Genomic DNA, 72,089 nt, shown 5'->3' with positions numbered 1-72,089 from the left:
TTTTGGATGGCAAGTAATGGAATTCAGTAATGGAACCTATGAGGACTAGACCTATCACATTCTGTAAATACATTTCTGAGTATTTGTGCTTTGTTACTTACTAATTATCTTAGATTGTAAGTTTTAGGTTGGCTTGGATTATCCTGAGCAGGAAGAAGGACGCCTTAATGAGACACTGCCCATCATCCCCCAATAGGCAGTTATTCATTTGACAGAGGATTAATATCCAGAATATATAAATAACTCATTAAACTTAACAGCAACAACAACAATAATTCGATCAACAAATGGACAAGTTATCTGAATAGGTAGACACTGAAAAATGTGGAAAAATTAGAGATAATTTGATGGATGTTTGACATAATAATAACCACTTAAACCTTGTGGGGATGCATGTTTATTGTGGCACTACTCATAATAAGCAAGATATGGAATCAGTGTAGGTGAATTTAGTGTAGGTGGATAAAGAAAATATCACATGTTTACACAATGGCTTATTATTCATAAAGAAGAATAAAATTCTGCCATTTGCAGGAAAATGAATGGAACTAGAAGGTACTACGTTCAGTGAAATAAGCAAAACACTAAAAGACAAATATCACATTTTTTTTTATTTTTTAGTAATAGTTGGACACAATACCTTCATTTATTTATTTTTTGTGGTGCTGAGGATTGAACCCAGGGCCCTGTGAGCGCTCTACTGCTGAGCCACAACTCCAGCTTATTATTATTTTTTTTAATATGTGGAAACTAAAACAAAACAAGACAAAAAATGACCTGAAAGTAGAAGAGGGACTATTCGGTTCTGGAAAGGGGTCCTTGCCTTCAGGGAAAAATATCTTTTTCCCTTTTAGACTCCATTACTGAATTCCATTACTTGTCATCCAAAAGACATCTCTGTTCCCTTCACCTGGGAGATTATTTTCCCAGCTTTCTGTACTGGTAGGTAATTTATCATTCACCTTTAAAAATTTCTCTCTGACTAATGGTTTATATGACGTTCTTGTCACAATGTAAGTTTCCCTATCTTTCTTCTTCTATTTCATCATTTTAGTATAAATTATTAACTAGTACAGGAAAGTAGCATGAGTAAGAAGACATGATAGAGTTCCTTGATAATTTGTGTTATTTAGAATGCTTTCTTTCTGTGCTTGAAGCAAGTTCTGGTCTGAGTGGAAAATGACATCTTGTAACACACCTACTTTGTACTTTCTTTGTGTCTTGCTGAGGATCCATCAGAATTCTGGGATCATGGGTTTGTGCATATCATATGCAAATAGAGCAGCAATGAGAGACACATGGATTGTGCGTATATTCTTCACCCATGCACATGTGCCTTTTTCCTACTGGACTTCACTTACAAAAGTTCAAAAATAAATTTATTAAGAATTTGAAGACAGTGACAGCAGACAGTTAAACCAAATGTGGGGCCCATCTAAGTGCAGGGACACTGCACAGGTCACATACCCATCAAGCTAGCTCTGAGACTAGCTAAACATTTTTAAAGGAAGAAAGATGATGGAGAGGGTTTGCTATACAGATTTTTAAATAATCCCGTGTAATAAAGTTTTGACCTTGTCCACTATTGGTTTGACCTTCGCCCTTGGTTCTGGGAGCTTCTGTTATATCTGATAGGAATGTCTTTACTTAGGGTGAGAATTGACCACTCTTGTCTTGGGGGCAGGATGGCCAGTGCCAGAAAGACCAACCATGTGATGTAGGGTGGTTTTTTGTAGTATCAGTCCATCTAGAGACTGAGTTCAATCCCATAGGGAATCAGTCAGTCATGCCTACGAAATGCCCAAGAAAAACTCTGGATACTGATCTTTTCTGTTCGGCAATATCCCATGCATAGTATCACATATTGATCCCAGGAGTCAGTGGCCTGACTCCATGGAGAGGACAATGAAAGTTTTACTTTTTTTTGGTGTAGGGGGAGGAGGAGCATCACTGGGGGTTGAATCCAGGGGCACTTAACCACTGAGCTACATCCCTATCCTTTTTTATTTTTTTATTTATTTAAATTTTGAGACAGGTTCTTGTTAAGTTGCTTAGGGCCTAAGTTGTGAGGCTGGCTTTGAACTTGCACTCCTCCTGCCTCAGCCTCCCAAGCCACTGGGATTACAGGCATGAGCCACTGTGCCTGGGTTTGAAAGTTTGACATTTGGGACACTTTGAGACATTGCCCTTTTGTGTTTCTTCTTTAGGTAAATTTAGTCTGTATCCTTTCTGTTTAATGGACTGTAACTATTAACGCATATATTTGAGTGAACTTTTTAAATTACTTTATGAATTACTGAGGGTAATTTTGGGGACCCCTCAGATTAATAGCCAACATCAGAACTGAGAGGAGTCTTGAGTACTGTGCTCTCAAATTTTGCAGTTTGACTTCATCCAGTTCAATTTGTAGAACAATAATGAAAATGGTACCGTGCTGGTACTAGTATAAATACTAGATGCTATGCATCAGTAAGTATCATAATATAGAAAGTGTAGAAATGAATTCAGTTCTATATGAAAATTTAGTCTATGACAAAATGGCACTTTAAACCAATGAAGATGGAAAGGGTCTTCTGACAAATGATGCCATGACAATTGGCTTTCCCTTTAGGAATGTTTTACTGTTTATACACACAATTAATCCCATGTGGATTAAGAATATAAATGTGCACAATGAAAAATATAGAGAAATATATAATTTGGTGATAAAGGTATTTCTAAGAGTAATTGAAAAAATTTTTGAAAAATATTGAGATGTTTGATGGTTTATAAATAATTTCTGAGTACCAGAAAACATCCACAAACAGAAACAAAAGACAATGAAAAACTGAGAAAAGGTATAATTAGAATATAGTTAAAAAGTTACAGTGCTCCAAAATCAGCACAAAATCAATTCCACTGTACTGAAATGGTAAGAAGCTAAATTTCACTTTGTCTTTGTTAGCTCTTTGCCCAGACAAGCACAGCTCAGTGACTCTAACGTTATAGGTAGTGGAGGGAGAGTGGGGAGAATGCCCAATGTTCTTGGCCTGTCAGTGGGTTCCCTATGGGACTTGCTTACCCCAAAGAAAATGCTGAAAGAATTGTCTTATCCCAGATACCTGGTGAAGCCCAGGGAAAGAGGCACCTTACTGTGAAAGGAATAGCTCTATGAGCTTCTGAAAAGGCGACTCCAACATTCTTGACATTTCAGTGTGCTTCCCAAGGGACTGGTTTTTGTTCTCACACAGAGTTCCAGAGAAACTGGAATAGTCCAGATGCACAAGGAAGCTGCAGCTGGCATGGCTATCTATACAAGACTGGAATAATGCAGGTAACTGAGGCTTCCCTCTCAGGAGAGAGGCAACGGAGTGGAGCATGGCTCCAACTTGAGTTGGTGGAGGATCTAGTTTCTGTCTTCCCCAGAGTGTGTTGGTAGAATGAACATCATTAAATACCTGAGAGAACAAGAGATTATGGGTTTCTGCAGGGAAAAGACTGAATTCCTAGAGCAGCCAGGGAGAAACACCCCAGAATCTCTAGCTGAGTTGACTGGGTGAAGATATTTCCCAGTGAAATCCATTCTGTAAAGGCTGGAAGACAGGGCTGTTTCTTCAGATGTGTAGATATCAGTGCAAAACTCCAAGAAACATAAAGAATCAGGAGAACACGACACAATCAAAAGAACATAAAAATCTTCAATTACCAATCCTAGGGAGAAAGGAAATCTATGAACTACATGGCAAAGATCACAACGGTTTTAAAGAAATTCAGTAAGTTGCAAAACAACAAAGTCAAGAATATGATAGGTGAAAAAAATGAAAATATGACTAAAGAGAAATGATAAATAAAAATCAAAAAGAAATTCTGAAACTGAAGAATACAATAACTGAACTAAAAAATAACTGGAGGGGTTCAACAGCAGACTTAATCAAGCAGAAGAAAGAATATGAATCAAATTGTCAAAAGTCAAGGACAAAGAGAATTTTAACAGCAGCAAGAGAATGGTGATATATTATAAACAAAGTACCCTCCATAAGATCATCAGTAGATTTCCCAGAAGAAACCTTGCAATAAAGAGAGATGGATCTATTCAAAGTAAGAGAGAGAAAAACCTGCCAGGCACAGATACTTTACCCAGCAAATTTACTGTCCTTCAGAAAGGAAGGAGAAATGAAAATCTTCCCAAACAGACAATTGCTGAAGTTTACTACCACTAGACCTGCCATATAAGAAATGCTAAAGGTAATTATTCAAGTTGAAATGAAAAGACAGTAAAGATAAAACTCATTGATAAAGGTACATATGTAGACAAATACTGAAAACTATAATAATGTAATTATATTATTTAAATCACTTTAGCTTTAGTATAAAAGTAAAAAAGACAAATACTTTAAAATAACTATAAATACATAAGTTTATTAATAAATTCACAAACTAAGGATGTAAAGTGTGATATATAAAGTGTGTGAGAAAGGAGAGGTAAAAATGTAGTTTCTTTTTTATTAGTTGCTCAAGACTGTATGCAATGAAAGGATATAAGCTTCCAATAGACTGTTATAATTGTAAGATGCTTTATCTAGGCGTGGTGATCACAAACTATTATCTATGATAGATGTACACATTACACACACATACACACACACACACATAAGAATCAAAGCATTTTATTATAAAAATCAGCAAATCACAGGAAGATAAAAGAGGGGGGGAAACAGACAAAAGAATTGTAAGACAGAAAACAACAAAAAAGCAATATTAAATTCTCACCTATCAATAATTAAATGGATTGAAATCTACAATGAAAAATGTATGGATGAACAACACAGAAATCAACAAAAAATGAGATCCAATTATATGCCGAGTATAAGAGACTCATTTTAGAATAAGAGACATATTTAGGCTAAAAGTGAAGGGATGAAAAAAGATATTCCTTTTGAATGGTAACCAGAAGACAGCAGGGATAGCTATCCTTATATCAGACAAAGTAGACTAAGTAAAATACTGTCACAAGAGATAAAGTCATTATATAATGATAAAAGGAACCGTTTATCAGTAAGCTATAACAATTATAAATATATATGCATCCAACATCAGAGTTCCTAAATATAAAAAGCAAATGTTGATATATCTGAAAGGAGAAATAGACTACAATTCAATAATAGTATGTGACTTTGATACTTCACTTTCAATAATATCTAGAATATACAGACAGAGAATATATATATCACTATATATGTATATATACACAAATGTCTCTTTGAGATTCTGTTTTGAATTCTTTTGGGGAAAATGTTTTTTAAGAACCTTCTGCAAGCCAAATGTGTATCTATACTTATATATATGTCTATATATATAATTATACATATGTGTATATATATAGACCTAAATATATATACACATATACATATATATGTGTATATATATATATAAAACATTCCACCCAGCAATGGCAGAATACACATTCTTCTCAAGTGCACATGAATCATTTTCTAGAATAGATAAATATAAGGTCACAAAACAAGTATTAACAAATTTAAGAAGACTGAAATTAAACCAAGTATCTTTCCTAATCACAGTGGAAATAATTAACAAAAGGAAAACTGAAAATTCTCAAATATATGAATTTCCTTTGATAGCTCCTATTCATCCTCATCCCACAAGATTAAATTTAGGAGATTGCTTCTATGGGTTATCTCTCTTCATCCTCCATGCCTATACTGCATGTTTCCTTCCCTTTTTGAAGAGGTTCTGGGTATGCTGCACATCCCCTGAATACATTTTTAGAATGTAAAATATTTGAAGGCAGGAACTGAGATTATCAGTTTTGTATTCACTGTGTGTCACAAGTGCCAGATGAATATTTGCTGAAGAAAAGAATCATTCTTATTGTTAAAGACCACATTCCTATGTAAGAACTCTTTAAGTTAATCTTATCTCCATTTTAAAATCCTACCGTTATTCCAAACTCAAAATTAATGCCTAAGGAGGCCTGGCAGTTCATTTAAACACATCAATCAGGCTATAGTAAAGAATGTAGGTCTTTCAGTGAGCTGGCAAGTCCCTCTGAAGGCAAATTTTAAAATTAAAAAAAGATTTTTTCAAGTGTGTTAGAAAAGAGGGGTGTGTGTGGGCACTGTAGTGCATGCTTGTAATTCCAATGACTCAGGAGGCTGAGGTGGGAGGATTGCAAGCTCAATGCAAGCCTCAGAAATCTAGTGAGGCCCTAAGCAAGTTAGTGAGACCTCATTTCAAAATAAAAAAAATAAAAAGGGCTGTGGTGTGGCTCAGTGATTCAGCAACCCTGGATTTAATCTCTGATACCAAAAAAGGGAGGAGGACCCCACATGATATAAAATTTACCATCTTAACCACTTTGAAGTATTAAATTTAGTATAATTGAGTGTATTCACATTCTTTTTTCTTCTCTGTCTTCATTTTCTTTTTTTAATTTTATTTTTTTTATTAGCTACACATGATATTGCAATGATCTTGGCAATTCATACATTTGAATCATTGGGGTATAATTTCTCATTTTTCTAATTGTACAGATTGCAGAATCACAGTGGTCATAGAGTCACCTATATACATACAGCAATCATAATGTCTATTCTGCTGCCCTTCCTATCCCCATTAGTCCTCCCCTCCCCTCCCATCATTTCTCTCTATCTAATCTAATGTGACACACTTTTTTTCTTTTTCTCATCACAACATCATACATGTATTCTGTATAATGATGAGGTTCTCCTTCCATCTTCTGTGCAACTCCCCTTCTCCCTCTTTTTCCCTCCCACCTCTCTTCCCTATTTAGTGGTAGTCTTCTTCTCATGCTCTTCCTCCCTATCCCATTTTGAGTCACCCCCCTTATATCAGAGAAGACATTCAGCATTTATTTTTTAGGGATTGGCTAACTTCACTTAGCATAATCTGCTCTAATGCCATCCATTTCCCTGCAAATGCCATGATCTTTTTATTTTTTAGTGCTGAGTAATATTCCATTGTGTATAAATGCCACATTTTTAAATCCATTCATCTATTGAAGGGCATCTAGGTTGGTTCCACATTCTAGCTATTGTGAATTGTGCTGCTATAAGCATTGATGTGGCTGTGTCCCTATAGTATGCTCTTTTTAGGTCTTTTGGGTATAGTCCAAGAAGGGGAATAGCTGGGTCAAGTGGTGGTTCCATTCCCAGCTTTCCAAGGAATCTCCATACTGCTTTCCAAATTGGCTGCACCAATTTGCAGTCCCACCTGCAGTGTATGAGTGTACCTTTTTCCCCAAATCCTTTTCAGCGCTTATTGTTGTTTGACTTTATAATGGCTGCCATTCTTATTGGAGTGAGATGGTATCTTAGAGTAGTTTTAATTTACATTTCTCTGATTGCTAGAGATGGTGAGCATTTTTTCATGTATTTGTTGGTCGATTGTATATCCTCTTCTGAGAAGTGTCTGTTCAAGTCCTTGGCCCATTTGTTGATTGGGTTATTTGTTTTTTTGTTGTTTAACTTTTTGAGTTCTTTGTATACTCTAGAGATTAGAGCTCTATCTGATGTTTGATGGGTAAAAATTTGTTCCCAGGATGTAGGCTCCCTATTCACCTCACATATTATTTCTCTTGCTGAGAAAAATATTTTTAGTTTGAATTCGTCCCATTTGTTGATTCTCGGTATTAACTCTTGTGCTATAGGTGTCTTATTAAGGAATTTGAGGCCTGCCCCCACGTGATGAAGATTAGGGCCAACTTTATCTTCTATTAGATGCAGAGTCTGTTTTCTGATTCCTAGCTCCTTGATCCATTTTGAGCTGACTTTTGTGCATGGTGAGAGAAAGGGATTCAATTTCATTTTGTTGCATATGGATTTCCAGTTCTCCCAGCACCATTTATTGAAGATGCTATCCTTCCTCCATTGCATGCTTTTAGCACCTTTGTGCTAAAAGGTAGTTGTAATTTTGTGGATTTGTCTCTGTGTCCTCTATTCTGTACCATTGGTCCACCAGCCTGTTTTGGTGCCAGTACCATGCTGTTTTCGTTACTATTGCTCTATAGCATAGTTTAAAATCTGGAATCTTGATACCACCAGTTTCATTCTTCCTGCTTAGAATTACTTAAGCTATTCTGGGTCTCTTATTTTTCCAGGTGAATTTCATGATTGCTTTTTCTATTTCTGCAAGGAATGTCATTGGGATTTTGATGGTAATTACATTGAGTCTGTAAAGTGCTTTTGGTAATATGGCCATCTTAATAATATTAATTCTACCAATCCATGAGCAAGGTAAATCTTCCAAACTTCTAAGGTCTTCTTCTATTTCTTTCTTCAGGGTTCTGTAGTTTTCATTGTATAGATCTTTTACCTCTTTTGTTAGGTTGATTCCCAGCTATTTTATTTTATTTTATTGAGGAAATTGTGAATGGAGTAGTTGTCCTCATTTCCATTTCAGAGAATTTGTCACTGATATACAGGTATGCCTTTGATTTATTGGTATTGATTTTATATCCTGCCACTTTTCTGAATTCATTTACTAGTTCTAGAAGTTTCTTGGTTGAACTTTTTGGGTCTGCTAGGTATAGGATCATGTCATCAGCAAATAGTGCTAATTTAAGTTCTTTTCCTATATTTATGCCTTTAATTTCTTTCATCTGTCTAATTGCTCTGGCTAGTGTTTCTAGAACTATGTTGAATAGAAGTGGTGAGAGAGGGCATCCCTGTCTTATTCCAGATTTTAAAGGGAATGCCTTCAATTTTTCTCCATTTAGAATGATGCTGGCTTGAGGCTTAGAGTATATAGCTTTTACCATGTTGAGGTAATTTCCTGTTATCCCTAATTTTTCTATTGTTTTGAACAAAAGGGATGCTGTATTTTGTCGAATGCTTTTTCGGTTCTTTAAGATGTGGTGAATTAATTTATTGTTTTCTGTATATTGAACCAGCCTTGCATCCCAGGGATGAATCCCACTTGGTCATGGTGCACTACCTTTTTGATATGTTTTTTTTATCCAATTTGCCAGAATTTTATTGAGGATTTTTGCATCTATATTCATTAGGGGTATTGGTCTGAAGTTTTCTTTCTTTGAAGTGTCTTTATCTGGTTTTGGAATCAGGGTGATGTTGGCCTCATAGAATGAATTTGGAAGTACTCCCTCTTTTTCTATCTCCTGAAATAGATTGAAGAGTATTGGTATTAGTTCTTCTTTAAAGTTCTTGTAAAACTTTGCTGTATATCTATCTGGTCCTGGGCTTTTCTTGGTTGGTAGTCTTTTTATGGTTTCTTCTATTTCCTTACTTGATATTGGTCTGTTTAGGTTGTTTATATCATCCTGACTCAATCTGGGTAGGTATTCACATTCTTATACAACAGATATTCAGAGACTTTTAATTTTTCAAAATCTGAAACTATATGGTTAAACAATTCTGTATTTCTCCTCTCCCATCAGCCCATGACAATTAGTATTTTACTTCTATTTCCTATAAGACTATTTTAAATACCTCATATGAGTAGAATTAGACAGTGTTTATTTATTATGACTGGTTCAGTGCACTCATTATAGTGTTCTCAAGCTTCATTCATGGTGTAGCCTTCTTTTTAAAGGCTGAATTATACATATATAATGTTGTGGTTATTCATTGATCTGAGTATGAACATTTGGGTTGCTTCCACCTCTTGCCTGTTATAAGTGCTGTTGCAATGAACACAGTGCATGCAGATGTCTCTTTGAGTTTCGTTTTGAATTCTTTGGGGGCAAAAGTGGTTTTTAAAACCTTCTGTAAGCCAAATAAAATATAGCTTCTAGCCAGAGTCCAACTGTAAGCTCCCAACTTGCAATCCTTGTTATTATTTACTTATTTTTATAATGGGGGACAATGGAAAGCCAATGATTTATCTGACAAAGAAGACAAGGCTCTGAGCTGAGGTGAGTAAGATGGGAAGGAGATGAGAAGAAGTTTTCAAATGAAGATGTCTAAGGGCAGTTTATTCTGGGCAAAATGAGAAGAAACTGTGGAAGAAGACTGGTGCCTAGAGATGCCAAAATTTGGGCTGACGGTGATAACCGTGATGAGAGGCAGGATGGTTGGTGCTGTCAGTAGTCTTGCAAGGTAATCGTCATCAATGTTCCATATCTTTGAAATTTGAGGGTATCATCACTCAGATTCCTAGGCTAAAGGACTTGGGGTAAGGTGAAGGTGTTAGAGCCAGGCCTCAAAACTCCCAAAGAGAATAGCAGAGGGAGCAGTAGGCACAAATTACAGTAGCAAGTGACTTGTGGATAAAATGATCAGATGGCGTTTCACGCAGATACAAGGCAATAATCTGCATTTGGAGGTGGGAGAAGGGTTAGTGTGGTCTCCAGGGGAAAGTACTCTTAGAGAAACATCCCTGTGCCAGGCAGAGTTCTGGTGAATGGTGACCTGATCTTGTCCTGCAGAGATGCCCACTCTCCACATAGAACAAAGAGACGCCATTCTGCATTCATGGTATCTGCAGGTAGGGAAGAGGGCCCACCAGAAAGAGAGAATGGGGTCATCAACGTCTCAAGTGTGAGTGTTGAGATGGCAGGTGTTGGTGTGGAGTTACCTGTGGACATCCCTCCCAAAGAAAATTTAGTTCAGATGTCAAGACTCATGATGCCACACATTCACAAGAAGGTATATAAGAGGCTACTCACATTATGAAACTTTATGGGAGAGCAGGGAAGGCTCCCAGAAAGGTCTAGAAATGCCCTGAGAATGCAGGGAGGGGCAGCTGGCCTGGGGTTTTGTAATGGTTAGGGAGTAGGGCTTGGGTGAGGGCTGCCTCATCCTGACCAAGGCTTGCCTGGGCTGAATTTCACATCAGTGCCAAAGGAGGGAGCACCCAGGCTTTCTTGTTAGCATGTTCAGATGTGGGACACAAAGTGAAGGGGGAAGCACAGGACTTGAATACTCTCAGCCGTCATGCAGCAAATGTGGACCCGACTTTATTACAGAATACCAGAGTGTATTAGCCTAGAATTAAAAGCCCAAGGCTGCCTAGTGGACATGCACTTCATTCCTTAGGGGAAGCCAGTAACCAGGGGCTTTGGAGGCCAAGACTGTACAGCCCCTGTGAAATTTTGGAGTGTTGGTAATTTTCTGTGTTTCTCATTTATATTATTTCTGGTCTGTTTCCTGTTTGGGTTATCAAAAACATTTTATATAACAAAAAGGACCAGTAATATTGTCAGCTGGGATGGCATATGTGTCCGTGTGTGTGTGTGTGTGTGTGTGTGTGTGTGTGTGTGTGTGTTTGGGTTTTAGGTGTAGCTGAGTGGTACCCAGTAGCTATTCTAGCCCCCCTCTCATTTTTTTTGGTGTCATCCTGTACTGCAGGGGCTGGCAGGCTGGTGACCACATTTCCCCAACTCTCCTGGAGGGGTTTATTATGCACAGTCTGATTTTAACCTTGAAAGTAGAAGTGAAACAGCAGCCACCTCTGTTCCAATTTTTTACTTTTTCTGTTGGTGATCAAGATCTTGGACTATTTCCAAAATCTTGGGGTTTTTCTGAAGTGGTCTAGTACCCAGTCACTGGCTTTATGGGTGTTGAGAGGCAGTTGTGATGTGGCAGTGGTAGCTTCCTGGTCCTGACTTTGTGATTCCAGGATCACAGCTATGCCTGTAGGGTCATGAACTCAACAGTTCCAGAGTTAGCTGACTGACTCTGTATCCTGCCGAGAACTCTTAGTGTGTGTCATAGTAGAGGGGAGTGATTTGCGGACTATGAAACTAGAGACATTATACTCAACTCCAAACCATAACTGGAGACTGGGATTTGCAGAGACTGCACAGGAGAGAGCGAATGGTGGCTTCTCAAAGTAGATCAGTTGGGACCCGAAAAAATCCTCTGGGCAGAGATGGTGAGGGGGAAAAGGCTGTAGGGTTACCAGAAACCTTCCCTCTGTCTCTACTAATCTTGGGGCTGCAAAGGAAGAAGGTCTTAGGTGAGTTCCTTGAATCAGTTGGTAAAGGTGCTCAGTATTTTATTCATTGTCTTGTATATTCATTGTTTTGCTTCTAAATTTCTGGAAGCTTATTCTTTTAAAAAAATTTTTTAACATTCTTAGTGTAATTATAGAGTACCTGGGAAAATCTGATTTTCTTTTTCTTCCACAGATAAGAAGTAACTTGAGTATGGTCTCCTTTCAAATTCATACACCTATCCCTGAATTTAGTAGATAAAAATAAAATTTGCCTAGGGAAAATATAGTGATAATTTTTAAGACTTTAAAAGTTCCACTGATGCTTTAGCACTGCCTGATACAGTGAGAGTGAGGGAAACACAGTTTAGCAGATATTTCTTGTTGCATTGAGTTGTATTGAGCTCCCTGACTTCCCTTGGCCCATGACGACTCTTCCTCCACTCCACCTTAGCCACCCACTCTCAAGACACACCTTGGAGCCCGTCCGTCATTACCTGGAATTATACGACCTCTGTGGTATGTGTGTCTGACACATCATTTTCTGATTACAAAGTCCTTCTAGCATAGGGTTGTGCTAGGAAGGCTATTTCAGTGAGAACGTAGACATTTTCAGTTGGGAGTTTCCTCAACTATAGTAGTTCAGCGAGTGGCCTTGTTTTTACTCTCAACCTCTTCCACTTCTTTTACTCAGTTTTAGAAGTTCATCATTTAAAAAAACAATCTATTTTGGGATATAATTTACATACCACACAGTTCACCTTTTTAAAAAGAACATGATTCTGTGGTTTTTATTGTGTTCAGAGTTGTGCAGCCATCACCACAGTGAATTTTAGAACCATGAAGAGAACCTGCTTAGCCATCACTGTGCAGCCCTGCATGGCCCCTCCCCAGGACAACACAAGTCTCTGTCTCTGCAGACCTGCCTGTTCTGAGCATTTCATGCGATGGAATCAGACGTGTAGCCTTTTGTGACTGGTGTCTCTTACATGGCGTAACTTTTTGTTGGTGCATAATAATCATACAGAGTAGGGAGTTTCCTTGTGGCATATTTGTACATGCACATGACCTACTTGCTTAGTTTCATTCCTCATCCCCTAACCTGCCCTTCCCTCATCCTCCCTCCACCCCCTGTCTCTACTCTTGGGTCTTCCTTTCCATTTTCATGACATTCCTTTTTTGTCTCTCACTTCTACATATCAGAGAAAGCAAATAAACCTTTACTTTCTTAGTCTGGTTTATTTCACTGAAGGTGATATAAATTACATAATATCATTCTTCTTTATGACTGAGTGAGACTCCATTGTATAAAGATCCCACATTTTCTTTATCCATTCATCTGTTGATGGACATTGAGGCTATTTCCATAGCTTGGATATTATGAATTGTAGCATGTTTTTAAGGTTCATACACATTGAAACATGTATTAGTTACTCAATTCCTTTTTATGGTTAAATAATATTCCAATGTATGAATATGCCACATTTTATTGATCTGTTCATCGGTCAATGGATTCTTTATTTGTATCTACCTTTTGGCTATTATGAATATGCTACTATAAATATTCACACACAAAGATTTATGGGTGGGCATATGTTTCATTCCCCTTGGTTGTATACCTAAGAGTAGAATGGCTGGGTCATATGGTAACTTTTTTCAAATCATTTGAGGAACTGCCAGACTCTTTTTCCAAAAGAGTCATACCATTTTATATTTCTGCTACTAAGGTTTAAGGGTTCCAATTTCCTTATGTTCTTGCCAATACTGGTTTATATGTGACTTTAAATTATTGCCCTCACGATGGATGTGAAATTGCATCTCATTATGATTTTGATTTGCGTTTCTCTGGTGGATAATGATGTTGAGCATTTTTCATGCACATATCAGCCACTTGTATATCTTCTAAATAAAAATTCTTTTCAGATCCTTTGCTCATTTGAAAATTTGTTGCCTTTTTATTGCTGAGTTGTAAGAGTTCCTTACATATTCTAGATACAACTCATTTGCCAGATAAATGATTTGCAAAAATTTCCTCCCATTCCGTGAGTTGCCTTTTTACTTTCTTCTCTTCTTGAAGCACAACAGTTTTTTTTCTTTCAGTTCTATAGTATCTACTTATCTATTTTTTTATTTGTTGATCATATTGAAAAAAATCATTGCCTAATCCAAAGCCCATGTATTTGTATTTGTATTTTCTTCTAAGAAGGAAGTTATAGTTTTAGACTTAGGTCTTTGATCCTATTTGAGTTAATTTTATTTATTTATTTTTGCAGGTTTCATCAGTACAACTTACTGAGAAGACTTTCCTTTTTCCATTGAATTGCGTTAATTCCCTTGTTGAAAATCAGCTGCTCTAAATGTGATGGTTTATTTCTTCATTCTCAATTCTATTCCATTGATCTATAGGTCTAACCTCATACCAGTACCACAGTGGTTTTGATTGATTGTTTGTTTTATTCTTTTTAGTCATCCATGACAGTAGAATGCATTTTGACATATCACACATAGGTGGAGTATAACTTCCCATTTTTTGTGTTTGTATATGATGGAGTTACACTGGTATTCATATAAGAAAATAGGAAATTTATGTCTGATTCATTCTGTCTTTTCTAGTTCCATCCCCCTAACTTTCCCTTCATTCCCTTTTGTCTAATCCACTGAAATTCTAGTTTTCCTTCCCTGCTGTTTATTATGAGTTAGTATCCACATATCAGAGAGAATATTTGGTCTTTGGTTTTTTTGAGATTGTCTTAATTCACTTAACATGATAGTCTTCAGTTCCATCCATTTATCAGCAAATCTGATCATTTAATTTTTCTTTATGGCTGAGTAGTATTCCATTGTGTATATATACCATATTCATCTATGAAGGTCACCTAGCCTGGTTCCATAGTTTAGCTATTGTGAATTGAGCTGCTATACACTTTTATGTGGCCGCATCACTAAGTATGCTGATATTAAGTCCCTTGGGTATATGCTGAGGTGTGGGATAAATGGGTCAAATTTATTTGATGGTGGTTCCATTCCAAGTTTTCTTAGGAATCTCCATACTGCTTTCCAGAGTGGTTGCACCAATTTGCAGTCCTACCAGCAAAATATGAGTGAATCTTTTCCCCCACATCCTTGCCAATATTTATTGTTACTTGTATTCTTGATAATTGCCATTCTGAGTTAGAGATGTTGAACATTTTTTCATCTACTTGTTGACCATGCATATTTCTTCTTCTATGAAGTGCCTGTACAGTTCCTTTGCCTATTTATGATTAGGCTATTTATTTTTTTGTGTGTATGTTAATTTTTTTTTTAATTCTTTATATATTCTGGAGTTTGATGCTCTGAGGTGCAGGTGGCAAAGATTTTCTCCTATTCTGTAGGCTCTTTCTTCATGTTCTTGATTTGATTTTAGTCAGCTTTTTTTTTCCTGTTGTGACTAAAAGACATGACCAAAACAATTTTAGGGGAGGAAAATTTTATTTTGGGACTCACAGTTTCAGATGTCTCAGTCCATTCCTCGGAGTTTGAGGTGAGGCAGGAACAACCTAGTGAAAGAGAGTGGCAGAGGGAAGCAGCTGACATGGTGATCAGAAAGCAGAGAGAGAGATTTCCACTTTTCAGATATGACTATGTACTCCAAAGCCACGCTCCCCAATTCCCATGTCTTTTAGCCACATCCAGCCACTTCAGTTACCACTACATTAATACCATCAGAGGATTAATTCACTGATTGGGTTCAGATTCTCACAATCCAAACATTTTTTCTCTGAACCTTTTTGCATTGTCTCACACATGAGCTTTTGGGGGAACCTCACATTGAAACCCTAACATTCTGTTCCTGACCCCCAAAAGCTAATAGCCATCTCACAATGCAAAATACATTTTGTCCATTTCCAAGAGTCTCCATAGTCTTAAGAGTTCTGAGATTGCTCAAAGTTCAAGTCCAAAGTCTTCTCTAAGGCTCAAGGTAATCTTTCATTGTGAGTGCCTATAAAATTAAAAGTGATTTTCAAGTATCCAATATAAAATGGTACAGAGTAAACATTTCCATTAAGAAAAATTAGGGGCATAGAAAGAAGGGATGGGACCAAAGTGAGACTGAAGTCCAGTTGGGCAAACAAGTCCTGTAGCTCCATGTCTGGCATCACGGGGCACTTGGCATTAGGATGTTCTCTCCAAAGGGCTTGTGTAGCTCTGCCCCTGTGGCCATGTTGGTTGTAGCCCAAGTAGCCTTTCTGTTGGCTTGTTTCTGTTCAATTCCTGAAGCTTTCCTAGAACAATGTCCCATGTTACTGTCATTTCTTAATCTTGGGGGTCTCTATTACAGCTTCCGCTTCCTCCTCAGATCTCCATACCTTGTGTTCTCAGGGAGTGCCCACAGGGACTCTGATCCTGCTGCACTTTTCCTGGCTTCCAAGGCCTTCCTTTGAGATCTTGGTAGAAGCCTCCATGACCTCCTAACTCCAGCTTCCTGCATTCCTGCAGAACCAGCACCATGTGGTTGATCCCAAGGTCTGTGGCCATCTTGAGTAGCAGCCAAGCCTCCAGGGATCTGGCTGCCTTAGCCCTCTGAGGATCTGGGTGGCTGAGCACGTTGAAAAAATATTTTAGGCTCCCTGTACAAGAAGGATTCCTCGATGGTCTCTTCTCAAGATAATTTTTGTTTTTGTTTCCTTGAGCCTGAGATGGGTGTGGTCATGCCAGCTCCTGAGATGCCCTCAAGCCATCTTTCTCGTTGTCTCTGGGCAGTCTTTAGCAACTTCCTTAGCCCCAGTTTTATCCTGCCTTTCAAGTTTAAGTTTTTCAAATATTTCTGCTCTGTTTTCTGCTCCTGAGTATCATAATAAATATGGCTAAAAGCCTCCAGCAATATCCTTGCCACCACCTGAATGCTATGCTGCCTAGACATTTCTTATGCCAGATTAAAGAGACTATCACTTTTAAAAGCAGCTTCACAGAAAGTCTCAGCACAGGTGCAAAGTGCATACAACGTCTCAGCCCTAACATAACATGAATGGACTCTATTCCAAATTCAATAGAGTCCTTTTCTGAACCCTCTTAAGCCCTGTCTTCACTGTTCATAGTTCTGTTGGCATTCTGGTCTTCTGAGCTCCCAAAATAATTGGCCATTAAGCTCCACTTACAAGAACCCAAAGTATTTCCAGCTTGCCCTGCTAAGAATCTCAAAATTCCTCCCACCAATTCCATAAAGCTCAAAAACCTTCTGAACAATATGGTCAGGTTAGTCACAGCAATGACCCCACTTCTTGGTTCCAATTTCTGTTTTAGTCTCCTTTTTTGCTGCTGTGACTAAAAGACCCGACTAAAACAATTTTAGGGGAGGAAAAGTTTAAGGGCTCATGGTTTCAGAGGTCTCAATCCATATACAGCCAGCTGCATTCCTCTGGGGCTCTAGGTGAGGCAGGAACAACATGGAGGAAGAGTGTGGCAGAGGGAAGTGTGGTGATCAGAGAGCAGAAAGGGGAGGGGGTCTCCACTTGCTAGATACAAATACATACCCCAAAGCCACGTCCCCAATTCCAGCCTCCTTCAGCTATACCCTACCACTTGTTATCATTCAGTTAATTCCATCAGGGGATTAATTCACTGACTGGGTTAAGACTCTCACAACCCAGTCATTTCTCCTCTAACCTTCTTGCATCGTCTCACATGTGAGCTCTTGGGGGGACACCTCACATCCAAACCATAACATGATTATTTCTTTTGCTATGAAGAAGCTTTTTAGTTTGATGCCCTCCCATTTATTGATTCTTGATTTTACTTCTTGTCTTTCTGAAGAATGGTTTGTTTTTGTGGTACTGGGGATTTGAATCCAGAGACACTTTTCCACTGACCTACATTCCTAACCCTTTTTATTTTTTAATTTTAGGACAGGGTCTTGCTAAAATGCCAAGGTTGGCCTCAAACTTGTGATCTTCCTGCCGGGTTCCTGAGTAGCTGGAATTACAGGTATGTGCCACAACACCCCATACATTGTCTTAATTACTGTAGTTTTTGTAGTAAGTTTTTAAATTGAAAAGTGTGAGTATTCCAACTTTTTTCTTTGAATTCCCATATGAGTTTTAGGATCAGATACCAATTTCTTCAAAGAGACTAGCTTGAATTTTGATGGGGATTATATTGAATCTGTGGGCCAGTTTGGGGAATATTGCTTTCTTAATAATATTAAGTCTTCCAATCCATAAACATAAGATATCTTTCCATTTATTTAGGTCTTCTTTAATTTTTGTCAATAGGTTTGTATTTTTCAGAGTGTAAATTGTGTATTGTTTCTCAAAATTTATTCCTATGTATTTTATTGTTTTAATGTTATTGTAAATGGAATTGATTTCTTAATTTTATTTTCTGTGTATTCATTGCAAATGAATAGCAATACAACTGATTTTTGTAAATTGATCTTATATTCTGCAACTTTGCTGAACTCATTTATTAGTTTAAATAGCATTTTAGTGTATTCCTTAAATTTTATCTATGGATGAGACCATATGATTTGCAAATGGAGATAATTTGATCTAGTCACATACACACAGAAAAACAAAAACAAAAAAGAATTAAAATTCAGTTATTATGGCTCAGGAAATCAGAATGGCAAAGAGATCAGTTATTGAAAACTGAATCATTTCTTTTGTGTACTTTGGCTCCAATTGGCCAAGAAATGTGGTCTTTTGTTTCAGAAATACGAGCAATACCACACTGATGGGAGAAGTATTGTTTATCAATATTTGATTAGATAGAATTTGGCTCATCTTAGTAAGGAGGGTTTCTGTCTTAGGCAATGGTTAAGGTCAAAGGACAAGTCACAGTTCTCCCTGGTAGAAACTGACATGGGTTCAAAGTTCTCATGTTTATAGTTCGAACCCAAGATTTTCTGTTCAGCTCTTTCCCATTTTAGTGGTTACCAACAGAGGAGAGCCTTAATAAGCATCTAACTGGAATCTTTGCATGTGATAGCAATGAGAAATGGATCTAGGGATGATACAGCCTTCTTTATTTGTTTCTTTTTATGTGGCACTAAGGATCAAACTCAGAGCTTCACACATGCTAGGCAAGTGCTCTGCCAACGGAGCTACAGCCCCAGCCCCAGTGTGATACAGCCTTCTATGGAATGGAAGGGATTTTTTTTTTTCTGAAGGAGATGAGTCACCAAATTGATGGTCTTAAAACTGAGTAATGGGATATACAAGGTCAAATTGAGATAGAGAAGTAGGGGTGCAGGTTAACTGGCAGAATGGAAGGAGCCTCCTTGTGACAGCTGGTGTAGAAGAATTCTTCTCTGGGAAGGGAAAAGGCAATGGCTATGATTTCCATAAATTTAATCTGTATCTGCCCTACACTGTTGTTGGAGGTGGGGTTGTTTGGAACCTGGTGAAGGGATGGAGTTTGGAATGCAAAAAAAATCTTTAGAGACCAACATCTATATAAAATGAAGAGAGGGAAAGCAAGAGATAGGAAAGGTGAGCTGCAACAAGAGCCCAGGAAAGCCTTAGGAAACCTACAACTGAACTGACTGACAATTGACCAAAATGGCCAAGGTTGTATATCCCCCCTTCACATAGTCACTGTATAGTGGTTTCTTGGGGATGGTCTGAAATCAGATGGGGAAATGCTGAAATTTAGGCAGACTATAAAATATGTCAGTTGGAAATGATGTGTTGTCAGCACTTGTGCCTGTTGGGTGACAAGTCCTTCCTTAAAGTAGAATTTGGGTACTTCTGTATCTCTGTATCTACCATACTGTATCCTGCTTGAAGTCTGAATCTATTGAGTTACTAGTCTAGAGTGATTGGTATGGCAAAGGCTGTTGGCTCAGGCTGCTTTCCCATTCCTCTTCTTGTAAGCTTTGGTAGCAAATGAAGAATGTGCTAGAGGGAAGCCATTCACCAGCATGTGGCCCTTCTAATGAACCTGGGTTATAATGTAAAAGCCATCTTGTTTGTGGGCAGTGAGAGATGCCTTTGACCTTCAGGCAGGAAGAACCACTCTCTTCTTTTATATGGTTTCTGAAAGTACTTTCACAATCTGGAGGAATTGTCTTGGAGGAAACACATCTATTGTTGTCTCCATTTCTTTCTTGGTTCCTCCTGTTTTCCTCCTAACCAGGGTGTTATGCCTCATTTCTCAGCTCTGCTCCCTGGGTACCAGCCCAAGAAATGGGTAAGAACTGGGCCCCTTTTCATATCTTTTATCCCATCTACCAAGTAGACTGGGCAGGATGTCCCCTTCTAGCTCTTCTGTCAAATCCAAGTTCTGGTCAGGGAAAAAACAATTTGGCCTCAGCCCACACTGTTTTCTTCATTCCTGCTTTACCACTAATAAAGCTAATAGTTTTATATCCATCATTCTCATGAAGGTGTTTTCAATTTGGAATAAGTGGAAATGGTGAGGAGTTCAATAACTGCCCCCTCCAATCCAGTACACAGGAGGTGAGTAGAGAGACCCTGGGTGCAAAAGTGTGGTTAATTCTTTTGATTTCTGCTGTGGTGGTGAAGGTTAGGTATACTTATAGCAAACCTACAAGGTATGTATAAAAATCTGTTGTACCAAATGAGAACATTCAGGGGTTTAGCGATAATTTCACATTAAAGATGAGTATAGTTCTGTATATATCCTGGAGATTAGTGCTTGTTGAGAGCCACAGTTTAGTTGGAATGACGTCTGGCATTTTGCCAGAGGGAATGGTTGAAAGGTGACCCTGCTGGGGGGGGGGCAAAGGGCATTAGGGGCGGATCCTGCTGGGAATAGGGTGGCTTCGAGATTAGGGTGGATCCTGCAGCTTCCGGAGCCCATTACTTTGGAGTTCCCATTGAGTTCTCACGGGAGTTCTGGGAGAATTGTCGCAGGGAGCCCGGTGGAGCGAGTGTGTTTCTGGGAAGTGTGTGTAGAGTGCCAGTGAGAATTGGGGAGTAAAGAGTTGCTGTTTGAACCTACAAGGCTTTGTGGCGGCCCGGTTATTTCGTGCCCAGCCAGACTGCGGCAAGTGCTCTATCTGATGAGCATGTGGTAAAGATTTTCTCTCATTATATTGGCTCTGTCTTCATGTTATTGATTCTTTCCTTTGCTGCAAAGAAGCTTTTTAGTTTGAATCTATCCCATTTGATTCTTGATTTTATTCTTGTGCTTTAGGAGTTTTGTCAAGGAAGTCAGGTCCTAAGCTGACATGATGAAGATTTGAACCTGCTTTTTCTTTTATTAGGCACAGTCTCTGGTCTAATTCCTAGGTCCTTCATCCACTTTGAATTGAGTTTTATTCATGGTGAGAGATAGGGGCTTAATTTCATTTTGCTGCATATGTATTTCCAGTTTTCCCAGTACCATTTGTTGAAGAGGCTATCTTTTCTCCATTGTATATTTTTGGTGCCTTTGTTGAGTATGAGATAACTGTATTTATGTGAGTTTGTCTTTGTGTTCTCTATTCTGTACCATTGGTCTACATGTCTATTTTGGTGCCAATACCATGCTGTTTTTCTTATTATAGCTCTGTAGTATAGTTTAAAGTCTGGTATTGTGATGCCTCCTGCTTCACTGTTTTTGCTAAGGAGTACTTTGGCTAATCTGCATCTCTTATTTTTCCAAATGAATTTCAGGATTGCCTTTTATATTTCTATGAGGAATTTCACTGGGATTTTGATTGGATATACAGAATTAAATCTGTATAACACTTTTGGTATTAGGGTCATTTTGACTATATTAATTCTGCCTATCTAAGAACAAGGGGTATCTTTCCATCTTCTAAGGTCTTCTTTAATTTCTTTCTTTAGTGTTCTGTTATTTTCATTGTAGAGGTCTTTCACCTCTTCTGTTAGGTTGATTCCCAAGTTTTTTTTTTTTTGAGGCTACTGTAAATGGGGTAGTTCTCCTAAATTTATCTTTCAGAGGATTCATCACTGATGTACTGAAATGCAAGAACTCAAAAAACTTAACACTAAAAAAAAGAAATAACCCAATCAATAAATGATCTAAGAAAAGGAACAGAAACATCACAGAAGAAGATTTACAAATATATGAAAAGATAAAGAAACATACGAAAAACTCTTCAACATCTCCATGTATTAGAGAAATGCAAATCAAAATTACTCTAAGATTTCATCTCACACCAATCAGGATGGCAGTTATTAAGAATTCAAGCAACAATAAGTGCTGGCGAAGCTGTGGGGGAAAAGGTACTCTAATTCATTGCTGGTAGGATTGCAAAATAGTGCAACAACTTTGGAAAGCAGTATGGAGATTCCTACCCCACTCCCTGGTCTATACCCAAAGGACTTAAAGTCAACATATTACAGTGATGCAGCCAATTGACAATAGCTAAACTGTGGAACCAGCCTAGATGCCCTTCAATAGATGAATGGATAAAGAAACTATGATATATATACACAATGGAATATTACTCAGCATTAAAAGAAAATAAAATTATGGTATTTGCAGTTGAAGAATATCATGCTAAGCAAACTAATTCAATCCCCAAAAGCAAAGGCCAAATGTTTTCTCTGATAAGTGGATGCTGATCCATAATGGGTGGGGGGGGCACAAGGGAAAAGTATAGAAACTTTGGATTGGGCAGTGGTGGAGGAGGGGAAGGGAGGGAGTTTGTGGGGGAGAAAGATGGTAGAATGAGACAGACATTATTATCCTATGTATGGGTATGATTGCATGAATGGTCTACACTACATCATGTACAACCAGAGAAATGAAAGTTGTGTTCCATTTGTGTAAAAAATAAAATTAAATTTAAAAAAGATGAGGATAAATTCCTTGAAATCACAGTCTTTCTTTCCCATTCACTTTTTGACTCATTTTAAACAAACGTCTTCAGTATTTCATTGAAATTGCTTTCAACAACATCAACAGAGGATTTTGTTCTTTGATAACTCTTATCAGATATTCTTCAGACCTTATCTACCTGATTAAAAACTTTTTACTGCTCGGTAGTTTCTGAGCACTGCACCCTCTCCCTTGTTCTTCAAATTCCTTTCCCCACGGGCTTCACTGTTGTGGGTTGCTGGAGTACTCACCTCTCTGACCATGTCTTCTGCTACTGACTTCTCACACTTTTAGTGTTCATCTTTCCCAAAGTTCTGTTTTTGGTTTTCACGGTAGGTAATGTGGTTTAGCTCATTCCACATTTCTCTTCAGCTTCCTCCTAACATGTAGAAGACAGAAAGCTCAACAAACAAAGTTAACAACAACAACAACAACAAAAACACAAAACATTTTTTTTCAGATGCCAGAGAATTCTGGATGTAATCTAAATTTTACAGTCAGACATTGTGAGAGACACATATTATATTTGGAGCTAAATTTTCTATTTGGAAGAGAAAGTCAAGGTATGGGTTTTTGTTTTGTTTTGTTTTGGCATGGTGTAGTTCTGGAGCAGGTAGTTTAATAGCAGTTTCTGTTGAAGCAAAAGATTTCCTGATTCTATGGATCTTATTATTTTAGAAGCAGCAGCTCCTTTAGCGACCCAGTTCTGCAGGAAAGCTTTGGGAATTGTTTCTTGAAGCTTAGGATAGAGTTTTATTTCATTAACTATGTATTTAACCCACTAAATATTCTTTAATAAATTCCTTTCTTTTTAATCTATACACAGTAGCTTCTGTTTTTTTCTTTTTTCTTTTCTTTTTTTGTAAATGAATACTGACCAATACAGTCTTGCTTTTCTTGGAATTTCTTGTTTTTGATTTAAATTCAGTGTGTTCAATGTCATCACACAGTATCATCTGGTACCAGACTGAGGTCTCCTCATTTTATATCAGATGAGATAACTCTTCTAGGCTTCAGATTTATATTTCCATGTGCCTAACGGACTTCTATATCTGGATGTGCAATAAAACCTAAACTTCACTATATATAAAACTGAACCTATTGAGTCTCTTGGTACTTTCTTTGTTCCCAATCCAGATGGTGACCTAGAAACTTCGGTGTCATCCTCTACTTCTTTGTTGCCCTTGTTCTCACCTTCCCATCAGTACCAAGACATGCGGATGCCAGTTTCTAAATATCCAGCCCTTTTCTCCCTCCCCTGTGCTAGTTCTTTAGTTCCTGTCTGGATTCTGGAGTAGCCTTTTCTTCTCCTTTTACACATCCTTTTCCTTCTGATACTTTGATTTTAAATTGCATATTGAAGATAATTGTTTTTTGTATTTATATTTGAACACACATGAAATTGGTATACATTTTGTAATTGATGGTGAATTCCACTTGCTGTCAGCTAGAAAGCTGTTCTAGCATAGTGATTATTATCTGCTTGCTCAAACTGGGTTGTTATTTAGGGTGACTTGAATGGACAACTATAACTTCTTGATGGTTTATTCAACAATCATTGAAGGGCCATTTGAGGAAAAAATATGAATCCTGGTTCTTGTATAGTAAACTTTTACTAACACCTTTGGGTAAAATTTGAGAGCATCAAAAGCTGCGGAGTGGGTACCAAGAGCTTAGGAAAAAAACCCATATGCAACATTGGAGCTTCCTGTTAATAAGGGCTGTGTATCACTAGAGGTCTGGATAGCCGTGATTGATATCAGGCTGTGGAATGGGGGAGGTGAAGAGGAGGAGGTGGAAGTTAAAAAGTGAGCAAAAAGAACTTTTCTCTCAGAGAGATTAAGTCTATCTAATCCCAAACATTTATGAAAACATAATTAAAAAAATTACAAGTTAGCTTTTGCTCTTGCTTGTATGCATTAAAGCTATTTTAAGAATGATTTAAGTATTCAGAAAGGCAGGGGTCTCCAAATAGGTGAACATTACCTTGTTTTAGAATTTTCAATAATGATGGTCTTGTTTTCTTCATTTCTAGTACACGGATGTGACAGCTTGGTTTCTTGAGTTGTAGCATTTGGAAAATGAAAATGAAATGATATATAGTATGCCTTGCAACAAAATTGGAGAGTATTAAACAGTTTTAAATGGGGCAAAAGAATTAATCCCTACTGGCCAATAGTCATGCATGGCAATTTCCTCCCTGCCCTTGCTCTGCTTGGATAACCTTGACAGAATGCTCTAAACTTTTATAATTCATTATGAAGCTGAACATGTGTAAGAAAAACAAGTGCTCCTTTCTAACCAGGGGAAAAGGTGTTTTTTTAAATGTAATTTTCATAAACATTTGCTTATCTTTTTTTGTCTCCTTCCTAGTTCTGCACCCCTCCCCCCCCCCAGGTGACTGTTCCCTGACTCAGAGTGAATCCTCCTACTGCTTCCTGCTCAGCTGAATCAACACTTCCGGAGGTTTTGACTAAGAGAAGCCACAGCCCATGGTTATACTTGACTTTTGAAAATCCTGGTTCTTTAAGGACATAATTACAAGGACCCATGCTTATAGAATAAGTAAGTTGGTTTTAGCTATGTTTATGAATTACACTCCCCAAAAAAGTACAAAAATAAGTCAGACTTCATTAATGATAATTTGTCTGTTTTTTTAAAAAATTGTATTGGCTAATTATTCAGATATTAAGAGATCGTGATAATATAAATTCAAGAATTTGGTGTATAGAATCCTTAATGGTCCTTTGCTTTCTTATTCCTGGCTCAAAATAATGGGAAATACAAAAGAGAAAAGATATGATCTCAGAAAGGCATGATAGATACTGTGTCTCTGAACATTATTTTGTCAGCTAATTACCATGGAGATCAATTAATCTCTAAGAAAAAGAGGAATGCTTCATAACTCCAACACTAAATAATTTCCTTTTTGTATTGATCACTAAACTATGAGTATGCTTTTAATTTTTCCCAGAAAGAGCTTCCATCATGAGAAGGCAAACTGTATTACTATGCGTCCTCCACCTTGATGTTTTTATTATTTTTAATCTTTAAAATATATTTTAACATGTCTGAAATTTAGGATATATCTTATAATTGAAGGTGACTTCTAGTTGCTGTATCTATTAGGTTTACTTTCCTAGGCTTAGTGCCCACAGCTGTCCAGCAAGAAGGGCAAAATCACTGGTAGACCAGCCACTCAGGTACGACCACGGATCCACCAGAGATGATAAGCAGGTTTAAAGAATTTACCTACCTCTTGCACTCACAGCCAAGTGTTTTGAAAACGTCATCTTAAGCTTTCTGTTTTAGGTTTCCTGTATTGCCTTTGATTCTTTTTTGCTCTTGCTTCTGTCACCAATATTTAATTGAACCTGTCAAAAAACCTTACTGATGTCCTAATTGTCAAATATAACAGACTGTTCTCTGTTCTTACTTTTGTTGAGGGTTATTTTGTTTTGTTTGAAGCAGGTGGTTTAGTTGACATCTTCTCTTCCTCAGATATCCTTGTTGATTTTCCTTCTGATTCTTCAGTTTTCTCCTTAGTTTCTCGCCCATTGTTTTCTTTCTTTTTTTTTTATTTTAGCATATAACTTTATTTATTAAATTATTTTTATTATAATTTGTTATATATATACACATATAGAACACAATTTTTCAAGTCACTGGTTGTACACAAAGTATTTTCACACCATTCGTGTCTTCATACATGCACTTAGAGTAATGATGTCTAACTCATTCCACCATCTTTCCTACCCCCATGCCCCCTCCCTTCTCCTCCCTCAGCCCTTTGTCCTAGCTAAAGTTTCTCCATTCCTCCCATGCTCTCTGCCCCATCCCCATTACGAGTCAACATCCTCATATCAAACAAAACATTTAGCCTTTGGATTTTGAAATTGGCTTGCTTCACTTAGCATTATATTCTTCAACTGCATCCATTTACCTGCAAATGCCATGGTTTTATTCTCATTTATTGCTGAGTAATGTTCCATTATGTATATATTCCAAAGTTTCCCTATCCATTCATCTACTGAAGGGTATCTGGGTTTCTCCCATTGTTTTCAATCTATTACCATTGCCATCTCAGGGGCATTTGACCATACTCTATCTTCTATTGTATTAAAGGAATAGTTCTTCTCCCAAATTTGTAATCCCTCTTGGAGATCACCCTATGTTTTCTTCCCACTGAAAAAGAATGTAAAGCTTCTCTGCACGTCTTCATTGCTCATTTACTTTAAAGCACTTCATAATTAGGCTTATATCCCATCAATCTAGTGATACAGCTCCTGCAAAGTCATTGATGACTTTCTAACATTTTAAGAACCTCACTCTTCTTCGATTTTCTTTCTTGCACTTGGCCATTTTGATCATGTCCTTCGTGCAACTCTCTCCTCTTTAGTTTGTGTGACATTTGCTTTTTGCTGGCTCTCTTCTTGCTTTTCTAAACATTCTCTTTTGGGCTTCTCCAGTTCTGTTGTTGATTCCTTAGACACTGAGGTTTCTTATCACAGGGCCCCTTTTCTCCTCTCACCCAGAAGCACTCCTAAATCAAGCTCACCCTTTTTCATAGCTTTAACCACACCATACATGCTGATGACCAGTTTGTAGTCTACAGAAGTCAGCATATTTTCTGTTTTGCTACACAGAATTTTCTTTGACAATTGACCTTGGGCCTGCTTTGGGGCTTGACTGTAAGAGACATATAGAGATGTCCATCATAGAATCCCTTTTTGTTGGTGCAAAATTTGCTTCAGGGCAAAGGTTATGACATTTTATGTTTATTTCCTCTTTTAACTCCCAGGGCTCCTCACTTTGCCAAATATAACTCTGGTCCTCCAATGGACTAAGCTTTGAAAACAACATCTTCCTAACTTTTTCTAAGTCAAGGAAATATCAGACTTTTCGGACACATTGCTTGTTTGCTTGGGTAGGTATATGAGGTAGATTAACAAACATACCTGTCTAATCGGATGTTCTACAACCACTTACAGTGTGACGTGTCCACCAGTTGGTAAATATCATCTCTGTCTAAACAGTTCCCAGGCTGGAATCCTGGGTGCTATCTTGTGCTTTTGGTCTTCCCCTTCCCTTGTTAGCCAGTCCTGTTGATTCTGGTGTCTAAATGTCCCTTAATGCCACCTTCTTCTCTATATCCTTGGTGTCATTGCCTCTGTTCAGCCCTATTCACCTCTTTCCCCTGGTGTTGCTTCTTCCGGTTGGTCTTTACTGCTGTCAGAAGGATCATAGGTCTGGTTACACTTGTTGCCTACTTAAGCCATCTGTGGTTTTATGAGCAGTTGGATCTTCTCAGGGTCTGTGACACACTCCTTTCATACTCCTCCTGTGTTCTCTCTTGCCCCATCTTTCACCATCCTCTGTGCCCACCATACACACTATCTCCAGCCTCCGAGTCTTCTTGTTTTTGTTGGTTCTTCTGTCTCTGTTGCCTCTTCCTCCCTCCACCCTTTCCCACCTGTTGCCTCTCAAACATCAACTCATCAGGAGAATGCAAACTGAAGCCACAATGAGATATCATGACATAGGTTCCAGGATGGCTAAAATTAAGAAGACTTATAATAACAAGTGTTGACAAGGATCTGTAGAAGCTAGCGCTCTCATTTATTGCTGGTGAGAGAATAAATTGGCGAAACCACATTAACAAACTGTCATCTATGAATATATGTAAGACCATTTAAAAGCTGAACATACGTGAAACCATTTAAAAATCAGCTCCTGTTAGAAATAGTTGGGTTCAATATTATGTTCGCATAGCTTTGTACTGTGGCATTTGCAACACTTTTTTGTACTTTCTTCTTCTCCTCCTCCTCCTCCTCCTCCTCCTCCTCCTCCTCCTCCTCCTCCTCCTCCTCCTCCTCCTCCTTCTTCTTCTTCTTCTTCTTCTTTTCTCTCTCTCTCTCTCTCTCTCTCTCTCTCTCTCTCTCTCTCTCTCTCTCTCTCTCTCATTCTTTTGTGATTTTAGGAATTGAACTCAGGGGTATTTTACCACTGAGCTACACACCTCCAGCCCTTTTTCAGTTTTTCTTTTTATTTTGAGACAGGGTCTTGCTACATTGCTGAGGCTTGTGATCCTCCTACCTCGGCTTCCTAAGTCTCTGTGATGATGGGTACGTGCCACTGCGCCCAGCTGTACCTGCTTGTTTTCTTATTTTTTTTTTCCAGGAGATCGTGACATCTTGTAGAAACAAGATTTAGTTTTACATCTGTATTCTGATAGACTAGTACAGTTCTGGCAGGTGATGGGTACTCAACACATGCTTCTAAATGAATTACAAATGTACTTAGAAGAAATAGAAATAAATTTTTGATGGCAGTTCTAAGTCACATTCACTGGCTTGTGAACTTGTATGATTTCTTTGGTAGGAGATGAAAAGTATGTAGCTTGCTGTGCTTCCTCTTTTGAATTAATTTTTAGAGAACTGTACGACTTTAAAAATCAGACTTTCAAATATTGGCACCAACCCATTTTTTTTAAAGAGAAAATAAAATTAAACGAAGTCAGCACATCATATCACTTATGTAGCAAAAAGTGTCAGAGACAGTGAAGCAGCTTGGAGAACCACCTAGAGACAAGTCACCTACATTAGTGAAAGGAGCATCAAGGACAAAAAAAAAATTAGATTCATACTCAATGACTTTATCTGGCTCAAAATCATAACTAAACTACAAAATGAGACATTGGCAATCAAACACAGTAAAGATCATCTAAGGAAACAAAGGGAGAGGATTCTACCAGCTACCTCAAATGAGTCATCTGATATATACAATACATTGCTGGATTTAGCTTCAAATTTTCTAAAAATGGTGACGAAGAAAGGTAGCAATTAAATTATGTAGTTTTCAGATTCTGTTGAAAGGACATGTAAATTCTCAAACAAAATCAACCAGCTCTTAAATGGCAGGGCTGAAAGTTGAACTTCTTTTCCCCCATGGAGTTCCCAGGGTGGGATGTACTCTGTGGATCCTCACTGGCTAGCGTGCCGTGGATCTGGGGGGTTAGGCTACCTCCCCAAAGAGTGAAGTTGGTTATACAAATTTCAGCCTTGATCAGGGGGATGGAAGTTTGTTCTGAAAATTTTAAGGAAATCTGAAAAGGCTATAAAGTCTTCTTAACTACTTCCATAATGTTTGATGAAAGAACTGCCATGAAATTTTGTGGTCCCTAGAGGTTTTCTAATTTTTCTAAGGGTGAGAGAAGGACTTGGGTAAAAAACCTTGTTTCGTGATCATACTGAGGAAGAGTGATTCTGTCTCTGGTCAGTGTTTAGGAAAGAGAAACAACCATTTGGCAAGAGATGCATTTCTCACCCCGTTCTTGCTTATGAATTCTACTCAGGTCATTGATGTTTTGCATATCTTATTCCTTTGCTTCTGGAAGGTTGTGATTAATAAGGTGGTTCAGGCACTGAGTCAGAAAATCTCTTCCTCTTCTCTACTTCCTCATTCTCCTTACTAGCACCCCAGACCTAAAGGCAACTAGAGTGCTTTTCTGATGTCACCTTGATAAAAGTATAGTGAGACAAGGGTGTCAGTAAAACACTGAAGTTCTCTCCTGTTATAAAAAGTACACACAGACTTATGGCAAAGCAGCCTTTCAGAAAAATGCATTAGAAAACCTTTTTTTTCCTACTATGCTGTCATCTGTGTTCTCCTCAGAACAGTGCCCTGTTATGCTTGAAGCCCAAGTATGCTTGGGAACAAAGTGTCTGTGTAATGCATCTGGCTACTGGTATGGGGAAGGAGCCAGGAGGAAAGGAAGAATATACACTTCTGTATAATCCTGCTTTCCCATTGTTAACAATTAAATGGAATTTTCTACTTCACCTGGATTAAACTAATTTTGTAAAAAATTAGGTTAAGACAGTATAAAAGCGAATGGCGAGAGCAAAGGAAGCCAAAGAGAAAGTGAACAAAGTGAGGAATGCCCGGAGCAGACGAAGTTTTGTTGTAGAACCTTGAAAAGATCGAGAGATTAGTTCTGAAAGTGGATTGTGTTACAAAACCAAATGAGAATCAATTAGGTCCTAAGATCCTCTTCTCATGTCTCTTCTAGGGCAATGACTTCTTCCAACCCAGCCAAAGATGGAAGGTGATGCTTCCAAAGATGGAAGATGAATCAGCAGGGCTCTCTCCCAGGACAGCAGATGCACCTGGAGGTAGAGCATGGCCCTGAGAATAAAGTAATTTTTTTGTAGTAAATGAATAGAATCCTCTCACCCTATAACCTAGCTTCCTCTTCTTGGTTCCAAGAAAATGTTGACACACAGTCTTACATACCCCAAGAAAGAATTTGGAGGAGTCCTCTTCTGAGGAGTGATCACATCATGAGAAAAAAAACAACAGCTACTGATGGTTTGGGTCTCCAAACAAATGTCTGGGTCCCTGTCTAATCAATGAAGTCCAAAAGCCCCATCTGTTCATCATTCATTTCTCAGTGCTTCATCCTAAGGCATGAGCAAATCATCAGGGATCATGAGACAACTGAGGAAACTGACAAAGAGTGTACAAGACAAAAGAAAAAAAATCATGAAAGTAACTTGGGGAGTATGTAGATAAGTCAGGAACAGAACACATCAGAAATTTAGAGAGATAAGAGAAGATAATGTATCCATGAAAAGAAACATTCAGAAAACAACAATAAAAACTATTAAAATTAAGTCCATGATAGAAGAAGTGAAAATTTAATAGAAGACTTAGAAGATAAAGATGAGGAAATCTTTCAGAATGCTGACAAATAATAGAGATGGGGGGAAAAAAAACCTTAATAGATAAGAATGTTAGCTAGAGAAAAGGAATTTCTGAAGTATCAGTAGGAAAACATAAAGGAGAAAATTAACTGAGAAATAGTACTCCCCAAATTCCCAGAACAGAGTGCCCATATTAGATGTCCAGCACAATTTCTTGGTGGTGGTGGTGAATTCCGCCTGACAAGTAGTTATTAATTTTTAGGCCTCTGAGAACAAAGTGAAAATGGGGTAGAAGGTCAGGGGAGGAACGAAAATAAAAACAAAAACAAAACCACATAGCTTCTAAAAGAGTTCAGGAATGAGAATGGCATTCTGTTGCTCAATAGCAATATTGGAAGCTAAACAAACAAACAACAACAAAACAAACTGGAATAATCTCCTTAAAAATGCTGGGGGAAAGTGATTACCAACCCAGAATTCTGTGTCTAGTTCAACATAATTAATTGTAAGCATCAGATAAGAAAGCCCTCAGAATTTTAACTCATATACACCTTTTTTTTTTCAAGACACTACTGGAGGAGATATTTCATTAAATGAAGGAATAAACTGAGAAGGATAACGCCACCCCAAACAGAAGAGAGATGAAGGGAATTCCCAGGCTGGTTGCAAAGAGACAATCCAGAATGACAGCAGAGAAGCACATCAAGAGAGACACGAATTCAGATTGGCACAAGATGCTTAAGGAGGCAAAGTAGGAAGTTCCAAAACGTAATGAAGCTGACATTTTATCAGATACATTGAAGGTTTTGAGTATTTATAGTTCTATTTGAAAGTCTGGATAAAAATAAGAGATAGGTTTATGCAGGAAACTGATAAAATAAGAAACTATTAAAAACTCTAGGGACAAACAAAAATTAAGCAAGCAAAGAAATATATTACCCTACATATTCAGCTGCAAGTAATAGTTATAAAATCTTATAATATTTTAAGTAGGGAAATATTTAAATCATAATTATAAAATTAATGGGATTAGATACTAGAGTAGGTGAAGTGTGTGTGTGTGTGTGTGTGTGTGTGTGTGTGTGTGTGTGTGTGTAGTATAAGAATATAAATACTCATTTTTCTTTAGGGAAACTCAATAGATAATATTTAAGGCGAAAACACCATAAGTACCTATTTAGAAACAAGGTGATAACCACTAGAATAATAACTATGAAGTGGAAAACTAGTGTCTTTCACTTCAGAATTAATGTGAACATTTACTAATTTCCCTAGCAAGTAGAACTTTTAAAAAGGCAGCATTTGGAATTTTGATTATTTTTTTTAAAAAATTTTTTGTTGAATTATTTGAATTTTAAAATTTCTGTTCAGCATCCAGTTTTTGACCCATCAAGGCAGAAGTTTGGAATTCATCACTGTGTCCTAACAAGTAAAAAATTTAACAAATTAAAAATTAATAGCTGGTCTTAGATCCGTAAAGGAAGTGAGGTAGGTCAGAGTTTGCCTCACAAACATTTGTAGGAACAGAACTGAGGCAGAAAAAGTGAACTGTAATTGAGGAATTGCTAGAGGGTTAGTGTGGACAAATCTGAGATAAAACGTCCAGGAGAACTCAGTCATCGGGGATCCTGCTCTATGAGTTTTACCTCCTGGCATTCTACCAGACTCTCATAGTGAATGTCAGAGAAAAATCCCCTCATGCTTCCAGCAGAGGAGGATAAAATGGCTAATTTTGAAATGTACCTGAGCATTCTGTTCTTAACAGGAGAAACTTAGTTTCAGGAGAAACTAAATAGTGCCTAAAGTGCTGGGGTTTTATCAGAGCCTAAGTGAGCTGAAGCCCAGCTCTAGCTGACTTTAGCTATACTGTCTCACCCAAGGGTGAAAAAATGGTGAAGACCTTGTCAAGTTCAGAGGCTCACCAAAAGACTGAAACCTAATAATCCTGGGACTACAGAAGCTTCACCCTTCTCCCTACCTAACTTACCACATTATTAAGGGCCTGTTTACAGAAGTTTCTTCCATCTAGTAAGTTGTGTCTGCTCTCACCAAAAATTTTCAAGACACACTAAAACAGAAAACAAAGTTTGAAGAGACAGAGCCATCATCAGAACCAGTGTAGTTGGAATTTTTACATAAGACATTTAAAACAACTGTGAATAAAGTAGTAAAAGCTCTGATGGATAAAGTCAACAGAATGCAAGAAATGGGCAGTAGAAGCAGAGAGATGGGAACCCTAAGAAGGAACCTAAAAGAAATAGCATTTGATCTCTAGCAGAGATCAAAAGCCCTATAATAGAAATGATGAATGCCTTTGATGGACTGATTAGTAGACTGGACAAGGCTGAGAAAGGTCTCTGAGCTTGAGTATATAGCAATAGAAACTTCCAGACTGAAAAGAGGAAAAGACTGAAAAAAAAAAAGAAGAATGCAATATCCAATAAATCTGGGACAACTACAAAAGTTATACATAACGGGACTACCAGAAGAAGATAGAGAAAGAAACAGGAAATACTTGAATTATCTCTAAACCTCTAAACCTCACCAACTTATAACTTAGAATTTACCCAAATTAATGTCAGTCATGAAACTATAGAATTTGAAATTTCAGATGACACCAAGGAGGATAAATGCCAGAAAAATGGAACCTAAACATATTATTTTCAAACTTCAGAAAAATAATAAAAGATTAAGTGAAAAAAAATTCTGAAAGTAACTAGAGAAGGAAAAATTATACCTTGAAACTAACAAAGATAAGAACTACATCTGACTTCTCCAAAACCATGTACGTAATAAAAGATAAGAGTGAAATATTTGAAGTTCTAAGTGAAAAAAAAAAATCCATCAACCTAAAATTCTGCAGCCTGCGAAATTGTCCTTCAAAACTGAATGAGAACAAGACTGTCTCAAGCAAACAAAAATTGGGAAATTTGTTTGCCATTAAATCTGCCTTGCAAGAAATGTTAAAAGAAGTTCTTTAGAGAGAAGGAAAGTGATATAGACTTACAGAACCATAAAAGAAAGGAAGAGCATTGGAAAATAAAAAAGTGAAAGCAAAATTAAAAAAAAATTCTTTTTCTTAATTGACTAAACAGTTTGAAATAACAGCAACAATTCATTCTGTTATGTATGAATACACGTATGTATATTTATGCATGTTTGCTTATGTAAAATGAATGTACATGTTTGCTTATGTATAAATGAATGACAGTAAATATGCCAGAAATGGGAGTGAGGAATTAGGATTATAGTCACTATAAAATAGCAGTACTTTCCATTAAGTAATATATTGTTATATTATTGTTATATTGTTATTGTTATATTTGAAAGTGGAGTTGGATTAGTTGTAAATGTACATTGCACATTCAGAGCAACCGCATATAATAAAAATCTACAACTGGTATGCTAAGAAAAGAGAGGACATGGATGATGAAAATGCTTGATTAAAACTAAAAAAGGCAGAAAAAGAGTAAAAATCAAAAATAAAAAGAACAAGGGCAACAACTACAAAAGAATTGCGAATATATAGGAAATATATAAGAAATATATCAATATATAGGAAAACTATCCCATTCACAAGAGCCTCAAGAAAAAAATACTTGGGAATCAACTTCACGAAAGAGGTGAAAGACCTCTACATTGAAAACTACAGAGTGCTAATAAAGAAAGCTACAGAACGCTAATAGACCAGAAGCCCTGTGCCTATGAGAAGAAATGAAGGCCTAGCTCTCCGTCATTTAGGCTTAGGAACTGACTCCCTCCACAGTGCTTCTAAAGCTCAAGAAATAGACTGCAAAACTTCTCCATAACAAAGGGAACAACCAGTAAGAAGAGAGAGCCTAGAAAATGGGAGAAAGTCTTTTCCACCTGCACTTCAGAGGATTAACCTCCAGGATATATAAAGAACTAAAATACCATACACACACACACACACACACACACACACACACACACACACACACACAACCCAATCAGTAAATGGGCAAAAGAACTGAACCGGCACTTCACAGAAGAAATACTATTGTTCAACAAATAGATGAAAAAATGTTCAACATCTCTAGCAGTTAGAGAAATGAAAATTAAAATAACACTGAGATTTTACCTCATTGCAGTCAGAATGGCAATTATCAAGAATACAAGTAACAAAATAAATGTTGGTGAGGATGTGGGGGAAAGGGTACACTCAAACATCGTTGGTGGGACTGTAGAATGGTGCAACCACTCTGGAAAGCAGTATGGAGATTCCTCAAAAAACTTGGAATGAAATCACCATTTGACCTAGTATTCCCACTCCTTGGTATATACCCAAAGGACTTAAAATCAGCACACTAGTGACACAGCCACATCAGTGTTTAGAGCAGCTCATTTCACAATAGCTAAGCTATGAAACCATTGTAGATGTCTTTCAACAGATGAATGGATAAAGAAAAAGTGGTATATATACACAATGGAATATTACTCAGCCTTAAAGAGAAATGAAATTATTTGCTGGTAAATGGATGGAACTGTAGACTATCATGCTAAGAGAAATAAGCCAATCTCAAAAAACCAAAGATTAAATGTTCTGTCTGATGCTAATATACAATAGTGGGGGAGGGAAGAATAGAAGTTCAATGGATTAGACATGGAAGAATGAATGGAAGGGATGGGGGATGGGAATAGGGAAGACAGTAGAATGAATTGGACGTAACTTCCTTTGCTCATATATGAATACATAACCAGTGAAAGTACATATCATGTACAACTGCAAGAATAGAATCATATTTAGAATAAGTTATACTTCATGTATGTAAAATATATCAAAATATACTCTACTGTCATGTATACCTATAAAGAACAAACAAAAAACACAAAAGATAAAATAATACTATAAATAGCTCTTTGCCTACAATTTGATAACCTTGATGAAATTTACCGATTCCTTGAAACAGTCTACCAAATTTCACATAAGAAGAAATAGGCCTAAATCTATTAAAGAAATTGAATCATTAATAAATAAACTTTATAAGACAGAAAGCACCAGGCCCAGATATATTTATGACAAATTCTATCTAATATTCAAGGAATACATTATACCTATTCTGTACCACTTCTTTCAGAAGGTAGAAGCAGAGGAATTCTTCCTCATTCTCTGAGACCAACATTACTTTAATTCCCAAACCAGGCAAAGATATGACAAGAAAAGAAAACTATAGACAAGCATATCTCTTGAATGTAGATGCAAAAATCCTCAACAAAATATTAGCACTTTGAGTCCAGTAGTGTATAGAAAGAATTACATACTTTGACTAAATGGGATTAATTCCACATATGCAAATCTGATCCACCATTTGAAAATTTATGTAATCCATCACATCAATAGGCTAATAAAAATCACATGCTCTTATCAATAGATGTAGAAAAATCACTTAACAAAATCCAACACTCATCAGAACAATAATTTTTAAAAATTAAGTGAGGGGGCTGGCGATATAGCTCAGTTGGTAGAGTGTTTACCTCACATGCACAAGGCCCTGGGTTCAAACGCCAGCACCACACACACACACACACACACACACACACACACACACACACACATAAAAAAATAGAAAAGAAAAAGAAAAAGAAATTACTAAGTAAAGAATAGAAGCGCGCTTCCTCAACTTGATAAAGAACATCTTCAAAAATGCCAGTACAATCCCAAATGATACAGTTTTGAACACCATAATCCCAAATGTTGATATTCTGAAAAAATCAAAATCTATATAGTCCAAAATCATCTCTGAAGATCAAAATCCTGAAAATTCACAAGCCTGAAAGATGAAAATCGTAACTATTGAAATCCTAAAAACTGTAATGCCTGTTAAAAGAAAAAAAAAAAAGGACTATTTAAGAGAGGTAGAAAGGTGAATTCTGGGAAAGAGCTTAGTATGTTTTCAGTTGAACTAGGATGGTTGCCAAATTTTCCAATCCTACATTCTTCCCCTTTACACACAATGTCATGCTTTCCTTCAGAAAACATCCTTCACCAGAGAATAAAAAGATTTTGTGAGCCCACTGACTTTCTGAACCAAAGATGCTTGCTAATGAATGTTGCAAAACACATTAATTTAGATAAAGAAAATGTGATGTATATGCACAATGGAGTTTTACTTAGCCATAAAGAAGAATGACATTATGTCATTTGCAGGTAAATGGATGGAACTGGAGAATGTTATGCTAAGTGAACATCAAGGTCATATGTTTTCTCTCATGTGGAAAATGAGAAAAATGGAGGGGGGGATTTTCATGAAAATAGAAGGGAGACTAATATAGTAGAAGATGGGGTTGGAAGGAGGGAGGGAAAGAGGAGGTTCTGGGCAATGACTTTGACCAAACAATGTTATGTTCATATATAAAAATATCACAACAAATCCCTCTAGCTTGTATAATTATAAAGCACCAACTTAAAAATAGTCTTGAATAAATGGTGCTTGTACAATTGTATACTCAAGAAATAATGTACATGCAAACAAATATCAATAGAGAACACACACAATATACCAATCACAAAAATTAACTCAGAATGGATAACAGACTCAAAAGCAAAACACAAACTGTAAAACTTCTAGAAGATAACACAGGAGTAAATCTAGATGAACTTGGGTTCAGTAGGAATACTTCATGAAGGGAAGAGTTTATAAGCTGGACTTTATTAAAATTTAAAAATTCTGGACTGAGAATGAGGCTCAGTGGTAGAGTATCTGCTTAGTATGCATGAAGCCTGGGTTTGATCCCCATCACTGAAGAATATTTTTTTAAAAAGTTCTGTGCTTGCAAAAGACAACAAAATGATAAAGCCATACAGGGAGAAAATATTTGCAAAAGACACATATGTTAAAGGACTGTTATCCAAAATATACAGAATTCAAAAACCCAACAATAAAAAAATGAATGACCAATTAAAAGAATGGACCAAAGACCTTAACAGATACCTCACCAATGAAGATATACAGATTTCAAGTAAGTGTATGAAAAGATGTTCCATATCTTATGTCATCAAAGAAATGCTAATTGAAACAATAATATCCCATTACACAACTATTAGAGTGGCCAAAATACAGAACACTAACACCATGGAAATCTGGCCAGGGTGTGGAGCAATGAAAGGTCTAATTCATTTAGGGTGTACTGCAAAATTGAACAGCCACTTTGAAAGGCAGTTTGGTGATGCCTTATAAAAGTAGAAACTCTTGCCTTATGATCCAGCAGTTGTGCTCCTTGTGTTTACCCAAAGGAGTCAGAAATTCCTGTCTGCACACAGATATTTATAGCAGCTTTAGTTATAACTCTTAAAACTTGGAAAGAGCAAAATATCCTTTAGTAGGGCTATGGTTTGAATATGCTTTGTCCCCACCAAACTCATGTTGTGGCTTAGTCCCAATGTAATGGTGTTAAAAGGTGATGGAAGCTGGGTGCTGTGGTGCATGCCTGTAATCCCAGCAGCTTGGGAGTCTGAGGGATCGTGAGTTCACAGCCAGTCTCTGCAACTTAGTGAGGCCCTAAGCAACTCAGTGAGAACCTGTCTCTTGTGGCTGTGGCTCAGTGGTTAAGCACCCCTAAGTTCAATCCCTAGCACCTAAATAAATAAATAAATAGTGGTGGAAACTTGAATAGGTGGGGCATAGTGCAAATTAATTGGGTTATTCAGGGCTCCACATTTGGAAGGATTAATGACTCTAATGGAAGCAAGTTAGGCCTTGTAGTACTAGATTGTTTTCTGTAAGTGTGGGTTGTTATAAATTGAGCTTGCTTTTTTTCTTGGTTCACTTTCTTCCTTCTTCTCTCACCACATATGACTTTTCTTCTGCACCTGCCACTTGCCACTCTCGCAAATGTTCCTGCCATGAGATGCCATCTCCCATGTTGTGACACAGCATAAGACCCTCATCAGATGTGAATGATCAATCTAGTCTTCAGAAAATGGACCAAAAGACAAAGTAAATGGATAAATAAACTGGGATACATCCATACAAGTTAGTATTATTACCAAGTACTAAACATCAATCAGCCATCAAGCCATGAAAAGACATGGAAGAACCTTAAGTGCATTCTGCTATATGGAAGAAGCACATCTGGAAAGACTAGACAATGTATGATCCCAACTATGGGACATTATGGAAAAGACAAAATGGTGGAGACAGTAAAAAGGTGTTAGGGAAGAGGGAGTCATGAGTAGCAAGAGTAGAGATGTTTTTAGGGCAGTAAAACTACTCTATATGTTATTATAATGGTGGCTGTATGTTTCTATATGTTTGTCCAAACCCATAAAACGTGCAACACCAAGAGTGAAACTCTAATGTAAACTATGGACTTTAAGTGAAATACATATATATATCAGTGTCACCAAAGGTAACAAATGTACCACTCTGATGAGGGATGTGCATACTGGGGGAGGCTATCAATGTGTAGAGGAAGAGAGCATATGGGAAATCCCTGTATCTTCCAGTGAACCTAAAACACAAAACTGTTCTAAAAAATCAAGTCTATCTTAAACACATGTACACACACAGAGGTATAACTTGTAAAAATTGATTTAAAAATACAAAAATAGAAAGTTTTAGACCTATAGGATCTCTGTTGGAAAAATACTAGTAGATCACTAATTCAGTGGCTTTCAAATTTTTTGACCACTACTAACCATCAGAATATATTTCATATAACAGCTCAGAACATTCATTCATCCATTTATATTCTCTCTCCCCCCTCCCCGCTTTCCTCCCACTCAATTGTAATATGTATTCTATGAAACAAGGCTTAGACTTATTGTGTTGTACTGATACTTTTTATTTTTACATGTTTCTTCTCTAATTCATTATTTCAATTTGAAATATACTAAACTAGTTCTGTCATTACATGTTTTATATCCAACCTGTCACAGAAAATTTCCTGGTTCTCACTCAGGAGTAATCTTTGGCCAATTACTCCAATAATACTCCCAAGGACGTTTAGGGTTACAGAGTCCAATGGGACTATCTCACATTGGACCAGAAAATCTCCTTCAAGTCCTCTGGGGCTAAGCCTGGAGGCTGGAATGTGTCTCAGTGCATCGAATAGCTTTCTAGGTCCTATGGTGATACACATTTTCATCAATACTCTTGCACTGAGAGGAAGCTCAGTAAATACTTTCTGATTTAGCTTGACTTGTTCATAAAAGCCCATTAAAACCTCATCATAAGCATGCACATACTTGCTTTCTTGCATCTCTGGTGATTTAAATAGAGCTGGATGGTTTACATTTGTGTTCCCATTTGACTTGGTGGAGTGTGCTCCATTGCATCTTGTAGGGTTCAATGCTCAGAATGACACTGAAGCTCTATCATGGGCACTGTTCTTTTTAAGGGTCTTCATACATGATTGCTCACTGAAGTGCATTCAACTTCATTCACAGAGGATGGAGTCTGGCGGACCAGCCGTGCAGGGCTTTTTGTTAAACACCCCCAAAGGATGCACATTTCAGACATCTTAATGGATCAGATCCTCACAAAAGAATGAAAAATGTTTGAAAATAGGAAACAATAAAAGCATAAAAGAGTTTGGCTTAATGAAAATGTAGACTCCTCTAAACCCTTCTTTGTCCTACTTCCTTTCATTCTTTTAATTCTTATACCTTAAATGCAATAAGTGAAGTCAGAAATCCTAATATTATAAAAATTAGACCTTGCCCTCAGAGATAAGGAATGTATACAAAGCCACTGAAGATCTAATGGAAGCTGAATGGTTGTATGATGAACCTAGGCTAAAATCTTAGCTGACTTATTCTTTTGTCTGGGAATTTTCTTGGAAATATTTTAGAGGAATACACTGATCATAGTTCTTAAGGTTTTTGATAGTTTTGCTTTTAAGGTTTTTGATAGTTTTGTTTTTAAACTAAAGAGGCATCCATAAACATTCTAAGAGTGTCATCTTTTTTGTTTTTTTATTTTATTTTGAAGGTTTTAGAGATTGTACACATTTATAGGTTTCCAAATAACACACACATCAAAAGAAAAAATTCTTCCCCTATGAACAATTTAAACCCCCTTTGAAAAGCTTTATATAATCCTAAATTCCTGTGGAACACACCATTAAAAATTCTTGGTCAAGAGACACATTGCACATTGGAGACACTGAAAAACAGAAGGGTAATGCTAATGGCAATGGCTATATCTATGCGTCCATTTTATGCATACAACTATGTTACAACTAAAGAACAATACCTAAAGAATGTGTGGAGATGTGGGATGTGGAAGTGGAAGATTGCCAGTGGATTGGTACCATTGCAAAGATACACAATGAAGCAAAATTGAGTTTCTGATGAAACAATTCTCAACATCTTCTCTGTGGGCTGGTTTCATCAGAACCCCTTGAAGGGTTTGTTCCCATGGGAGGTAACTGACTCCATCCCAGACTCACTGAATTAGAATATCTGGAAGTAGGGTCCAGAAATGCATGCTCAACAAGTTTCCCCAAGTGATTCTAATGAAAACCAAAAGAACCACTACTCTGATAATGGGGGTGGGCGCATGGCAGGAAGATAGAGAGATTTCAGAGGGCGGGGGAGAGAGAGAGGGAAGGGGAGGGAACAGGGAGGGAGAGAGAAAACCTGAACACTACTGATAAATGTAACCCAAATAAATATTTGATATTACTCTGGAAACCTGAGAAGAAAAGTGATCATTGTTCAAGGTTTTCTAGTTACAGTGTTGCCTGGCAGATTTATATACTTATCTAAAACCTTTCCTGGAATCCTGGACTTACCAAAAAAGCTGCTAGAATTCTCTCCTGCTTTTTCTCATTGTCAGACCCCACTTGTACATTATGCCTTTGTTTCCTTCTTGGTCCCATGTATCATAGTGCTCACATAACCATTCACAATCCATATTTCTGAACATCTTTTCTTACAATGAACAAACTCCTGAGAAGTGCAATTCTATTTTTAAAAAATCATTTAAATCTATACTATATATCATCATATAAGCTATATAATAATAAATGATAACATTACATATCTGAAAGGGTAGCAGATCAAATTCTTAACAGACTGTGAATTACTCAAATCTACTGACATGGCAAAAATACTGCCTTATCCTAAAAGTGAAGTACTAGTAGTTTTAGAATAAAATCTTATCCCAAATATTCCATACTGTGACTCTCAGTATGGTTTGTAGACTGACAGGATGGCACCATCTGGGACATCATTAGAAATGCAGAATCTTAAGGTCTCCCCTCCCGACCTACTTAGAGTGACTCTGCATTTTAAAAAGATCCCCAGGTGATTTACATGCACTCTGAGTTCTAGAAGCACTGTTTAACATGCAGCTCATTTTGAAAGGATGAGAAGTCCTGCTACTGCACAGCAGCACACCTTGCTCCGCGAGTAAAGGCAGAATCATTAGACTTGTGGAGTTTAAGTGCAACTGTATGAAATGTTAGAGCTGGGAAGAACAATATAATTTCAAACTTGCAAACTAGTGTCCCTGAACCTGCAAGCTCTAGGTCAACATCAAATGATCAATTTGTCAAATCACCAATTCTCTAGACTCATCACAAATCATCCACATAGTTCAGAGAAATTCCCACTGATGGATCATCAGGGAACCCAACTTTCCCAGACCTGAGGTCATCAGATTTTCTCTCCAGTATTCAGGTTTTTCCTTTCTCTTCCCTTGTCATGTGTGCATGTGTATGTGTGTATGTGCCTCTCCCCTGTTCTCTACAGTGGAAGGATTTTGGAAAGAAGCAATTTAAAAATTCTTTAAAAAGCTATAACTAATACAAAATGGAAATCTGTCAGCTGAAATATTGCAGAAATTTTTAGAAGTTGTTAAAATGATAGTTATTTTCTCCCTGCAGTGACTTTTTTTTTTTTTTTTTCCAGAGCAGCAGTCTTCTGGAACTGCAGTGAATATGTTTCTCCACTTTGCTATAGGAAAATGTCCTGGATGTGCAACCCATGTACAGACTCTCCCTAGCCTTGCAGGAAACTGCATATCCATACATGGGTCACTATTACAAACTAAGCTGGCACATGTCATTGTCTAGTTACTTATTCAGTAGATGGATAATGTGGCAGGAAAGCCCTCGTAGCATTTAGTAAGAAATGGTTGGGCATCCAAATGGGAATTCCAGTGAACCGCCTTGGGGAATGCAGCTTCCTCCCAAACCTCTTAAGGCATTATACTGGAGTTTCAGAGTGACATGGTTGGAGGGTTTAAGAGGCTTGGTTAGGACTCGGTGTTTCCAGTACCTGATAGGACCTCAGCTGGGATAGGCAGTTTGTCTTTGCCATTATGAAGTCTCCCAGTATCAGATACTGGGAAGCCGCACTGCAGTCCTGGTGTTCTTGGCTAATAATCTACTTTTTGTGCTTATTGCAGCAAACTATAACCTTATGGGCATTTTGCCAAGCCTAAGACGCAGTCTTCCATGGGATGACTTCAGCCATATAAATATGCCAAGTAAACAAGAGAATGCCAAATAAACAAAAGATTTATTCATCCTCTCAGGATGGCAGAGAGAAAACACACACACACACACACACACACACACACGTGCGCGCACACAACTAAAAAGACCAATTATTTCAATTATTTTAGAATCCAAGTTTTAAAAGTTTGAACATTTGAGTAATAATAATAATTAACCCCCAAATTTCCTATGATATAGTTAATGAATTTATATATTCCTTCAACGGATATTTGTTTTATGTGTAAATACCAATGTTCTGTTAAGAACTGGGGATTCAAAGGACATTGGACTTGACTTATGATTTAAGACTCATAAGAGAGAGAAATCTGTAAGCAACTACAAATGATGTGATACTGCTAAACTACAAATATGAATTTTAAAAAACTTACATAAGGAGTAGTACTAATAGTCTTTTTTTTCTGTTGTTATTTTGTTTTTAAACATTGAAAAACAAAACAAAACAAAGCAACCCACTGATTAGAAACTTCCTATTTGGGTCCAAATACAAGCAAGTCTATGTGTTCTTTTCAGTCTGTCTGGGTTTTAATGACCTTACCACAGTAGGCTCATTCCTTTGCAAGGATACTAAGGGATGTTGCTGCTTAAGAGACAGAAAATTGATATGTCTTTGGTTTCTTGGTTGTATTATTTTCCTTGTTGATATTTCTTTAAATCAATTAATTCTGATTTGTTATACATACAGAAGAATACATTTCAAATCTTAGTACACATACGAAGCACAATTTTTCATGTCTCTGGCTGTACACAAAGTAGAGTCACACCATTTGTGTCTTCATACATGTACTTAGGGTAATGATGTCCATCTCATTTCACTATATTTCCTATCCCCAGGCCCCCTTCCTTGCCCTCCCTCCCTTTTTCCCTATCCAAATTTCCTCCATTCCTCCCACCCCCCTATCCTCATTATGGATCAACATCCACTTATAAGAGAAAAAAATCCACCTGTGATTTTTGGGAATTGGCTTACTTCACTTGGCATGATATTCTCCAACTCCACCCATTTACCTGCAAATGCTATGATTTTATTCTCTTTTAATGCTGAGTAATATTCCATTGTGTATATATATATATACCAAGGTTTCTTTATCCATTCATCTATTGAAGGGCATCTAGCCAGAGCAATTAAATGAAAGAAATTAAAGGGATACAGATAGGAAAAGAACTCAAAACTATCACCATTTGCCAACGACATGATTCTATACTTAGAGGATCCAAAAAAATCCCACCAGAAAACTTGTAGAACTAATAAATGAATTCAGCAAAGTATTAGGATATAAAATCAACACCCATAAATCAAATGCATTTCTGTGTATCAGTGACAAAAACTCTAAAAGAGAAACTAGAAAAACTACTCCATTCACAATAGCCTCAAAAAATAAATAAATTGGGCTGGAATTGTGGCTCAGGGGTAGAGCGCTTGCCTAACACGGATGGGACCTGGGTTCGATTCTCAGCATCACATAAAAAAAAATAAATAAAAAGGCATTATGTTGTGTCCATCTACAAAAAGATTCTCTCTCTCTCTCTCTCTCTCTCTCTCTCTCTCTCTCTCTCTCTTCTTTAAATAAATAAATAAATAAAATACTTGAGAATTAACTTCACGAAAGAGGTGAAAGACCTCTACGATGAAAATTACAGAATGCTAAAGAAAGAAATAAAATAAGACCTTAGAAGATGGAAAGATACCCCTTGTTCTTAGATAGGCAGAATTAATATTGTCAAAAAGACCATACTACCAAAAGTACTATTTGGATTTAATGCAATTCCAATCAAAATCCCAGTGACATTCCATATAGAAATAGAAAAAGTAGTCATGAAATTCATCTGGAAAAATAAGAGACCTAGAATAGCTAAAGCAGTCCTTAGCAAGAAGAGTGAAGCAGGTGGCATCACTATACCAAAACTTAAACTATACTACAGAGCAACAGTAACAAAAATGGCATGGTATTGGCACCAAAATAGACTTGTAGACCAATGGTACAGAATAGAGGACACAAAGACAAACTCAAACTCACATAAATACAGTTATCTCATATTATATAAAGGCGCCAAAAACATGCATTGGAGAAAAGAGAGCCTCTTCAACAAATGGTGCTGGAAAAACTGGAAATCCATATGCAGCAAAATGAAATTAAGCCCCTATCTCTCCCCATGTACAAAACTCAGCTCAAAGTGGATCAAGGCTAATAGTTTTAATGAAACAAGATTACAGTTCATTTTTTACTATGACTCCACCTAATTTAGGGAAGTAGTAATGCCTAATTTTCTTTAGCTTTTAAAATGTATTGAGGAGAACCAGCAATCCATTAGTTCATTGTAGATACCTTGACTCTGAGTTTGGACAAAAGGCATTCACAAACTGTTATTAATAATCCTCTGTTATATTTAGTAGACTTATATTTTCTAGGATTGTCTAGTGTTCAAAGTAAGGCCTGGATGTTTTTAGTGACTTACAAAGTCTTTCAGGGAATTCATGGAAGTGGCATCCAGTGGTTTCAATCCTGTAATGTAGTGATTCTTTTTCTAACATTATTAATCATTCACTTAATTTATTTCTCTTTTATATCTCAAAGAATATTTTCTCCACTGAGTCTTTCTCCCTTTTCAAAGGAATAGATGGTGATAGGGACTTTTACCTCATACTGCTGATCAATATTGTTTGTAAACAAGTAAACAAACAACAACAGATGACCAGTTCCAAGGTGAAAGAATTAAAAACTGAATCACCACAAGAAAAGGTTATACCCACTAGAGAGTGGAAAAGTATTCTCTATTATTATTTCTAACATGTAACTTGTTATTCAAAGCTCCCCAAAGTAGCTTCAATTCTCTGAAGCTATCCCAAGCCAGATAAATAGCAAAGTGTGTGTGGAGGTGGGGGTTGGGGGTCAAATAGTACCTTCAGTACTAAGAGCATAACCTCTGATTTGGCAAATTTGAAATTTCACAGAGTCTAAGGACTGAAAGTTTAAATATGTTACTGAGGACACACAGGTTATTAAAACAAAATGAAACAAAAAACAAATAACAACAACAAAAAGGAATTACTCAGCTGTAGCCCTGGTGGTCATTGTGGAATGAGAACCTACTGATGACAGAAGTTACAGTTTTTCAAGAACAGCCAGAAATCCATAATTCTTGTAAGCTTTAATGATGATTAAAATTTTGTGCAAATTCAAACAAAGCATTTCTATGAGTGTTTAGCTCAAAATCAAGGCCATAGTCTTGTATGAAAGCAGGAAGTCTTCATAAAAAAATCTAGAAAAATCCATGTTCTTTCACTGAAAACCAACCCTACAATTCAAAATCCAGAGAGTGTTTTGATTATTTTCCCCTTGCTTTTCATGATGTAGTTTTTAAACTAATGTGGTAAAACATCCTACTCATTCTTTTACTGTGCTGATTAAAAGACATCATTTTCTCCTTCTTCATTTTATATTATGACAGAAATTGATGGACTAAATAAATATAGTTTCAATTGAATAAATGTCTCATTATATATAAAGAAAAGTAAAATAATAATTGAAATATAAGATTCCAGTAATAATTATTATCACAAAGGTTATAATGCTGTAAATGAAGGTGATATTGTTTTAAGTTGGTATACCTCTTAATTTCAAAAAATTTTATTTGATTCCACAAAGAATCCCATTTCAGACTCTACTCCTAATTTTTTCTGATTATTAAGTAATCTCTGTTATGACAATAATAGCAACCAACAACAAAATCAACAGAAGTAAAAATATCCTGAATCTAAATTAGACCTTTTCTCAATGTTTGTCATCTTGGAAAAGATTGAACCACCATTTTCTTCTGCTGTGAAATGTGTAAGAAAACCCATCATATTCGGGACCTCTGAATGCCTCTTTGGAAGTTGGAAGCACTGAAAAGGTTACAGCACTTCTCCTCCTATTTACTGATGTCTATAGTCTAAAATATCAATAAATACTAAATTGCTAAATACAGATTAAGAACATTAAGTGAATCCTGGTTTTGATCCATCATGAGCACTTTGATGTTTTTTTTTTGTTTTTTGAGAAATATTAATTGCCACACCTTTTACAATACATGCTCCTATTATTTATGAGCCCCTCTCTGCATTTCCATAAGCAATGATTCTATTATTCTGTATATGCTTTCACTTTGTATTACACATATCCCTAAAAAATGTGGCTAAACTGAAATATGAATTGTGTAGGATAACATTATGGTGAATTATTTTATAAAAAATAATTTTGTAACACAGTATTTCCCAAATTTTCAGTTTTTGAAGTTGGATTTTAATATACCAGGTTTTCTCAAAATGGATCTCACCTACATTTTACTTTGAAGTTGACAGAATCAAGCTATCAGTGACGGATATAGCCATGGAATGGCAATGTAATGGAAGCCAGGGAATTCAGTAGAAGACACAGTCTTTCCCAATCAAGTATGAGAAATACATGTGTTCACATATACCCCTAACAAAACAAAGCCACTCACTGTAAGTGCCAAATGATTGACACTTATATCAATTTAGAGAAGAGGATGACTGCTCAGTTGAGAGGAAGTCTAAGAACAATTTAACCATAGATCAAGGCAGTAGTTGGCCCCAAGACGTCTATAGGGAACTGACTAGGAACATATAAAACATAGTAATTCCTTCATTAATCCACTTCTCAATGATTTATTGGATGGATGTCTACTCTTTGCCATATACTATATTATATTATTATTTGCCATATATATATATGGCTTCCATTACATTGCCATTCCATGGCTATATCCGTCACTGATAGCTTGATTCTGTCAACTTCAAAGTAAAATGTAGGTGAGATCCATATATATATATATATATCCTAGAGATTCAAAGTTTATGATATAGTCCTTCTGAGGACATGTAATAATAATATAAGAGGTCACTTAAATTCATGGGTTTTGGTAATCATATAACTATAAAATTTTCATGTTTATTCAATCCCATCTCTGATCCAATGCAAAAATACTCTATGACAGATTCCTTCAAAGTAGTAATCAACATCTATTTGAACGTTTTTATTGACATACATTCACTCAATAAGCATTTAAAGATTACAGCACATATGCTGGCTTTGCAGAAATTACTAGAGATATAAAGTAAACAAGATTAGATATTCATCCTCCAGATATTTACAGTTTCAGGAACTTGCTAACTTTGCAGGACATTTTTCCACTTTTGGAAGAGTTCAACTGTAGAAAATTTGCTTTATTTATATAGCCATTGCAATGTAAATGCCAAATACAAATTTAGCAAAAATATGTATCATCTTCCATAGTAAGAAATACATGAATAATATTTAAAACTGAAAAATCAAGAAATAACAGTTTATTTAAATTGGTGGCACATGCCTGTAATCCCAGCTAATCTGGATTTTGATGTGGGAGGATATCAAGTTTGAGGCCAGGCTTGGCAATTTAGTGAGACCCTCTCTCCAAATACATACATACATACATACATACATACATATGGCCTAGGGTGTGGCTCAGTGGTACAGCACCCTTGGGTTTAATCCCCAGTACTGCAAAAGAGAGTGGGGAGAGAGAGAAAGAGAAAGGGAGAGAGAGAGAGAGTGTGCGCGCACGCAATATCAGCATGTTACTTACAAACATGAACAGAAGAAATACTAGAAGAGTTGAAAATAGTTGCTTCTGGGAAATAAAAATTGTGAAGTAAGGTGCAACGGACAGCCCACTTTTTCAGTTTAAGCCTTATATAACTGGATAAATTTTAAAACTGTATTAGTATTAACCTTCTGATTAATTTTTTGTCACAAAATGGAATAAAATACATTGGATGTTGTATTAGTCAGTTTTTCAATTCTATAGTGAAATTGAAAGAACTAACAAGGCTCGTTGCCAGAGAAAATGCCCGTTTATTGAGGAACAGCTCTGCATATTTATAGAGCTGGGGGTGGTTTGACAGTTATGACAGTTTAACAGTTTAATGGTTTGACGATTGGCAAGGAAACGTGTTGTTTGATTGGTGGGTAAGGATCATGTGAGTCAGCAGGGTTAGTCTGACTAGTGGGTAAGGATCATTTGAGCCAGCAGGGCTAGTCTGATTGGTGGGTAAGGATCATGTGAGTCAGCAGGGCTCACCATTGGACAGCTCTTCTCGGAGGATGGGGATGTTAGTCTTTTGGAGCGGGGGCGACTCCCAACAGAAATACCTGAGGCAGCCACTTTATAAGGAAAAGAGATTTATTTTGGCTTATGGTTCTGGAGGTTCAAAGTCGAAATAGCATGATATAGGCTCTTGCAACAGCTCCCCCAACCCCATTGGCTGCATCACATTGTGGCAGGAGCATGTATGTATGCGTTTGTGTTTTTATCCCTCTCCTCATAAAGCCACCAGAATGATAAATGGGCTCTACTTTAATGACCTTATCTAATCACTTCTCAAAGGCCCCTAAAGACTATAGTGAGAGTAAATTTCTACCTTCTTAATACCATTAAAATATGATTTGGGGGATTAAACTCCTGTACAAGATCCCTAGGAAACAACTATATTCACACCATAGCAGAAGCACAGAGAAAAACAGAGATAGGAAATGGAGATCAAAGAACTCTAGGTTAATTACAAGGTTCAGTCCTTGCTGTACCTTCTCCCTAGGATTCTCAGAGAAACCAAGCTATCTTCTCAATATCCTCTTCTTAGTTAATCAAAATCAAGTGAGTTCTGTTATTCACAAGCAGAAGTTTTCTAATGCATACTAATAATGATATAGGATTAAAGGGTGAAACAATTAGTATAATAATTGAAAAGTTAACTTTTTCCAAAACTTGCTTTTTAAAAATGAGTAGTCATCCTTCAAATCCCTAATGCCACTACCAATCCTGATATTTTACAATGGGTTACTAAAATCATTATAGAGCAGGAATTAGCAAGCTTTTTCTGCAAAGGGCCAGACAGTAAATATTTTAGCTTTGTGGGTCATACAACCTCTGTTCCACTACACAGGTCTGTTACAGCTGGAAAGCAGACTAAACAGTATGGATGAATGTGACTGTATTTCAACAAAAATTTATTTACTAAAGCAGGCAGTAGGTTGCATTTGTTTATGATGATAATTTATTGCCCTTACTTTACAGCTAGGGCCACTGCATGCTACTGAACAACTTCTGCACAAAAATGAGTGACCAAGGGGTGAGTGAGGACTGAAATATAGCTTCACTCTCCTTGCCATACTCTGCTCTAAAGTGTAAAACTCTGTTTACCTCCAAAGGGGAGAAACTTTCTTTTAATTCATTTTCCTTAGTGACAGTGCATTTTTCTAATTATAAAATGGCCACAGCCAGTTACTGCTCTGCTTGGAACCTCAGAGAACATGCAAAGATTAAAATGTTGCAGGTCATCAATAAAGTCCTATGTGAAACTTCTTTTCTCCAGGCAAAAAATGTCTGAAGCCCGCTATCCATTTTTTCCACGACCTAGTGTGGAGTCACTTCATCTTCCCAGACATTCCTCTGAGGATGGCTTCCAGTGCACCACTGTTCAAGAACTATATATATAACACTTCAGGAATGGTCTAAGGAGTGAAGAATACAACAAATATTAATACAGCTATATGACCACATTCATGGGGGGCAACAGATGCCTACTGGGAATGCATATTAAGCTTGCTGCCCACTGAACCTCCTGGTTCTTTAGACATCTGCTGCTATGAAGATATAGTTCTTTCATGTTATACTTCTACAACTGATTTTTTGGACCCCAGATTTAGACTTTGTATTTGTTTCTATGAAATTACACTGTTTAGAATTTGTTCGTTGTTCAAGGCAGTTCAGAAGGAAATATCAGCTCTCTGTTACTGCTCCATGGGAGTTTAAATTTGATAAGCCTGCCTATCACATTATCCAAATCACCTATCATCGTATTCAAATTACAGATCAAAATGTTGAAAGTGGTAGAAGCCAGAGGATGGTGAGAGAGAATGAAAGTACAACAAGTCAAGAAATATAAAATGTTCACTGTCACTAGCAACAGAATAAATACAAGTTAAGATGATAATTAATGACAACATGTTTTGTATATCTAAACATCTACTGCTAGAAAGGTTAAGGTGAAACATACATATACTTATATATTGCTGGAAGTATTATAAGTTGGTATAACTTCCTTAGAAATCAATGTGGCAATGCATATTGAAGAGTTACATATTTTCAGACCCAGGAAATTTATCCTAGGAAAGTAATAAAAAGAAAGAAAATATGCTTAAAACATGTATTTGAACATTATTACAAATCCTTAAAGGCCAAAAACAATGTCCTAGTGATATATACATATGACATGCACATATATATTTATTTTATGTATACTTTGATCACCATTGATTAGCTGGCAAATATTTAGTGCCTATGGCACCACAGATTTGAGCTTAGATTGTAAGGTTCTTTGGTGGCTCATATGGAGAACCATAACTTGTATCTAAGCTAACTTTCTCTCCCTAGTCATATCAAATGTCATTCCCAGAGGATTCCCCTCCAGTTGTGTGCCCCGACTAGGACGTATTGCCATTGCCTGAAGGAAGCAATGCTATGGAAGTGCTTGGCCAGATGGATGGTATGCAGCTGACACCTGCCACATTGACACACTATGAGGGGTCCCCAGTCCTAGACCCTGGATACTACTATATCAGTTGTACTGGTTTGGTTTCCCAACTGGTTGAGAATCAATGGTCTATAATATTTTACTTTCTATGTCTTCTCATATTTAAAAAATTATCTATTTTCTCTCCCTTTAGTTCAATGAATTTTAGAATGTTATCTTAATACTTAATATATCATCTAATTTGTTTGTGTCAGTCAAGACTAAAATTAGAAGACACAGATGAAAATGGTAAAGTTTTAAAGATGGCCAAAGAAGATGCTACCATCTTCAATTTTAAAAGATTTGTTTCAAAATCATGGTTGAGTGCTTTTACAGTGAGCAAGGAGAAACAGGACTGAAAAGTGTTCTGGCCTTTGAATAAGAAAACTTTGGTTCAGGAGCCAGCCTTTAACCTTGGACACATCATTTAACCTTACTAGGCTTCAGTTCCTTGTCAATGAATGAGAATAACAACATTTTACCCTTAATTTCCCTTACCTGAGTCTTTGAGGATCAAATTAGATATCATATTTTTTAAACTTTAAAGTACTCATATGCAGAGAAAATATCAAGATCTTATTGCTATACACAGTGACAAATAAAAAGGTGACTAAGATCCAGCATTGACACAAAGGAGTTTATAATCTAGATGGTTCACAGTTTTTCTCCTAATGTAGTACAACTGAGAGATACAACTCATTCCCCTCAGTGACAGTGACTTTCCTGGGGGTGAGGGTAAAGTAGGGACATGAGAAAGGGCAGGAAAACATGCTGTCAGGGAGATAAAAGCAAATTTCAACAGCCTTTGTAGAACATAATGGGTATAGGGACCAATGGCTTTGGTGAGAGGCATCAAAGGGTGGGTAAAAAGATGGAAAGGGGAAAACAGGGGAAGACCAAAGGTATATAGGTGTGAAAAAACAGTGCCAGTATGCTCATCTGTAAAGTGGAACATACAGAATAGTACATAATAAATGGGACTGCTGAGAAGATTGAAGTAATCTACAGAAACTGCTTAGCCCAGGGTCAGACATAACAAAACATGAGTATTTGGTATATGTTAAGCTTGTGTTATCATTAGTTAAAGCTTTGATTCTGTAGGCTGAAATATGGCCCCTCAAGAGTGCATCTGAATCTCTGAAACATGCAAATATTTTATTTGGAAGGAGGGAATTCATGTTAATCAGATAATTTGAAATAGGAAGCTTTTTTTTTTTTGATTATCCAGGTAAACTCAATTTACCCACAGATGAGAAGAGTCATAGGGAGATGCGACTGTTCAAGAATGGTCAAAGAGGTTTATGTTGGTGGCTTTCAGAATGGAGAAAGTGGGCCATAAGCTGGAACGTGAGCAAGGCCTAGAAGACGGAAAAGGTGAGGCAATAGATTTACCCTTGAAGCTCCAGAAAATGACAGCCCTGCCAACATCTTGATTTTAGTCCCGTGGGATACAAATTGGCCTTCTGACTTCCAGAACTATAATAAGTTAGCATTATTTTGAGTCAAGGTTGTGGTAATTGGTTAATGGAGCCATAAGTAACTAATAAACTAGTAGTCTATCAGCATCATGAAGCAAGTTCTTGACATAGTTCTGTTCACAGTTTCTTCCTAGCACTTAGCTTGATATATAGTAGATAAATTATTTCTCAATAAGTTATTTGAATGATTGAGTGAATGAAGGTTCTAGGAATATGTTGTGGTGATGTTTGGCAGAAAGTTTTGCTGTACCCCAGATATAAATGAGATTTGAAGCTTGGTTAGGGCCATAATTTGAACATTGGAACATTAGATTACAGAGTTTGCTCTTATTTGGTAGCCAGCAGAGATCCACTGGATATGTTTGAGCACTAGAAGGATATAACTGAAGATGTGTGTTAGGAGTTTAATCTTGGCAGCATTAAGTAAAAAACAATTTAAAAAATTACCTCATGTTTCTGAAATTTTATATGCTTATGCATTCTACTTATGTCCAAAAAGCAACTTTTAAAAAACTTTTTTAAAAAATTATACTAATTTGTTGTTTCTCATTCATCTAGTTATTCATTATAATACTTAACTCTCTTTTTTCCACATTTATAATTCCATTGTGCTAATATTCTTCCAATCTGGTACTAATAGTTTCAAACAGACTAATCACTTTTACATGTAATTAGAGCTGAGCTCCAAATTACTAAGCAAATTACTCTTGCACAAGTGGGGTCTACACTTGATATCAGTCTGAGAGCTTATAAAAATACTAAGTGATGATTTCATCTGATTTTTGATAGGGATATCAGGTTTGGTAGATTATGGAAAGGCACATAAGCAGTATATTTTGATTTCAACAAAAATGTGATTCTTCTTTTAATATCTTCCTCAATAAGAGATTACATCTGGGTGATAATAATATAAAACAATCTTAAAGCTGATGGGCCAGCTGTACCCAGAAACTGGTTACAAGTGATTGTGTATCAGGATGGTAGGTCTCCAGAAGGGTAACCTATGTCTTTGTCATTGAGTCTGTTCCAATTGGTAGTGGCATTGAAGATTTAGTGTAAAGTGTAAAGATACTTGTTTAATTTGGTGGAAGAATTAATCAAAATCAAATATTACAGAATTCAGATTCAAGTAGGAATGCTGGATTGACACTAAGAAAATTAGATTTAACAGGGATAAACTGAAAGTCCTCCAAGTATGGCAAAAGTTCAATGTACACATATTTTTGGGGAAGAAAAGAGTCTTTTTCTGACTTTAAATTTAACGTGCATTAACAATATGAAGAAGTTGCTTGCATTGACACTTTGACATAATCTAAGTTTAACATTTCAAGATTGGTTCTATGAAGCTTTAGTAGACAATGGTTAAGAGGAAAAACAATAGAAATAGATACTCACTACTCAGGAGAAAAATATTTTAACTAGGCCTACAGATCAAAGACTTTTGATTAATTTTAGGTCTAGATACATTTTTGATTTGGCCAATTTCTTGGTCCCCTCCTATCTGAGCAATTTCTGATTTAAACAATCATTTATCAATAAGCACTAGCACATAGCATATATAGATTTATCCTCTCAGTTTATTTGCCATTTGTTCTGTTTTTCATTTCTCTTCATTTATCTAAACATTTTTTAAGAAATTTTATTTTTATCTATAATGTTTTTGAGTATATCTTATTATACAGCTTTTAGAGTGGCTTCCTTTTTGTGTAAATAACTTATTCCAGTCTAAGGGTGTCATTGTCACCATTTTTAGTGAAATACAGAAATCTCATCTCCTTTTATGCCCTTTTATCCTGCCAATCACCTTAGGGAGTAAGGATTCAAAATATAAATTTTGTGGGGATACAAACACTCAATTTATCATAGTCATCAGACATAATTTAGAAAATTCAAAAGGAAAAGGATTTATGCACATTTTTTGCCTACAGTGTTCTTCCTTTTCTTTCAATGTCTTAAGAATACTTTTATTGTTTCCTTTCTACTTATTGAATTTCCTTTGGTTGTTCTTTAAAGCATATCTGCTGGCAACAAATTCTGTTTTCCTTCATGTGAGAATGTCTTGATCTCCTTTACATTATCAAAGGATGTTTTCACTGGATGTAGAAATTCAGGTTGACCATTATTTTATTTTAGCAAATGAAAAAGATATAACCATTGTCTTCTGGCTTCCTGGTTTCTGAGGAGGATTTTTTTTTGGGGGGGGTCATTTGAATTGTTTTTCCTTTAAAAGTAAGGTATCATTTTTAATCAAGCTGATTTCAAGGTTTGTTTTTTTTTTTTTGTCTTTAATGTTAGGAGTTTGACTAGGATGTGCCTTGATGTAGATTCTTTGAATTTATTTTGTTTGGTTTTGTTTTTAAATCTGTAAATTTATGTCTTTTGCAAATCTGAAACATTTTCAGCCATTATTGCTTCAAGAAGCAAATTATTTTTATAGAAGTGAGATATTAAAGCAAACGTCCTGGGTAGCTAAGAGATACATTTTATGTTTAACTTTTCAAATCATTTTATTTTGCTTGGATTTGCTTTTTTTTTTTGTACCAGAGATTGAACCTAGAGGCACTTAACCAATGAGCCGTATCCCCAAACCTTTTTGTATTTTATTTGGAGAACAGTGTCTTGCTAAGTTGCTTAGGTTCTTGTTAAGTTGCTGAGGCTGGCTTTTGAAGTCGTGATCCTCCTGCCTCAGCCTTCTGAGCCTCTGGGATTACAGGTGTGCACCACCATGGCTGGCTTGGATTCTCTTTAGCAACATAAATTATAAACACAGAAAAGAGATGCATATAGTTTTTTCTATTATCCATATTACCAGTCATTTATTTATCAGATATAGAAAGATGATCTTTGAGAGGTAAAGGATACACTGAGGATTATAAATCATCATTCCTCAGCATGAAAATTTATCAACTTTGCTTAAACTTTATGTCTCAGGAACTAGAAGAAACATATTAGTTTTATGTATAAATTCTACTCACCTATGGAGAATGAATAAGAACCACTCATAATACTTATTCCGAGCTAACCAAAATGTGGATGTCAAGAAGAAATTAAGAAAGGAAAAAGTAAAGAGCAAATAGAAAAATTTAAGTGTGTAAAAGTAATTTAAGTAGTTTAACATGATACTGGTTCCTGAAAGTATTTCATAAAAACATTATTTAGTGTTAAGTAAATTCAATGAATGTCCATCACAAAATAAACTCAATACTTAACAATTTGTTGTGATACTGTTTTCTTAGAATAAAAATTATATCAAAAAATTAATTTCCCTAATTGAAATCAGTTCTATAAATTCTTAAACATATTTAAGTGAAAAGACCTAAAGAGCTTAAAACATGGAAGGGTAAGAATAGCAATATAAGAAGCCCAGACTACATTTTACCTAATTTTGTTTTTCTTTTGTCATGAAGTTCCCCTAGTTTTCTACTTGTTTGCTCTGTGAGATTTTCTGTGTCAACCTGGGGGAGTATTCCATTGGAAGTTATTTTAATTTCATACTACTATATAGTCTCAGAATTACAAGGAAAACTAATTGTGCTGTAAAGAGTTGTTGCAATATTTTTTATAAGAGGTTGGGAATCTGGGTTGGCTCTATAATTCTGAAATCAAAGTGTGCTTTCCTAAGAAAATTATTTTCTCTTCAGAAAATTACCATGATTTTGGTAGGTAGAGAGGTAGAGAACTGGTTTGCAGTCAAGTTTTATTTTTGCTATAAACAAAACCCACTGTGTGAAGAGGGTGTTCTGGTGTAGAGAAGCATCTTTCAAATTATTTTGCCTTTAGTTTTTATTGAAACTAACAAAAGTTTATCTGCTTCAAACAAAATATTATCTAAATCCAATATAAAACAGATTAAAAATTGCTCAATTCTGAGTGGAGTGGAAGTAGGAATAGGGGTAGAGCTCTGTCCCTTGGTCACCCTACTGGTATATAAAGCATATTCTATTGATCCGCCTTAGAGTTAGGGCAGCATAATTTGAAAAAAAAAAAAACACCAGTGAAATATAAAGATTGCCAGATTAGGAATCCAAAGCCCTGGTGTCCCAGTGCTTCTATCACCAAGCTGTATTAATGAACCTCTGTGGGTCTAAATTTCTTCAACTGTGAAATAAGGAGATAGAACTAGGTCTCTTTTGGCTTACATAGTCAAGGGAACCATCAGAAACTATATGTAAATCATGAAAATTCTGTACCTTATTCATTGTCTACTGCAAAATAAGATGCTTACTGAAAGGTAAAATCTGGCTCAAAACTATGTATCAGGAGTATTTTTTTTTTTAACCTTAAAAACTTAAAAGAAAACTTGTGGGTTGGGGTGAGGGTGGGGCGGAGTGGGGCTTAATGTTAGAACGAACTCTTGTCTAGCATCTGTGAAGTCCTGGATTTGATCCCCAGTACTGGGGGAAAAAATTAAGAGTTCTGAGAACGTGGTAATATAAATGTAAAATAATGAAATCATTTTTTTTCAAAGGAATTTCAATATTTTCTTTCTCATTCCTTTTCAAATAATCAGTGGCATTTCATTAATTCATTTAGCAAATATATTGATGCCCACTACCTGACATGCACTGAGTTCAGTATGGAGATTTTTAGAAGACAACAAAAGAACATCTACTACTCTCCCCTCAAATACAAAAGGAAATGAATTATTAAAAATGTGTTTCTTTCAACAAAATTTTGTTGAGTATATGTGATGTTTCATCCTTTCTAAATGATAAGGATTCTGCTGTAAAGAGACATGTGAAAACCAAATGAAACACGAAGTGATATTCTGACAGAACTATTATATGTTTAAAATAAGGATATATCCTTTAAGTAGAATGGCTTTGTTGTAATTGATCTTTGATCAACTTGAGCACAGTTCTTGTTTTCATAGTATGAAAGGCTTTGTTTTCCTGATTAGCAGAGTCTCTCTCAAATACCAAAATGGTTCCATTGCCCAGAGGAGCCAATCTCGCCAATGCCACCACATTACCTGAATGTTTACTGGTTTCTTGGGATGGACGGGAGTCAAGAGAGGGAAGAGTTTAGAATGAAGCTGCCAATAGAAGCCTTTTGAGGATTTAGACGGAAATTGTGAAAGGTCCATCTTCTCTAGACATAAACCCAAATTCCCTAGCTGTGATACTAGCCAGTCTTTAGGGACATCTCCCTTTGTTACTCAGACTGGTAGATCTTTGAGCTCAACCCACAACAGCATATCCACTCAATCCCAAGACATAGCTGACATCCACCTCTTACTCTACACATGGCAACCATCATACGCCCACCCAACTGTTGACTCGCATTCAGGGACCACCACCACCACCACTACCAACAACAACCACCAGCCACCCCGGCACCATCTCCCAGCAACTGGCCTCTCCCAGTCCCCGCCCCTTTTCTGAAAGCACCCAATGGGTGGAGTCGGGGCTGCGGTGGGAGGGGCCTGAGGCGGGCACATTTAAAGAAAGGCAGAGGGCGAAAGAAGGCTAGAGAGGAGAAGAAAGAGAAACCAGGGGGGCGAAGCGCCGTCCAATGACAAAGCCCAGGGGTGGGCGCCGGCCGCCATCTTGAACCGGGCGGCAGGATATCCACCCGCGTCCTCCGCCCTCGGAGGGGGAGGGGCGGCGGAGGCGAGAAAAGTAGCGAGAGACGCGCCGGGCTGGAGACGCCAGCAGCGGCCACCACAGCCGAGCCAAGCCAGACTCGGGCGGGCTCGGCGGCGACAGCGAGACCAGGCGAGCGCGGGCGGCCTCGAGTGGCCTCCGATGCGGCGCACCGTGAAGAGGCGCCGGCGCCGGCCCCCGGCCGCGGCCGCCCGGGGCGGCGGCTTTAGAGCGGGAGGAGGGGCCGGGCTGGAGGCGCGGGAGGAGAAGGTGGTGTACTCCCGGTCGCAACTGTCGCTGGCCGACAGCACCAAGGCGCTGGGCGATGCCTTCAAGCTGTTCATGCCCCGCAGCACGGAGTTCATGAGCTCGGACGCGGAGCTCTGGAGCTTCCTCTGCAGCCTCAAGCACCAGTTCTCCCCGCACATCCTGCGCAGCAAGGACGTCTACGGCTACGCCTCCTGCCGAGCCCTGGTGCCTGACCCCCCGGAGCCCCCTACCGCCCGCGGCCTGACGCGCCGGCCGGCCCCGCGCGCGGCCGCCAGGAGGAGGCGCCGCGGAGCCCGGGCGACCGCCGCGGGCAGGAGGCGGCCCCGGCTGCCCCCGCCGCCTCCAGCGTCACCGCCACCGCTGCTGCCGCCGCCGGCGGCCCCCGAGGAGTCCTGCCTGGAGAAGCTCTCGGCGCCCGAGCCCTGCTTCGGGGGCCGCACCCTGGAGGAGATCTGGAGGGCAGCCACCCCGACGCTGACCACCTTCCCCACCATCCGCGTCGGCGGCGACGTGTGGGGCGAGCGCAGCCTGGCGGCGGCGCGACGCAAGGCGCGCCAAGTCCTGCGAGTGGACCTGGAACCCGTGGTGAGGCTCCGCCGCTTCCCGGTGCCCCGGGCTTGAGACGCCGCCCCGAGGGCGCCTCCTGCAGGTCCCCGGCCCAAGATGGAGTTTCTGCTTGGAGAAATGAACAAGTGTCAGTCGAGTGTTTACAGACTCCTCCAGGACCGTCCCCTAGTGCACTTTACGCGCGAGGAAGTCCCGGGATGGCCTCCCTGCCCCGCGCCCCCGGGATGCGTCCCCGCGTCTGGAACTCCGGGACAGGTGTACCCTCTGCCGCCTCCCCGCACCGCATCTGCGAAGGAGGAGACTGCAGGACTCACAGGGGAGGTCCCTTTGCTTCCGAACCCCAGATTGAGAAGTCTCCAGGACTATAGGGACAGATTGGTTTTCTCCCTTTCGGACTCTACCTCACTGGTCTGGAAGTCCTCCGAAGAAGTCATTCTTTTCCAAAGGAATTTGTTTTCGTGCTTGTGTAATAAAAGCCAGAATTTGCTTGCTCTTTAACCCCCGCCTCCATTTTTCTTTTTGACTGCCACCCCTCTTTCTGGACGGAAGATCAAACATGTTTTGTGGTGTTGCACTAGTTTGTGCTCAGGGTATTCTGAATCCCACTCGTTTCTGAATTTTTACTGAATTTCAAAGCTTTGACCAAGGATTTTTTTTTTTTTGAGAGGTTCAAGCTTGACTGTTAGTAATGCAAGAATTTATATGGCTTTGATTTTCATGGGCTCAGTGATTACAAACAAAAGAGATGTAAAGTCCAATTGCTTAACGTTTTAAAGGTGTTTCTAGAAGATTTTATATTGAAGTTTAATGTTTATATTTACTGAGCTCCTAAAGCAAATGGTAGAATACTCATACAAAGTTTTGTTTATGAAAAGTTGACTTGTTGAATTCTTTTTTAATTGAATAAAAATTGAAGTGCATTGAAACCACATGGCTTGTGATTGGGGGAAAAAAGAATCGTGAAGAACTGGTGTTGTTGCAGGAATGACTGGAATTCAATTGGAGATAATCTGGCAACATGTCCTGGTCAAACATAAAAATCCAAGAATGTTAATGAGAAGATAATAATTTTTAAAATTGAAGTCATATAGGAGAGATGAATGTGTGTAAACGTTGTGAATAAAGTGACAAACAGAATACCCATTAGAAACCTCAACATGATCTATAGAGAAGGGTGGGGGCATTTCTTGGTATCAAGTAACTGGTTGAAGTTACTTTGGGCAAAATAGATCCCTTTGTTTTTATTGTTGGATAACAAGAAATGCCAAGACTAGTATTCATCACATTTGTAAACATTATGACAATTAGTTGACTTTTTTGTCCTGTGAATTTTCTTTTTTTCCATTCATAGTTAACGTTTGCAGTCTTTGTTTGATAGCTGAAGGCCACAGAAATCAAACAGGCAAGCCACCCAGAGTACTGACCCTTATTTTACACTTTTGTAATAGTGTGTATACCATATGGCCTAGTGTGGAATTCTTGATTATCCAAGTGCCTTTGGTCAATGGTGGCAGCAAGACTTACTGGTTATTAGACAGTGGTGCCACAGCCAGCTTTTACTGCAATACCTAAAGGGTCAAGTAGTGTTTTTGTACCACAATTATTTCAAATTCAAGTATTCTGCCATGGAACTATCCATACTGGGCTGGAACTTGGCATGTGAAACCCTCAATACAAAGGTTTATCTCTGCTTGGCAGCTTATTAGGAGAATAATGAGAGTTGTGATTTTTACTCTTGTTTTCCTAGAATTCAAATGGCATAGCTTTCTGAAATAATTATTTTAAGTTTAATAGTCCATAGTAGAAATGTTGTGAATTTCATTTCAGTGTTCTTGTTTTGAAAAAAAAATTATATATATATATATACATATATACATATATATATATGACTTTATGCCAGTTTCCCAGTAAGCCTCATAGTCTTTTATTCACTACTCAATGATGATGCATCCTTACAAACACTGTCATATGGGTAAATAAAAAAGTGAATAATTACTTAGAAGATGGAGAGTGTTAAATTATAGTTGTGTGATAGGAAGCTGAGACATTTTTTGGTTATTAGCTTCCATTGCCAATTGTATTTCATACACATAGGAGTTTCTTTCCAAAAATATATTGTTAACTTTTATAGCTAACTAGCACCTGAAAAAATGTATTGTACCATTTCACTATTGTATATAGTTTTATAATAATTTTTAAAGTAAATCCAATGGCCATATTAGAATGTAATTTCAACATGTAGCTTATCTAGATAGTTTTCCTGAGGATTTTGAAATTAGCTGAGAATAACTTTTCTCAGCACACAACTGAAACATAACCAGTGACACCTTGCATTTGTTTTAACTGATATTCTTGACATTTTTTTCCTCTTATGCCTTGTTACTTTAGTGCACTTGAATGTGTGTAAATGCTTTTTTTGGCTTATTTGGGTTATCTGATTTCAGTTTGAATCTGATTGCCCATCTTGAAGTCAATATGGTTCATGTGGACTATTAAATAATGCCGTTTCTAGTTTGTGAAGTAAGATGTAAGAAATATTTTTGCCAAGTTTTCTTTAGCAAAACCTATCTTGCAACTTCTAAAATGTGGAGAAACATCTGATATAGTTGACTAGTATGTTAATAGGAAAGTGAAAGTATTTTATGATTACCTTTGGGCAGAGTGTGAAAAGAAACTTGGCATAGTGGCCTTTATGGTGAGGCATCCATTAATTGTTTCAGAAGTGAGACAGTCTGTAGCTTAGCTTGTGTATAGTTTTTTTTTTTTAAAGAAGTCCCATTTGTTTGTTCTCTTGCCTTCATTTATATCTCATATGACACAAGTAGAGGAGGACGCTAGGAGGAATTTTATCACCTTGATATATTTCTGTTTGATTTTTGACTTTTGGGTGCCTAAATATGACTGGCACAACAAATAATCTTTTTTGGTATTTTTTACATTCCTTCCTAACAACCAGCAACTCATTTTCTGTCACTAAAACCAGTAATGTCATGATTGTGAGGGCAAGCTTCATCATTGATAGTGCAAAGTGTTGCTGTTGTGGCGTGTATTTATTTTTGTTTGAGTACTCTATTGGACAAGTGTAACTTAAGCTAGTGGCACATACTTGTTGATTTGCTATGAGCAAATGTTAGTACTATTTTTCAGAAAACTCTTCAATAAAATATTTTAAAATCATTGAATACAAAAAGTCTGAGCAATTTTGAACTCAAAAGGTTTTTTTGGTCGTTTTAAGGGTTGGGTTGCCACAGCACTCTTTAAATTGATAATTTTTAATGATCATATATACCTAACATTTGCTTTATTGGTGTGTTGAAATATTTTTTTTGATAAACTGTTATGTCTTAATTGCATTAGAAAGCAATTGTTTGTAGTGGAACTGAAGTGTTTCCCTGGACAGTTTAATGTGCATATGATTAAGATTTACAATTTGGTTGTACTTTGCTTTTTAACTTATTAACTGTAAATAAATTTTAGAGAATACACAGTGTCTAGTTTTTCTAATTAGGTTGAAATTTTTTGAAATGGGATTTTGTGTTTACATGTAAATCAAAAAACAATTTATAAGTTGATAAATTTTGACTTTTGTGTACTTAAAACTCCTAAGAATCTCAAGATTTTTGTTTTGTGCTGTCTTGGGAGTCTATGTCCCATCAGTTCTTTAGTTATCTTGTGAATCTATTATGGTGCTTCAGTTGCAAGCCATTTATGCATTCAGCCAGCAATAGACCCCTTTAAGAATGCATCATAATTCAGGGTTCTGAATCTTGATCCCAAGTTCCTTTGTGGGATGGTAAAAAATCTAAATCTCCCATTCTTTTATATTGTAAAAGAAAGTAAGAGTGCTTTAAATGAGTAGCAATAAAGACTGTTCTACAATTAAGGATAGAGCCAGAAATTTCATTACAGTCTAGAAGGCAGAAGTGGAATATTAGCAAACTCTACACCAAGGGCAATTTCATAGTACTGTGTAGGTTGAATTGCCTTCATACCCAAGTTCTTATCAATAGATGGAAGTAGCAAAGTGAATAGCTGTGGTGTCATAGTGCCAGGACTGGAATTATCATGAGTGAATTCATGGCTCACAAGTGTTGGGACTCTAGGTAAATAATTATTTGTACCTTAGCCTCATTAGCAAATGTAGTTAATAAAATATTGAGTTATTGTAAGGATTGGAAGGGATGTTAATTCTAGAGACCTAGGAAGTACTTAATAAATACTATTAACTGGAAGTATGCATGCTGAGAATAAATATGTATACTGAGAGCAATCCCTTGGGAGTTTAGCTCTCCAGCTTTTTCAGCATCTCAAACAAGAACAGACTATGGTCTAGGAAAGGTATAAAACACTAAAATAAGGTAATTCATGGGTGAATTAAATTGAAAACATAAATTATATTTTTAGCCCTACTGACAACTAAAAGAGGTTTTTAGCAGTAAGAGGTTAGATAAAATGGATTTAATCACAATTTTTGCTGTTAGAATTTTTCTTTTAAAAATTTGATTTTATCATATCATTGAAAGACAATTAAAATATGCCAACGTATATTTTAAAGTGTCTGAGAATTAATCCAGGCATGGTGGCATGTGCCTATAGTTCCAACACTCAATAGGCTGAGGCTACATTAGTCCAAGACCTGGACAACATAGAAAGACCCTGGATCAACAAAGGAAACAACAACAACAACAACAACAACAAAAAAAACAAAACAAAAATGAAGTATCTGAACAATAGATCAAAGTTGCTGGTCCAGAAACTTGTAAATATTTTGCACAAATTTTTCCTAGAGTAAGTTTATTAGGGACTGCTCAAGACCCTTGTTAATATTTATGCACAGAACCAACATAGAATTAGTTTTTATGAGGTTTGTGGTTCAGGTTTTAAAGGAAATAAGATAAGTACAATAACTGTGCTTGAAACAGCAGAACATTATTACTAAAAGTAAAAATATCCTCATTTTCAAAGCACTGACACACTCAGTTTTAGATGTTGGATATAAAGCTAGTAATTTAGCTCTGATTCCTCTTAACACAAGGATTAACAGACCATAGTCTAAATTGGTGAGCAAGCCAAAATTGAAGTATCTGAAGTTGACACACAGAATTTCTTGGAAAAGTATAATATGAAAGTAGTGAGGGTGCAAAAGCCTCAAAATTGAGCCTGATTGCAGATTTCACAAAAGCATTGAATTCTTGCTGTCAGTGCTCTCTTACATCTTGATAAATGTTGTAAGTTGTGATCTATTACATAATAAACATACCCAACTCCTGATTCGAAGGTAATGATCATAACACCAAGCAATATGATTAGCCCAGCAAATCTGAATAAATATCCTACTGGACTGACCTAGCTTCTGAAAGTACTCATAGAAAAGTTAAATTCATCCATTTTATAGTTAAGTATATATTTTATAGTTAAGTTGTAAAATTAACTATAAAATATATACATGTTTCTCTAAAGATTTTTTCACCTATGTATTCTTTACATGTTTAAAAAGTATAGGAAAGAAAGGATGTAATTTATTATTCTAAATCTCACAGATTCAAAGAAATACGGAAGCAAAATATATATGCAAAAGTACATATATTGTTAGAATTACATGTGTACAGTTTGATGAATTTTCATAAATTCAATAGACTTGTGTAACCTGTATTCAGATTAGCAAAAACATTACAAATACTCCAGAAGTACCCCCGAATGCCTGCTTTCTTCCCTCTACTCGATAACCATTATTCTGACTTCATACAGCATACATAACTTTTGACTATTTTTCAACTTTATATAAATGGGATTATGTGTCATGTACTTAGTTTCTTTCATTTAAAATTATGCTTGAGTTCCATCTGTATTGTTGCATGTAATTATAGATCAGTCATTGGCATGTAGAATTCCATTTGTGAATATTCCAAAATAAATGCATTAAATTCTCGATGGGCATTTGAGTAAATTCCAATTTGGGGCAATTATGAATAAAGCTTCAGTGAATATTCTAGGATATGTCTTTTAGAGAATATATGCATGTATCCTATCCCCCCTCCTCTCTTCTCTCCTCTCCTCTCTTTGAGTATACATTATAGGAATGATTTGTCAGATCACAGGATTATAGCAAATGGTTACTTTTGGTAGATACATTTTCCAAAGTGGTTGTACCCATTTATATGAACTGTCTTAAAATTTGTCTTTTAAAAGTTTGCTTTGCAGGTGTTATTCTTTTTTATGCTTCCTTTTTTTTCTTCAAAACCAAAGGAATTTTATTCCTTCTGGTTTTATCATGAAACAAAAAGACATTCTTTCCACCCCCATATTCTCTTCTCATCATTTTAAAACTGAAACTTTTAAAGAAATCTTTTACATATTAGTAAAATTTTTTACTTTTCTCGCCATCCTTTGTGCAAAACCAACTCTGAGATTGGGAATACTGTTGACTTTTATTAACCCAAGCCTGGTGAATTTAAATGGTCATAAACTATGTGTTGAAGGAGAGGGACCTCACAGTGTTCCTTTTCTACCCGGTGGGCATGATTGCATTGAGGTAATCTATAACATAGTAGAGGTCCTGCCTACGGAAAGACCTTGTTGATTATTCTAGAAAGCAAGGCATTCAGAGTATTGGGTGACAGGAGAGGGAGACTTGAGGTCAACCGAGAAGAGGAAAGGTTATGTCTTGGGCTGGCTCAGTGGGGCTCAATTCTTGTGGAAGGAATGAAGAAATATGCTCATGAGGACCCATATGAGAGATATTCCAGAACTTGAGAAGTGAATTGTTCCTTATTAAGTAAAGGGGCTTGGGGGATATTTATTTCACGTCTGCATGTTCACAATACTTCACACCAAGCTCACCTCTTTACATGTGTCTTTCTTCCCTCCTGGGTTGTGAGTTGCTCACTGGCAGGACTCATCTGTCTTGTCTTTGCATCACTACAACATTGTATGTGCCTGCCACTCAGTGATACTGAGGGAATGAATTGTGTTCATGGAATTCACATAAACCAGGAACATTGCCTTCCAAATTTTATAGAAAAAGCTGTGTTGCTTTGTAATCAAAGCAATTTGTAATTGAGGTATGATTTTTTTACTGTAACTTATCAAATACACTTATGATGAATTCCTAGCATTTTGTGATCCAATTAAGTAGCTGAAGAGTTTGACATCTCTTGTGATGGTACGTGGCAATACCACTTGATGATCACTACTTCTGAGTCTCTCAGCCAGAGGCAGCCTAGTGCAATGGTTAAGATGCTGGCCCCTGGACCCAGGCTTCCTGGTCAAAATCCTTTCTTCCTCTCTTACTAGAAGCAGACCTTTTGACAAACTACTTACCCTCTCTGTTCCTCAATTTACTCAGCTGTAAAAACAAGCACAATATAGCACCTACCTCACAGAGCCCTTATGAGAATTTAATGAGGTAACACATATACAACACTTAGAATAGTGCCTGGAACCTGGTTAGCCTCAGTCAATAAATATTAACTTTTATTAGTAGTAATGTAAAAAAAACTTTATAAAGTCTCAATTTGTTTACTTGAATTTTTTATATTGGCAGGTGGTGAAAGTAAAGGACAACAGCTATAGTCCATAAAATGTCAATTAGTCAAACTGAGTTGGGAGGATGAGGTCAAATTCACCAGTAGTGACACATGCAAAAGGATGCTGTGTGTCTTGTGAGGAGCACAAAGTTGTCCAAGACCCAGTATAAACCAACAGCCAAATGACCAGAAAGACCAACTAATCTCATTCAATTCCCACCATGCGTCTGCATTGTTGGCACAGTGCTGAGCATAGATGCCTTCCAAATCCCACTGTGCTCTGGGTACTCTACTTGCCTGTTTTTCTTTAGAGCAAAGCTCAACAATCCTATGAGCTTGGTATTATGATTTGTACTTAATAGATGCATAAACTAAAGCTTGGAGAGCTTAAGAAATGTGCCAAATAACACACATCTAAGTAGCAGAGCTTGGATTTGAAGTCTCATCTGTCTTATCCCACACACTTTACTAATTCTTTTAGATATTTTTAGAGGAATAATATAAATTAATCAACCCCTTGAGAAACCTACTTTCAAATCCTAAGGTGGGAAAAAAAAAGATTATTTTAAGAGCCCTGTTTTGTTCACCTTTTGTAGTTCTTATGGTGTACGGCATAGGTGTTTATCTAGTGTCTGGAAAATGAATAAGTATGAGTGAATGAGCTAAAGCAGGAATTCCTTTGCTCTTGTGATTAGATCATTTAATTTGATGGTGGATGTCAGGGTACTCTGGCTTATGGTCCAAAGACATTTCATATGTCTTTTCTTCTAATTGCTGCTATAAGTATAAGCAGTTATTTGTCATAACATTTTTCTCAAATTACTTGCCAGATAATAAAATGCAGACTTCATAAATTGAAACTGGAGGGGTCCTATGTAATTTTTAGCCCTCATGCCCTCTGGTTGCCAGCATATAGCCTCTAAATCAGAAGCTCCTACTCTGGACACCTTCCATTTTGGGTGGTATCCACTCTGTGGATGGCTACAAGACAAAGTTAACAAGCTCCTGAGGATATTCTAATTTTCTTTTTCCTTCCTAAACATCTTCATAAAGTTAAAACTCATAAGTTTTATTTAGATAAACAAAAACCAGAATAGTGTACACAGCCTTAAACATATGCTGAAAAAAGGACAAGATATGGGAGAAGCAAATGTGTGTGAGATAGGTGTGTGTGAGGAGCTCCAGGAGTTGACATTCCAGACCAGGTGGGCACTTGGCCCTTGCATTTCTTTGGGTCAGAACTAACCTCTTGTCTCCTTCCCATGGTATCCACTTATATATGCTTCACAGCTGTTGGGTGGATCAGCTGCCCCTGGCTGGGAGAAAACACCACCAATAGAATTTGCTTGTTCTACTGCCCTGTGATGTTTACCTGTTGGCTGATTTTGCTAAAAGCACCTATTTTCCTTAAAATGCTATATAACAGGTAGATTTACCTCAATCACACTTTGCTTACTTTATTTCCTCAGTTCATTTATCCACCCATGGCTTGTATTTCACAAAATTTATTGAGGCTTTCTGCCATGGAATGAACTGTAACCCCCATTCATATGTTAAAACCCTAACTACCAAAGTGATGGTGTTTGGAAATGAGGACTTTAGAGGTTTAAATGAGATCATCAGGGTGGGGCTGTCATCATGAGATAAGTGCCCTTATGAGTCGGCTTGTTCTTACTCTGTATGGTGTGAGGACGAGAAGGTGGCCATCTACAAATCAGGAAGAAAGCCTTTGCCAGAGCCCAACAATGCTGGCATCTTGGTCTTAGGCTTCCAGTTTCCAAAACTGATAATTTATTTATCTATGTATTTATTTATTTATTTTTGCTCTCCTGGGAATTAAATCCAAGGCACTCTACCACTAAGCTACACCCCATTCCTTTTTATTTTTTATTTTGAAATGGGGTCTCTCTAAGTTGTTTAGGGCCTCTCTGTATTGCTGATGTTGGCCTCAAACTTGCAATTCTTCTGCCTCCCAAATCGCTGGGATTACAGGCAGGTGCCACCACACTTGGCTTAATTTTTGTTGTTTAAACCACACATTCTATGGTATTTTTGTTATAGCCACCCCCCAAAACTAGGTCTCTAGAATGGATTTTAAGAGTTGAAGTCTCCCTGTCCCAGTAGTTTTTACAGGCTGGTAGATGCTTCATTTTTATGACCTATACTTGGCAGCTACTACACCAGATGGATCACTTTGTGCCCTCTCCCTTTTTTTTTTTTTTTTTTTTGCCTTTTCACTGTCATTTGGTGGATATCTGCCTCCTTTTCTCTCTGTATATGCTCTGGAATAGGGATGGTTACAGTGAAAGGACTTCTTTTTCAAAATCTAATTTACTCTGGGGCTGGGTATTTAAAACAAAGCACAACAAATCAGAAGGAGCTCATCAAAATTATATGTGTTTGACAAACATTCAGTGGCTTTTTGCTAAAGTGTTTGGTTAAGGGACAAATTAGTTGGGTAAATATCTAAAAGCAGGGGGCAATGCAGGTTGGTCTGTAAGGCCTCTGAGTGTAGAGCTTGATGGTTGGCTGAGAGCCCCCACTGCATGTTCTCAAGATCCATGGCAGGAAGAGCTGCTGCCAGGGTACACCTGCCAAAGCCACCATACCTGATGTGTCTCCAGCACTTCTTGACTCCTTATGCTTGATAGATCCCCCCTCCCGGTATTTCACTTCTTTATTTTTCCTTTATCAAGACAAGCAAAGTACAGGTGCTGTATTGATGGCTCTTCATTCCAATTTAAAGTGTAACCTTCTTGGACCTTCAAAAGTATGGCTCAGAACAAACAATCTCTGAAAATGGTTGATCTAAGCCACCCCTTACTCTTCACTGTTAATGTCCCAGAGAGCCACAGGACTGCTTAGCTAAGGTGTAGCTGGAAAGAGAACCCACATTATTTAAATCTCTGCCCATTGTTCTCTTCAATGATCCATTTGCCTGGGACGGATTAGCATTTTGAGAAAGTTGTCGTGACAATCAAACAGGAGGTGGGTTTCTCAGATAGTTGATGCTGGTGGGAGAGGTAAGAGACCTGGAGACTGGAATAAGAGAGGACACTAAACACTAGGAGAAAAGAGTAGGCTGAAGGGACACTCTGCCTCCTTCACTTTGCTTTGGGCTGGCCTTACTAATAATATCTGGGCAGCCTAGTCCTGAGGGCATGGTAGGGCATTACAGCCCTGGAAGGAAGGGCTTGGCTTCATACAAAACCCAACAGCTGACCAATGGAGATTTGTCTATCAGCAGTAGCGTGGGTGATACTCTTTGTAGGTCCCTGGTGGTATGTCTGCCAGTAGTCTATGGGAAATGTGTGTTTGTGTGTGTATGCGTGTGAGTGAGAGGGAGAGGGAGGGAGAGGGACGAGGAGAGAAGGAAGGGAGTATTACAGTGGAGGGGTGGGATATTGATTGCCTATTCAAAAGGCAGCATTTTCCCTACAAGATAAGCCCTAAATAAAAATAATGATAATGAATAGAATTAAGTGTAGAAATTGACATGATAATGTGTGGTATTAAAAAGTCCTAAATATGTTTCTTTGACTTTGAAATTTGGCTCTGCTCTCCTTGAATCCTGGAAGACAGAATGGAATATTAAGGATGGTTTGGAATAGAACTTTCATTGGTCTGATTCTAATTCTTTTCACAGATTGAGCATTCTGGCAGGAGAAATCTGACATGTACAGTCAAATGTGTTACCTCAGCCAAGGCAGAGCAGAGAGTGAGGCAGAATGGGGTGAACTTGGCTTGGAACCCAAGTTCACCATCCGCACAATTACCAACTAGCTGTGAGGTTTGGGGAAACTGTGGTCCTTCTATTCTGAAGTTGTATGATGTGGGTTAAAGTTCTATATGAATCTGTACATTCAAAAGCCATGCCTACATGAATAATTCAGGAAAGAGGGCATCAGATTGAAAAAGCTATTCAGATAGACACTGTTCATCTTTCTAGTGTCAATGATGAAAAATGCAGATCGGAATTCCAGATCACATGACCCAGGTTCAGAATGTTTATTTATTCCCCATGAGTACCTTTGGAAATGGAATTTAACTTTGTCAAGATTATGTTCTTTTTCTAGTGTGGTCACTTTATAGTTAAAATGTTAGGTACACAACATGCTTATCTCAGTCATAGCAGAGCTAGTGTGTAAATAGGGTCATTATAAATAATTAGTGAATGA

The 72,089-nt window shown here is 37.3% G+C and overlaps 1 protein-coding gene and 1 long non-coding RNA gene across 2 annotated transcripts; both read left to right on the top strand.

Moving 5' to 3' along the window:
- The first annotated feature begins 25,074 nt into the window (after nucleotides 1–25,074).
- On the top strand, nucleotides 25,075–40,915 carry LOC120891887 (uncharacterized). Its single transcript, XR_013435236.1, has 2 exons — nucleotides 25,075–25,248; nucleotides 30,755–40,915. It is a non-coding gene; the product is annotated as an uncharacterized LOC120891887 (long non-coding RNA).
- Nucleotides 40,916–59,398: 18,483 nt separating this feature from the next.
- Ccdc71l (coiled-coil domain containing 71 like) lies at nucleotides 59,399–61,311 on the top strand. The gene has a single exon (XM_078040238.1). It carries the CDS (start codon nucleotides 59,711–59,713, stop codon nucleotides 60,437–60,439), a length of 729 nt encoding a protein of 242 aa, XP_077896364.1. The 5' UTR covers nucleotides 59,399–59,710; the 3' UTR covers nucleotides 60,440–61,311.
- Nucleotides 61,312–72,089: the final 10,778 nt, after the last annotated feature.

The sequence above is a fragment of the Ictidomys tridecemlineatus genome, chromosome 2 (assembly GCF_052094955.1).
Source record: "Ictidomys tridecemlineatus isolate mIctTri1 chromosome 2, mIctTri1.hap1, whole genome shotgun sequence".
NCBI classification, from domain to species: Eukaryota; Metazoa; Chordata; class Mammalia; order Rodentia; family Sciuridae; genus Ictidomys; species Ictidomys tridecemlineatus.
Note: the sequence above shows the minus strand (reverse complement) of the source record. Positions and strands in the feature narration are given on the sequence as shown.

What these genes read in the sequence shown, in the direction of transcription:
- Ccdc71l (XM_078040238.1), top strand. Translation starts at nt 59,711, where the DNA reads ATGCGGCGCACCGTGAAGAGGCGCCGGCGCCGGCCCCCGGCCGCGGCC.